This window comes from Aegilops tauschii, chromosome 3 (assembly GCF_002575655.3).
Source record: "Aegilops tauschii subsp. strangulata cultivar AL8/78 chromosome 3, Aet v6.0, whole genome shotgun sequence".
Classification (NCBI taxonomy): Eukaryota; Viridiplantae; Streptophyta; class Magnoliopsida; order Poales; family Poaceae; genus Aegilops; species Aegilops tauschii.
Genome location: NC_053037.3, coordinates 16863847 through 16933349, shown reverse-complemented (window position 1 = coordinate 16933349; position 69503 = coordinate 16863847). Strand labels below are relative to the sequence as shown.

At 46.1% G+C, this 69503-nt stretch overlaps 6 protein-coding genes, 1 long non-coding RNA gene and 2 other non-coding genes across 13 annotated transcripts; 5 read left to right on the top strand and 4 right to left on the bottom strand.

Annotated features, from left to right (window-relative positions):
• Positions 1–610: 610 nt before the first annotated feature.
• Positions 611–1780, bottom strand: LOC141020900 (uncharacterized). Its single transcript, XR_012180894.1, has 2 exons — positions 1630–1780; positions 611–1250 (listed from the first exon to the last, which is right to left on the bottom strand). It is a non-coding gene; the product is annotated as an uncharacterized lncRNA (long non-coding RNA).
• Positions 1781–13353: 11573 nt separating this feature from the next.
• Positions 13354–18492, top strand: LOC109756699 (plastidic glucose transporter 4). Of its 2 annotated transcripts, none has more exons than XM_020315537.4 (14): positions 13354–13701; positions 13850–14127; positions 14655–14766; positions 14915–14982; positions 15252–15384; positions 15475–15574; positions 15667–15779; positions 16128–16221; positions 16309–16462; positions 16873–17019; positions 17100–17173; positions 17260–17348; positions 17452–17566; positions 17970–18492. In XM_020315537.4, the coding sequence occupies exons 1-14, from the start codon at positions 13451–13453 to the stop codon at positions 18186–18188; spliced, it is 1947 nt and encodes a 648-aa protein (XP_020171126.1). In that variant the 5' UTR covers positions 13354–13450; the 3' UTR covers positions 18189–18492. The 2 variants fall into 2 exon arrangements, with proteins under 2 accessions (XP_020171126.1, XP_020171125.3); XM_020315536.4 differs by having other exon boundaries at positions 13354–13746.
• A 19-nt stretch (positions 18493–18511) lies between these two features.
• On the bottom strand, positions 18512–19562 carry LOC109756701 (uncharacterized). The gene has a single exon (XM_020315539.4). It carries the CDS (start codon positions 19369–19371, stop codon positions 18640–18642), a length of 732 nt encoding a protein of 243 aa, XP_020171128.4. The 5' UTR covers positions 19372–19562; the 3' UTR covers positions 18512–18639.
• Positions 19563–20363: 801 nt separating this feature from the next.
• On the top strand, positions 20364–27328 carry LOC109756702 (uncharacterized). Of its 4 annotated transcripts, none has more exons than XM_020315541.4 (13): positions 20364–20893; positions 21094–21241; positions 21329–21480; positions 21581–21763; positions 22622–22697; positions 22888–22965; positions 23773–23858; positions 24587–24660; positions 25308–25353; positions 25548–25657; positions 25986–26160; positions 26628–26692; positions 26901–27328. In XM_020315541.4, the coding sequence occupies exons 1-12, from the start codon at positions 20375–20377 to the stop codon at positions 26688–26690; spliced, it is 1710 nt and encodes a 569-aa protein (XP_020171130.2). In that variant the 5' UTR covers positions 20364–20374; the 3' UTR covers positions 26691–26692; positions 26901–27328. The 4 variants fall into 4 exon arrangements, with proteins under 4 accessions (XP_020171130.2, XP_020171133.2, XP_020171131.2 ...); XM_020315544.4 differs by having other exon boundaries at positions 20369–20893; positions 26628–26698; XM_020315542.4 differs by having other exon boundaries at positions 20369–20893; positions 26628–26727.
• A 3396-nt stretch (positions 27329–30724) lies between these two features.
• Positions 30725–33032, top strand: LOC109756698 (glycosyltransferase BC10-like). The gene is made up of 2 exons (XM_020315535.3): positions 30725–31277; positions 31812–33032. The coding sequence occupies exons 1-2, from the start codon at positions 30732–30734 to the stop codon at positions 32445–32447; spliced, it is 1182 nt and encodes a 393-aa protein (XP_020171124.2). The 5' UTR covers positions 30725–30731; the 3' UTR covers positions 32448–33032.
• On the bottom strand, positions 31302–31374 carry TRNAF-GAA (transfer RNA phenylalanine (anticodon GAA)). Its single transcript has one exon. It is a non-coding gene; the product is annotated as a tRNA-Phe (tRNA).
• A 3357-nt stretch (positions 33033–36389) lies between the features above and the next one.
• Positions 36390–37252, top strand: LOC141020899 (uncharacterized). Its single transcript, XM_073495871.1, has one exon. The coding sequence runs from the start codon at positions 36392–36394 to the stop codon at positions 37040–37042; it is 651 nt and encodes a 216-aa protein (XP_073351972.1). The 5' UTR covers positions 36390–36391; the 3' UTR covers positions 37043–37252.
• On the bottom strand, positions 37043–37115 carry TRNAF-GAA (transfer RNA phenylalanine (anticodon GAA)). The gene has a single exon. It is a non-coding gene; the product is annotated as a tRNA-Phe (tRNA).
• An 81-nt stretch (positions 37253–37333) lies between the features above and the next one.
• Positions 37334–38423, top strand: LOC109756703 (glycosyltransferase BC10-like). The gene has a single exon (XM_020315545.4). It carries the CDS (start codon positions 37582–37584, stop codon positions 38257–38259), a length of 678 nt encoding a protein of 225 aa, XP_020171134.3. The 5' UTR covers positions 37334–37581; the 3' UTR covers positions 38260–38423.
• The last annotated feature ends 31080 nt before the right edge of the window (positions 38424–69503 follow it).

Genomic DNA, 69503 nt, shown 5'->3' with positions numbered 1-69503 from the left:
CGGGCGGCGCATTCACGGGGCGGCGCGCCGACGCCTCCCCTCCCTCGGACGCGTACACACGGACGCGGCGCGGCTATATATGGCCTTGCTCGCCTGTGATGAGTGCCGCCTCTTCACCTCTCCCGAGCGCCGCCGCCGAGCTCTTCTCCCCCAGCCCTCCCTCTCCCGAGCGCCACCTCTCCACATGTGTTGCCACCCAGTCTTCACCGGCGCCGCGCTTCGTCAAGCCAAAGACGGAGCCGGGGCTCGCGCCGGTGAAGACGGAGCACGGCGAGGTCGAGCTCGACGACGACGCGGCCCTTGAATGGGCACGCCAGGACTCCATCAAGATGGCGACGGAGCGCCAGCGCGCCGCCCTACGGCGCTTCGAGCAGCGCCGCCGAGGCCACGACGAAGGAGGACTCGTCATCATCGACGACAGCGACGACGACGACGACGCGCCGCCGCCACCACCAGCCGGGGAGGGGTCCAGCAGGGGCGCCCGAGTCAAGGAGGAGAAGGCCGGCGATGGCGGCGACGACGGCGTCTTCTCGGCCTTCAGCAAGTTTTTTTATTAGTTTTTATATGTAATGGCGACTACTCGACTTAAATCCGCGAATATAAGCCCAAGTTTGCCGAAATTTGACGTGTTTTAGCCGAACTTTGCGTAAATTTGCTACACAATTTTTTTCCCGCGTCTGGGGCCGGCGGCTGTGGGCCAACTCGCCCCAGGCCTATTTTTTTCGCCGGGTCACCCCCAGGCGGCGATTTTAGGCACCCCTAGGGGCCAACGGCTGGAGATGCTCTTAGTGCCGGCCAGGAGGAGATAGGTCGCGGTGTACTCCGAGCCGTGGACGCGCGCCGGCTTCCACACCGGCAGCTGTACATACGCTCCGCTGTACGGCCCGTTGGCAGCAATCGCTACAGCGAACTATGTACACACCCACATCAAAATCAAGGTGAGACCAACGACTTGCAAGCAGCATGCTAATATGAAACAGTGAGAGTATACAAACGGACAAAATAAGTATACTGAGGAGAAAGACCTCGTATCTGGGGCCGGCCGCATTGGCAGCGCCACTCCAAGTGCTAATATTAGCTGCACGTAGCGGCGATGGGAAAAGACTTCCTGTGAGGTAATTAACGGAGGGGTTCGTCCTTAGGATGGGGATGCTCCCTATGGGGCATTGCCTTGTGCCTTCGTGCCATTCCTGCTCCACCGTCGTCGCCCGTATATCCCCATCTTGTTGCTTGGCTATATCCCTCATTATCTGCATGCACCCGCACACACATTTATGCACCGCGTCACTTGTTTCAAAAGAAAGAAAAAATGCGTACTGATTTTCTTGGATATGGAGGATAAAAGCAGACCACTGGCGGAAAATTCAGTAGCTAATTATTTGCATGTATAAAATGAGGATTATTCAGGCTCGGTTGCTTGTAGATGTCAACGCAGTCAATTATTTCCCCAATTCTACTCTGCAATATGCGTATAGAATATGATATGCGCATATATAGATATAACAACAGGTCAGAAAGGAAACAAAACTAATGAAAAAAGTATACTCCCGAAAGAGCAAAATCGTAAGGAGTTTATAGTTTAGAATCGACTGAACACATATATAGATGGAGATGGATACATGTATATACCTTTATGGTCATCTTAATGTCTTTGGGATCGAATTGTACGGCATCATCAACAACCGCGGCCAGTGCCAACTCTGCTGCAAAAACAACCAGCAGAAGTAAGGAGCACCATGACAAGTTCATCGCCTATGTTGCTGACTCTCTATTGTTTTTGAGTTTTGACTGAACCCTGAGATGAACTAATCGATGGATGCTCATATATATAGGCCGGCCGCAGTACTTTTATCAATTCACACTTAGTTGGGCAATAAATGTTGGAAGAGTATAATGACCAAAATATCCTAATAGGTAAAATACAATTTATATGGTCTGTGTTGAGCTACTAGTGAATAAATAACTCGGTGGAGTAGGGGAAAATGGGAAAATACTGGTCAAATACATTAAAGACCCATAAATTAGCATGTTGTCTCGTAGGAGCTGCTAGCTGGCTGTAGTCATTGTAGTAGTAGTCTAGACAATTATGTTGAACTGGCTGCTAGCTGGCTGTCATCTGTACATTCATCTTTTTACTAGTAATTAATTGACATGTGTTTTATGATGACTTGTCCATAAATGAGTCTAGACAATATGTTGAACTGGCTGCTACTCGCTGGCTGTCATCTGTACATTCATCTTTTTAATTAATTTGGCATGCGTTTTCTGATGACTGTCCATAAATGAGTGAATAAATGGATGCATGAGTTAAAAGGTGTAGACAATATGGAAGCTCATAGTCTGCGCTCTCAGCGCTGCTTAATGGTGTTGGCACTCGAACACTCTACCTAGCGGGCTTAGCAAAACGTGAAAACTGCGCTTGCTCGTGCCATCTCGTTGGGTGGATTTCTAAAAAGTTTATAAAATTTCAAAAAAAATGGTAAATCTGAAAAGAGTTCAGCTTTTTTTTAAACAATCGTGAATTTGAGAAAAATTAACAAAAATGAAAAAGATCATAAAATTTCAAAAAAATCATGAATTTCAAAAAAAACGCATATTGGAAACAAGTTCACGAAGTTAGGAAAAATTATGAAAGTTCTTAAATTTTTTAAGAAGTTCATGAAAATTCAAAAATGTTCACAAAGATTGGAAAAAAGTTCACAAGCTAAAATTGTACTCCCTCCGTCCGGAAATACTTGTCGAAGAAATGGATGAATCTAGACGTATTTTAGTTATAGATGCATTCAATTTTATCCATCTATCCGACAAGTATTTCGCGACGGAGGGAGTATGCACTTGAAAAAGTTGACGATTTGTTTTAACAAAAATGATAAAAAAAAGCCCGACTCTAAATCTAAAACGGACAAAAACAAAAACACAAAAAGGGCCAAAAGAAGACGAACTGCCAATACAATCCAAAATGGGCTCGCCTGCTCAATGGGGGAGAGCGGGCTGGCCCATTTGTCACATAGTAATTCGCAAACCCGCGCACACACACCCGCGAGCTGGGCCGGCCCATTGTTTTCTCCTTTTCTGTTAAAAACTCAAAATATGGTGCAGCGCCAGGATTCGAAATTGGAACTACACTAGCAAAAGAGCCCGTGCGTTGCAACGGGAGAACAAAATCTTCATATGCGCCAAGCAACCCATTCGTGTTGCCACTTCTGTACGCCACCATCATCAACGATGGTCATGTGGTCCAAATATTCATGTCTTTCAATTCCTAGCCGATGAAATAGTCTTAGCGAATTGTACTAGCCAACTGGGAAATCGCAGGCTTTTTGCAAAGTTGCTTCTTTTCATCTTTTTCTTCTTTCCTTTTTGTTTTTTTCACCCGGTTTTCTTTCCTGGGATCTAGTGGGTTTTTTCACCCGGTTTTTTCTGTTTTTGGATTCTAATTTATTTGTTTATTTCCTTTTTCTTTTTCATTTTTTATTTTTACTGTTTCTTTTTATTTTTCATATTCGATGAACTTTTTAAGAAACGAATAACTTTTTTACAATACGATGAACTTTTCCAAATTCAATGATTTTTTCAAAACCAACGAACTTTTTTCAAATTTGATGAGCTTTTTTCAAATTCAACGAAGTATTTTCCAGAATCGATGAACTTTTTTCAAATTCGGTGAACTTTTTTCCAAAATCAATGAATTGTTTTTAAAATTTGATGATTTTTTCCAAAATTAATGGAGTTTTACCAAATTCAATGAACTTTTTCTAAATTCCATAAAAAAAATCAAATCGATGAACTTTTTTGAAAATCTATGATATTTTCTAAACTCGATGAACTTTTTTAAAAACAATGAATTATTTTTCAAATTTGATGAGTTTTTTTTTTCAAAATTCATGGACATTTTGATGGTGAACTATTGACCAGACAATCGTAAAACAAGAAAAAAATCGAAGGAAGGGAGCGAGTGATCGCCCAGCTCGTGTAACCGGGCCAGTCCAAACAAAGCTGATGTGTGAGCCAGTTCCTGATCGGGCGCCTACAGTGCTGATGGGAGCTCCTAGCCAGTGTGTTTGGCGCCAACTATAGGAGTCCTGGCGCTCCCGCAGGCGTGCTATTAGGCCCGGTTAACAAGCGGGCGCTCGCTGGCTGGTTTAACTGGTCGCCTGGGCTAGCTGCTGACTGGTCTCGGTTGACTGGTCAACCATTGACCTATCAACTGTTTACTTTAAAAAAAGGACAAAACAAAAAAATAGCAGAAAATCCATCAATTCAAAAATGTATATGCAAATTTTATAAAATGCTCACAAGTTTGGAAAAAAGTTGACCAAATTTGAAAAAGTTCATCGAATTTCAAAAAATTGTCAATTTTAATAAAATTTCATCGAATTTGTAAAAAAGAGCTCATCAAATTTGGAAAAGGTTCTTTGAATTTGAAAAAAGTTAATCGAACATGAAAAAGTTCATCAATTTAAAAAATTCATCCATTTTGACAAAAGTTCATCGAATTTGAAAAAAAAAATCTTTAATTTTGAAAAAAGGTTCATCAAATTTGAAAAGAAGTTCATTGAATTGGAAAAATGCTCACCGATTTGAAGCTCATGGAATTAGACAATTTTCATCAAATTTGAAAAAAGGTTCATCGATTTTGAGAAAAAGTTCATCAAATTTTCATTGAACTTGACAAAAGTTCATCGATTTTATTTAAAAAAATCATCTATTTTGAAAAATGGTACATCAATTTTGAAAAAAAAAATCATTCGATTTAGCAAAAGAAAAAGAATAAAAACCAAACAAAAAGAAAAGGAGATACAAAGAAAAGAGTGGAGAAGATGTAATTGAGCACATGAGGTGAGTCCGGTGGGGTGGTTAGTGCAATGAGCGAACGAATGATTGGGAGGTCGCTGGTTTGAATACCATCGGCCGCATGTTCATTTTTTTGTTTTATACAACAGAAAAAAGGAGGAAGATGCGCCGAGCCAAACTAATTGCACCCTTCAGGTGCTGAAGTGCCAAATAGGATCAACCCCTTGCTACACCTGTCAAAAAAACCTGCCAGGACTATATCTGGCACAACGCTAGTTGGAGGATAGTCTCGCCTGAAGCTTTTATGTTCCCCGCATACTACTAGCCTAGCCCATTTACAACGATCATTCACGCTACCTCGCTCGGTCATTCTCGCTCGCTTGCTTGTGTTTTTTTCTTTCTTTTTTCTTCTTCTTCTGTTTTGTTTGTTCCTTCACATGTTTCTTTTTTTTGTGATTCCTTTGTTTTTTCTGCAGTTCTATGTTTTATTCCGATCTTCACTCGCCTTTTGTTTTATTCTTCTTTGTTTTTTTTCATTTCCTTTTGTTCCTTTCTCTATATTTATTGGTTTTTTTCATTTCTTTCCTAATTTCTACTTTTTGTTTCTTTCGTAGTTTTCATCGGTTTTTGTTTTGTTTTCCTTGCTTTTTCTTCGTTTCCTCATGGGTTTTCATGGTTTTCTTTAGGCTCCTTTTCTTTTTCTTCATTTCTGAGGTATTTCTTTTGTTCGTTTCTTTGGTTTTCACAGATTTTCTTAGTTTTTTTTCCTTCAACACACGTGTACATTTTCCATACATATTTATAAATTTTACGTTATCTTATGCATGTTTAGCATTTTCCAAATAGATGATGAACAATTAAAAAAATCATGTTTGATTACTACTTATGAATGCATATTGTACATTTTTGGTATATATCAAGAAAATTTTAAATACATCATTTTCATTTTTTAAATATATGATTAGCATATTTTATACACAATCGTTATTTTAAAAAAATTATGATTTTACTTTAAAAAATAATTCATTTTATTCGTTTTTCCTATACATGAGGAACCTTTTTTTACATGTTTAACATTTTTTTTTCAAATATTTGTGTTTGATAACTACTTTTTTCATACATATAGTATATTTTTGGTATACATCAGAAACATTTTTTACACAGGTTTCACATTTCGTAATTTATGATTAACATCTTTTTGATTGAAAGTCAATATTTTCTATAGTTTATGTGTTTATGTATAATTTTTAGTAGATGTTCGACATTTTTTTATACATTGGGAACGTGTTTTATACACATTTAACATTTTGAAATAGATGAGTAATTTTTTAAAATATGTGTCTTGTAAATAGATGAGTAATTTTTTAAAATATGTGTCTTTGAAGAGTACTTCTTTTTCACACACAATGTGCATTTTTGTACATATCATGATTTTTTAAATACTTGAATAACTTTTTTAAATGCTTGATTTATATTCTCAAATGTTTTATGTAGAGTGTTTTTGTAATATTATATATATATACATGTATATATATATATATATATATATATAATATAAACCAAGGTACAGAACAAACCAAGGTAGAGAGAGAGAGAGAGAGAGAGAGAGAGAGAGAATTGGAACCAAGGTACAGAAAAAGAAGAAGAAAACAAAAACAAAAAAGTGAAAAAAAAATGAGGTTGTGGCCTCCCACAAGATGGGCCGGCTCGATCTCGTGCTCCCTCGGACGAGGCTGCCCTATGTCTCGCGTCAAGCGAGACATAGGTGAAATCCATGCATAACAAAGTTCTTAAGAGGATCGGAGTCTAGTGTGTGAAGTATGAAACAATTTATTAGGTCGGAGCAAGTACTATTGATCAAGGTTAAGGATTGTTTATTTATCTAATGACAATTTTATTTTACCCATTGTTCCTATACTTCATTGCATTTACTTTCTTGTTGTCATTTTTTGAAGCATGTTTCCAGTTCTTCGTTATAATTGTTTATCAATTATGCTAAATTATTTATTTAAAATAATATTAGACATTTTGCTATTTATTTACCTCTACAAAGTTTCTTAAGAATTATGTCTTCTATAAACATGAAATTATCTCAAGTCCGTGAGCAAGATTTTCAATGTCGTCACTGAAATGGTGGGCTTCGGATAGGTGCTTTCCTTCTTGGGGTTGATATTCCCACAAATGACGTCCCTCAAGCATAGTGCTTCGAGAGCATGGTGTCATGTGTCACTGGCGATGATGTGGCATGACGAGGGATATTTTTGCACACATTTCAACCTTGTTTAAACTGAGATATTTCATTAAAAGAGAGATATTCGCTTCGATATTGCCACTAATGACTAATGAATGCAAAGGATTCCATAATCCTCTCTTTAGTATTTTTCCACGGCAAATGGGCTAAAAAGGGAACATATCACGTGGGAGAAAGGAAAATTAAGGAAAATGGAGAAGAAATAAATCATCAGGAGGCGTCAGAAGGCCTCCAGAGCGGAAGACGGCGTCCCATGCGACCGCGAGCGCTCGCATGAGCGATCGTTTGGCATGGAAACCAAGGCAGGTCGTCCACCTGAACAACTTTTATTAAGGGGACTCCGTCTAAATGTCAACAAAACGAGCAGAGGAGGAGCGTCGAGCACAGCCACAACCCATTCATCATCATCCTCATCCATAAACCCTAGCCGCCGCCATTTTCACCTCCATAGCCATCTCTAGCACCATAGCCCTCTCTCATTTAGTCCATACTTGTAATCGTGCATCACACAAGGCATCTATTGTAAGACATATTGCAATCAATCAATCTCAAGATATGTTCTTCAATGATTTCTTCTCGCGAACTGATCTCCATGTGTAAGTAGACCGGTAAGGTATGGGGTGCGGCATGAGCCTTGCAGCCCCAGGTATTTGGTGAAGGGATCAATGGAAGTCTTTGACACAACGTCTTGTATGTGTAAAATAAAAATGCATCGTGAAGTACATCTTCTCTTGTTCGCGGTCTTCATCCCTGCAGGTACCCATGATCATGCAGATCGAGCACCGGTTAGGTTGGGAGCAGGGGGACTATGAAATGTTATACCGAACACCGGTGACAGTAAGGTTTAGTAGGGTAACATGACCATATCCTCGAGGATTCATGAGGTGTAGTCATTGAACGCCCAAAACTTTTGTCTGATATTATTATCTTAATTATCGGGGCAACCCCGCGAGACGGATAGGGCTTTCGGTAGGACAACTGATTCTTGCTGCAGGACTCGTGTCGGTCAAGATGTTATTTGGACACATCCCCCATTTCAAACGAAGCGAGCACATCTTGATGGGTGACTTCCCGTGCATAAACTAATACTCCCTCCGTCCGAAAATACTTGTCATCAAAATGGACAAAAGGGGATGTATCTAGAACTAAAATACGTTTGATACATCTTCTTTTATCCATTTTGATGACAAGTATTTCCGGACGGAGGGAGTATCATTTTTTATCCCAACACCAATACATGGTTGCAAGCATTAAGACCTCATCCCCGTATCTTCTTTTTATTATAAGTGTTTGAATCACTATTTGCTTGCTAATCTGGTCAAGAGTTGGATTTGACACTTAGGCAAAAGCTTGCTAGAGACCATCGCTTCATGGCAGTCTTCCTCCCATGGGTTCGATAACCCAGGGTCACCTCTGGGGAAATAGGTGCAGGATACTCTTTTTAGTTCCAATACCGGATCAATAAAAAGGAGATATCATGGCACAACTGTACACGCTGGTAGGCATGAGGTTGGTGATTGCCATTACACAGTTCATTGCATCGCTGCTCGAAAATGATTCTAAGGAGGAGACAACAATAGCGATAGAGCCACGTGTGTCGGTGATGCACCGAGCTTTGCGCCTTCATGCTGTTGTGTTGCAGGACAACTTGACAGCCTATGTTTTTCGTAGCCCGATCCTCGTGGTTTCACTTCCCACGGGTAAGAAGCTCTGTTGGCCAATGTAACGAGGGTTTATTGATGACTAGGATTACTCTCTATCCTCCACTAACAGAGCTATGTATAGATATTCGAGAGGGGGGGGCACTCCATGAAGGATTTTTGTTTGAAGGACCTAGTTTTTTTTATATGTTTTTGTCCTTCTCATCTTGCCTCGGCAAAATTTTCCTACATCCACCACTAATCTCCTCCTGCATGAGCATGTAGGCAGTGTACATTGGCTTAGCATGCATATTAGGACCAATTAATGGAAGATTACAAGGTAATGTTTGTATAATTTTTCTCCCAATCTTATTAGGATAGTGTTCATTGTACTGGCTAATTATATGTTGTCCTTTGTGTAGGATATTTGCATGAAGTTTTCTTGTATATAACTTGTTTTTTTGCTTGCAGTACAACTTATTTCGACTGTGTGAAACCTAACGCATGTCACAAGAAGCCGTTATTATTTGCAAATACACACACACATGAATACACGCACCTGCACACACACACACACAATGCTTACCCATTTAACATACATGTATTTTATGAATTTTGATGTAATAAAAGATCATGAGATATTCTCCCAATTTATTACTTTTACTCGCTTGTGCCTTGTTTCAACCCCCCACTTTGTTTTGCAACATGAGGGTATGCCTACAAATTTGTCATTGCGGTTTTGTTATCATAAGTAATAAAATAGGGTGTGAGCTATTTTCTCACAAAATAAAATAGAATCATGAGAAAGAAAGTACAAACATTTTTGCACCTCTATCACGAAGAGGACAACTTGACTTTTAAAAAATGACCAATCGGTTATAACTAGGAGGTATCTATTTAGCATTTGTTGTTTTTTATTTTAGCAACAGCCATTTTTTTAACACAATACAATTGAAGTCACTCACATACATTCACCCCTATGAATGCATGCACACACAACTTACCCATATGAGCACCTCCGAGAGACTGAGACGGTATAGCATCTTAAGATTTGCAAAGTCACCGCAGGCGCCTCGTTGTCGACGGGAACATCTCTTCCCACTGAAGGAAGATTACCGAAAGCCTGAAGAAAATCCAAAAATAATGCAAGCACCAATGTCGCGTCTAGGACTTGAATACTGATGGGTTGAGGATACCACTGTTCTCCTAACCATCCAACCACAGATTGGTTCGCAACAACCAGGTTTTTAGACCGAACAATGTGTACACGTTCAGCCATCATTTCCCCTTCAACCTCCCGATCTTATGTGACTCAACGAAGTAGCATGGCCTTCCTTATAGCAACTTCTTGGTCGAAAGAAATTTTGATACCGTCGTCATTCGACCAGGAGAGTCGGCGACGATGTGACAAAGGCACGCCTTCGAGTGAAGTCGAGAAGACGCATGCGGCGAAGCTCAGTCATGTGCACCATCAATGATGATCCACTCTGCCAATTGCTCTCCAAGGCTTCCTCCCTTAACTCCCCTCATACTAGCTAGGAGAGAAGATGAGAGAACCTGGACTTCCTTGAGACGAGAGCTCAAAATAAGCTTATTGACAAGGTTCTGTCCCAAACCTCCAACAACCACTCTCCACCCGGGACACTAACCCAAGCTTAGGTTGGATCTTATGCTCAATTGTCCGGGAGACTAAAGCTTGATGACTTATTTCACCGAGGTCGCTTCATGAAGGAAAAAAAACTCAAATACAAAAGCCCACAATCTCACTCGCTACGCTCTATCTTTAGATGTTGGTCGCCATACACGGCCGATCTCACCGTATGATGTACTACCACTGTAAAGTAATATAGATCACTATAGTTGTTATCCGTATAAAGCAGAGAAAAGGGGGACAATTGCATTTTTACCCCTAATTGGTTTCTACCCACGGGTTTTGCCCTTACTTTTTGAGCTTGCTCAGTTTTGCCCTTACTTTTTCCGTCGAGCTTGCTTAGTTATGAATTTTCAAAGTTTTGGTCAAACGGTCAAAGGGCATTCGAGGGACCATGACGGAAAAAGTAAGGGCAAAACTGAGCAAGCTCGAAAAGTAAGGGCAAAACTCGTGGGTAGGAACCAACTAGAGGTAAAAATACAATTGTCCCAAGAAAAAAACGTATATTCATCCTTTTTCTTTATTGAGTTTTTTTTGAGTCGATCGTATATATCCATCCTCGTGATCCAGATGGGGCATCCTCGTGGGTTGCTGACAAAAAACTCTTATCCAATGCACACATCGTTGCCAGCACGGCAGGCCCTCTCTCTCTCCCTCTCTCGTGGCGTGGATGTACATGCCGCGCCAACAGGAAAAGGAAAAAAAACACGCGAAAAGAGGAGGCGGAGGAAGAATTCCATCGACAGCACTCCCTCGGAACTATCGGATCTCGAGAAGAAGATATATCCATCGCTCGCACCCGTCGTCTTCCTCCTCCGGCCCCACCCACCATCTTCATCCAAGCCGCAATCCACCCGCGAGCTCGCCATTAATCCCACTCCACTCGGCTCCAGGAGGGAAGGCCGGCGGCCTCCAGTCGAAGGTACGACGTCCTCTCACGGAAACAAAACCGTGACTCTCGCGGAAGAAAAAGAAAAGAGAAAACGCGTTTTTTTTCCGTTTCCGAGGAGGCACGGCCGTGACTCTCGCGAAAGCACAACCGTGCCTCTCACGGAAGCAAAACCATGACTCTCGCGAAAGGAAAAAAACAGAAAACACGTTTTTTTCGTTTCCGAGAGGCACGGCCGTGACTTTCGCGGAAGCAAAACCATGACTCTCGCGAAAAGAAAAAGAAAACAGAAAACACGTTTTTTCTTTTCGTTTCTGAGAGGCACGGCCGTGACTCTCGCTAAAGCACAACTGTGCCTCTCGCGGAAGCAAAACCGTGACTCTTGCGAAAGGAAAAAAAAAAAGAAAACGCGTTTTTTTTCCGTTTCTGAGAGGCACGGCCGTGACTCGTGAAAAAAAACAAAAAACGCATTTTTTCCGTTTCCTAGAGGCACGGCCGTGACTCTCGCAAAAGGGGAAAAAAGAAAACATGTTTTTTCGCGCAAATTTTTTTTGTCCAAAAGGTAAGGAAGACCGGTGGAAAACCAAAACGTCGAAAAAACTCGGGAATAAACCATTTAAAAAGCCGAAAACGTGTGCGGAAAGAAAACAAAATCTGCAGGGAGCACCCAGAGCGCGACAAGTGGCGAATGGCAGAGAGCGCGCCAAGTGGCGCTGATCGTTACGAGGCTCCCGAAGGAGCGCTCGTTAACTAGCTGCTCTCAGTAATATAGGACCTTTTAGATCACTATAGTTGGTATCCGTATAAGGCCAATTTTTTTTGGATATTCATCCTTTTTCTTCATTGAGTTTTTTTTGAGTCGATCGTATATATCCATCCTCATGGTCCAGACGGGGGCATCGTCATCGGTTGCTTACAAAAGTCCTTATCGAATGCACACATCGATGCCAGCACGGCAGACCCTCTCTCTCTGGCGTGGATGTACATGCACCTACCTATCCCACCGCGCCAAAAGCAAGAAGAGAGAGAGAGAGAGAGAGAAAACACGCGAAAAGAGGAGGAGGAGGAAGAATTCCATCGACAACCCTCCCTCGGAACTATCGGATCTCGAGAAGAAGATATATCCATCTTCGCTGGCACATTAGGGTATGCCTACAATTTTTTTGTTTCGGTTTTGTTATCATAAGTAATGAAACATGGTGTCAGCTATTTTCTCGGAAAATAAAATAGAATCATGAGAAAGAAAGTGCAAACATTTTTGCACCTCTATCACGAAAGAGGACAACTTGATTTTGAAAAATGAATAATGTTCATACAGTCCAATCGGTTATAAATAGGGGTACCTATTTAGCATTTCTTGTTTTTAAATTTTAGCAACAACCAGGTTTTTAGACCCAACGACGTGTACTATCACGTTCAACCATCATTTGCCCTTCAACCTCCCGATCTTATGTGACTTGACAGAGTAGCATGGCCTTTCTTATGGCAACTTCTTGGCCGGTAGGAATTTTGATACATCTGCCATTCCGCCAGGAGAGTCGTTGATGATGTGACAAAAGGCCCGCCTTCGACTGGAGTCGAGAAGACGCAGGCAGCAAAGCTCAATCATGCGCACCAGCAATGATGACCCACTCCGCCAATTACTCTCTAATGCCTCCTCCCTTGACTTCTCTTCCACCTTCATACCGGCTAGGAGAGTAGATGAGAAAACCTGAACTTCCTTGAGACGAGAGCTCAAAATAAGCTTATTGACAAGGATATGTCCCGAACCTCCAACAACCACTCTCCACGAGGGACATTAACCAAAGCTTAGGTTGGATCTTATGCTCAATTGCCCAGGAGACTGAAGCTTGAGGACTTATTTCATCGAGGTCGCTTCATGAAGGAAAAAAAAACTCAAATACAAAAGCCCACAATCTCGCTCGCTACGCTCCATCTTTAGATGTTGGTCGCCATACATGGCCCATCTCACCCATATGATGTACTTACCTCCCTGAAGTAATATAAGACCTTTTAGATCACTATAGTTGTTATCTGTATAAGGCCAATTTTTTTGGGATATTCATTCTTTTTCTTTATTGAGTTTTTTTTGAGTCGGTCGTATATATCCATCCTCGTGATCCAGACGGGGCAGCCTCGTGGGTTGCTGACAAAAAACTCTTATCCAATGCACACATCGTTGCCAGCACGGCAGGCCCTCTCTCTCTCCCTCTCTCGTGGCGTGGATGTACATGCCGCGCCAACAGGAAAAGGAAAAAAAAACACGCGAAAAGAGGAGGCGGAGGAAGAATTCCATCGACAGCGCTCCCTCGGAACTATCGGATCTCGGGAAGAAGATATATCCATCGCTGGCACCCGTCGTCTTCCTCCTCCGCCCGCCCCCATCCCATCTCCATCCAAGCCACAATCCACCGGCGAGCTCGCCATTAATCCCACTCCACTCGGCTCCAGGAGCGCCAGCGGCCTCCGGTCGAAGGTACGACGTCGTTTTCCACCCCCACGTCAGCCACTCCACTCCCCGGTACTACCACTACCAGTCAACGCGCCGGTTTAATGCGATTTTCGCCGTTACATTTTTTTTGGTAACGGAAGCTGAAAGTTCCTGCGGTGGTGTGCGATCGCAGGAAGGTCCCCCTTCTGCCCCCCGTTAAGATGATGCGGTGCGCTGTGAGGGGCGGCGGTGCTCACGTCGTCATCGGCGAGCGGAGGTCGCCGTCGTCGTCGTCGCCCGGCAGCGGAAGGAGCGTCGTGCGGATGTCGGAGGGGCGCGGCGGGCTCTGCTGCGGCGGCGTGAGGTCGCGCGCGGCGGATCTCGCGGGGCTCGAGATGGGCAGGCCCAGCGCCGGCGCCGCGGGGCTCTTCCGGAGCACGCGCTACGGCCGCGTGCGCGCCACGGCCTCAGGTGCGTGCGTCGCCGTCTCGTCACTCCCGTCCCGCGTCGCCGATTCGGGGCACGGAAGCGTGGTTGTGCAATCTGGGGTTTGGTTGTTAGGGATGATGTAAGCTGCAGCAACAACCTACCAATCGCCGCCAGATTCCGTGCGATTCTGTGAATGTTTGGCAGGGGGAATGTGACGGAGGGTCATGCCTGTTGCGCCGGCCAGCAATTTCGTTGTGAATTCCGCTTTGGGCAAACAGGGATTGCATCGGCGCTGTCTATCCAGTACTAGTACCAAGCTGTAGTTGTCCTGGGTGGTGTACTAGTGTGGTTGCCAGCGGACTTGTGACATGCTTATTGGCCGTCTGAGATTCAGCTTCTGGTGTACCATGGGAATGTCCGTGTTGCATAGTAGGCTCCGAATTGTACAGGATGTTGGTAAAGATCTTGCGGTTAGCTGCACATGATACCATGACAGTGTATTGTCACTGGGATTTTTGACCGTTTAACTGTATCAGCTAATCTAGACTCCTTTACTATCTTATATCCAGCTGACCCCGAGGATATTCCATCTGACAAGCTTCAAGCTAAATCTTCTGGGAGTGTTCTGCCGTACGTTGGCGTTGCTTGCTTGGGGGCAATTCTGTTTGGCTACCATCTTGGGTATGTTTTTCCTTTTCACTCTACTGTTGCGTAGAAATATTTCCCATGCATTGCAAGGGGTTAAGCGCAGTTTCCTAGTCTAAATGTTAACTGACCTATACCAGTGTCTAGCAAAACTGAATATCTCATTTGAATACATGTGTTTTAGTGTGGTCAATGGCGCACTTGAATATCTCTCGAAAGATCTTGGGATTGCTGAAAATGCTGTGTTACAAGGTATGACATTCTTTTACTTGCTAGTATAATCCACACTTCATTTATTGTAGTTTTAGAACCTTTTCGTACATACCTTTTCTTTGTGTCTGCAATAGTGACATCTGAAATGTCAGATCAATTATGTACAAACATTTTTTTTTGCAAGAGACTTGCATACTGCTTTTAAAGGGGATAAGAATAACATATGCACTAGGACTTTATGGCATGAGGATTCCATGAGATATCATTTTGCCTATATGCTTCACAATACATCTGCCTTTTTCACTCAGGATGGGTGGTTAGCACAACCCTGGCTGGCGCGACAGTAGGTTCTTTTACTGGAGGGGCTTTGGCTGATAAATTAGGGAGAACACGGACATTTATCCTAGATGCAATCCCTCTTGCTGTAGGCGCATTCTTGAGGTGTGTTCTGAGACTGAATTCACTGCTATAACAATATATGGTTCAAGGTACACTATTGCTATGTAAACCTAACTCGCAAAACATTTGTAGTGCAACAGCTCAAGATGTCCGTACAATGATTATTGGTCGATTACTTGCTGGGATTGGTATTGGGATCTCTTCTGCTCTTGTGCCCCTTTACATATCTGAGGTTTGTGATATCTCAAAATTATCACAACCACTGTTCAGCAACTACTGCCTGTGATATTGAACTTACCCAGCTGACCTATTTGCACCTTGCAGATCTCACCAACTGAAATACGTGGAGCACTTGGTACGATTAATCAGCTGTTTATCTGCATTGGAATTCTTGCAGCTTTGGTAGCTGGATTGCCATTAGCACAAAATCCTGCATGGTGAGTTTTCTCCTATCCTCTTTTCCTTTGTCGCATTCTGTTGATGCCTTTTGAATTTTGTTGTGCTTGTGCATAAAATCTGTTGACTACCAACTTCTGAATTCTCAAAACTTCTAATTTATGAAGTTATGATATATCTAAGAGCAATTGTTTTTTGTAATTACAAGGGAGAAACCTCTTTTTTTTTTTTTGTGAACAAATGCATTTGTAAGGAAGTTAGTCAGAAACAACAGGCATATTCATTTAATACATACGAGAGAACTAAAGATGCAAATCACAATAAATTTGGCATGATAAACATATGAGTTATTTAATTTGTGTTATCTGTTTGTGGTTGTGTGCAATCAGGTGGAGGACAATGTTTGGAATTTCAATAGTTCCATCTATTTTGTTGGCTCTAGGAATGGCTGTTTCACCTGAAAGCCCTCGCTGGCTATTCCAGGTTTGTGCTGTGCAAATTCTTTCACCATATTTTGTACTCAGGTGGCAACACGATACTTGAGAATAACTTTCATGTGATTAACCGCAGCAAGGAAAGATTTCTCAAGCAGAAGCAGCTATAAAAAAATTGTATGGGAAAGAGAAGGTTACTGAAGTCATGTATGACCTAAAGGCTAGTGGGCAAGGATCTAATGAGCCAGATGCCAACTGGTTTGATCTATTCAGCAAACGCTATTGGAAAGGTAAAATGTTCTCTGATTGTTTCCCTACACCCTATCAAGTCAATGACTTGGTACAAAGGAATTAGTGATAAAGTTTCATGTGTTGTCTTAATCTTATAGATGCAAGTAGTTTGGGCAAAGCAACTTTTGCCTATCATCCATGACAACAACAAAATGCATATGAATGATAAAAAAGAAATACTATGTTTTTTATACTCTCACAGTTGCATAGTTGCTTGATCGAAACTATCATCTCAGGGTTCCTTGCAAACTGCTTCTACCAGCCATGTTCTTTACAGTCATGACTCAGCCTACATAACTTGGGTAGCAGTTTATAAGTATTCTATTGATACTCATTTGTGTCTGCGTCATAATTGATAATCATGATGAAATTTTGGTACATGTGTCCTGATATATTTCTCATACTGCAGTTGTGAGCGTGGGAGCGGCACTGTTTTTGTTGCAGCAACTTGCTGGCATAAATGCTGTTGTGTACTACTCTACATCAGTGTTCCGCAGTGCAGGCATTGCATCTGATGTTGCAGCGAGTGCTCTTGTTGGTGCCGCCAATGTTTTTGGTTAGTTCTGTGTTGGTAAGAGTGTTTCGTTAGTAACTTCCAATTCCTTTTCTGAGGTGGTGTATGCATACTTCTCCTAGGCACCATGATTGCATCTTCACTGATGGACAAGCAAGGGAGGAAGAGCCTTCTCATAACAAGCTTTTCTGGAATGGTACTGTCTTTTCTACAGTAGTCTGTATTTGTGTTTCCCAATGTGTAAATGACTTAGAATTACTGTTTCTTCTTTCTCTTATGAAGGCGGCGTCGATGTTACTCTTGTCATTGTCCTTCACCTGGAAGGCTTTGGCACCTTATTCCGGCACTCTTGCTGTTGTTGGCACTGTCCTGTAAGTGGTTTACATTCACCTAATATAGCTTTCTCCTGGTTTTTCTTTATTAATAATTTTAGCTCCTAACTAACTTGAAATCTTGATTGTAATTTTTGTTCAGGTATGTGCTGTCATTCGCTCTTGGAGCTGGCCCTGTTCCAGCTTTGCTCCTTCCTGAAATATTTGCCTCCAGAATAAGGGCCAAGGCTGTAGCATTATCAATGGGAATGCACTGGGTAAGTCTCTAGTGGTTACAGTTGTGACAACTGACAAACAGATTATAGATGTCTGCGCCAACCAATTATTACCCTCCTTCAGCAGTATCGCATATCTTTACAAAATACAAGGTAGTCATAGCTTGTGCGTTATTAGATGAACGATCGGCTTATACATGCGATAAATTGTTTTTAGACAGTAACTTCTGTCCACTTCGGTAGATAGATGAAACTGGAAGAAGAACAAAAAGAAAAATGCATTCTGTAACAGTGATAATCCTTTCTACTTCCTCCGTCCCATAATATAAGATGTTTTGTAACGTCCCATAATATAAGATGTTACTTACTTCGATGATCAATGTTTTGCACTGTCGACTTAGCCTACTGGCACCAGTGAATCATCATTTGTTCTTTCTCTTTGCAGGTATCAAACTTCTTCATCGGCCTGTACTTCCTGAGCGTCGTCAACAAGTTTGGGATCAGCACCGTGTACTTGGGATTCGCGTCCGTGTGTGCTCTCGCGGTCCTGTACATTGCCGGGAATGTGGTCGAGACCAAGGGGCGATCCCTGGAAGAGATTGAGCGGGAGCTAAGCCCACCCAGTAAAGCCGATGCTAATGCTTTCTTGGTGAGTGATCAATGAGCACCGAGCACAAACGTCCTCGGACCTCGGGATGTTGTCTCTGCCTTTTATGTAGTTCCTGAAATAAGGGAGCCGCAAGGTCGCCTGACGCCATTCAAACCGGCTTATGTGCTATTGCTCCAGGAGGTGCAAGATTTAGGCTTGCTGCTAGTCCTTGGATCGGATGTCATCGTTTTCAGTGTACAGATGAACTCCTTATATGTGTCGGAACTTGGAAATAAAACTCCAATTTGCCGAATTTCAAAGCGTGATGTGTAATTATATTACTTACCAATTGAAAATGCCCTATTTCATACTGTGTAAATGAGATCTTGATGCAGCGGTAAATCGGTAGTAATCCATCCCACTTCATGTTTTTCATTTGAGAAATCAGTAACAGTAATAACCATGTGCTAGTGCTACTGCCAGCAACGAAAAAATCACTAATTTTTTTTGCTGGAAGGAAACCAAATCATTCGATGAACTCGAGTAGCGTCCTGGCCACCTGGCCCCTCAGCTCGGCCCGCTTCATCCCGGCCTTCAGCTCCGCGCGCCGCTGCTTCCTGACCCTGGCCTCCAGCGTCGCCGCCCTCTCGTCGCCGATCAGCCCGAACGCCGTCTTGAGCACCCCGCCGCAGGGCCGCCGCGACGCGATCGCCTCCACCTCCGCGGCGAGGCAGGGGTAGAGCGCCTCGAGCTCGGCGAAGCCCCTCCGCTCGTGGTGGCGCCTCGCGGCCTTGTCGGCGGCGCGATGCTCCCGGCGCCGCGCCCTCTCCGCCACCGTGCCCTCCCAGAGGCGCTTGGAGAGCTTGTAGACCCTCATGTCGTCGTCCGTGACGGGGACGGTGCCGCGGGAGAGCCGCCGGACGGAGCCGTAGTAGCGGTGGCGCAGGGAGTCCACGCGCCTGGCGGCCTGCTCGCCGCTGAACCGGATGCGGCCGGCGAGGGCGGTCGCGAGGTCGTCGCGGGAGGGGAGCTGGCCGTGCCGCTCCTGGTGCGCGACGACGGCCTCCAGGAGGACCACCTCGTCCGCGGTCGGCCAGCTTCGCGGCGGCCCTCCCGTGCCGCTCCGGGGTCGTCGCGGCTTCTTGGCTGCGGGAGCGGGCTCGGGGGACGGGGAAGGCGATGACGGCAGGCTGATGTCGTCTTCCTCGGACGAGACGGAGGAGATCGCGGCCTCGTCGGAGGAGGACGACGGAGACATGGGCGGCGGCGGCGGGTGATTGGCGATTTGGGGAGGGGGCGGGGGTTTGCCGGTTTGGACAGTTCGTGGGTGTGTCTGATCTTGTTTTTTTTTTTTTTTAGGGAAATGTATCTGGATCTTGTAGGTAGGAGAGTTGTAGCTCAACTGGGCTATAGCCCAAGGTGGCTTGACAGTCCGTTCGTTGCAACTCGGCCATTAGGCCCAAAATGGCACATAATTTTTCTGGACATTCTCGACATTTTATCACAGCACATAAACGCGTTGCAACATGCAAATCGGCCATTACAATTCCCTCCACGTAATTCCCTTGTATTTGATGTTGTTTTCTCGGAGGGAAAACTGTGCGGAGAAGTCAAATAAATACAAGGGGAAACCACTGTAAAAAGAAATAGCAGGCACACCTCAGACATTTGTAGAGAGAAAGTTGTGGCAACGTTCCAGGAGAGCGACATGGAGAGTGGGTTCTCGAAATCCAGGTGCAATGAAACGAAAAAAAAAAGCAATACACAAAATAAAATAAAATAAATAAAGAGAAATGCCGACAAGAAGTCACCTAGAAGTTTTGATAAGAAAATTCTTTAAAATGGCATAAATATCCATATTTCTTAGTGGCCGGTTCTCATGGTACCATTGCATGACAGGTTCAACTTGAGATTTGAGCGGTCGGGGCTGCCCGTTCGGACATTAGAACCATGCACTGTCGAGACTGTGATGCATACTTACAATTTGTTTTGGCACGAATTGGCCATACGATGACATACGAAGGGAAACAAAACAAATTGCTTTTAAAATAGTAAAATGTTACTAGAGTGTGAATAGTAGTTTCGTCGTATTTTCCCCATATACATTTTCGGAGACGAATTTGTTTTTCTCATAAAAAAACCGTACCCTGCAAGCTTGCTAGGACATTGTATGCAGTTGCGCAAAAAAGAAAAAAAAGGACATTGTGTGCAAGTACATTCGAACTTTCAGAATGTTTGGAAAATCGTACAGGCAAATTAAGATGAACGACATGCTCTTCACCCCCGGCCGCGGAAGCAGATCACCAACCAACGCCGTCATCACGCCCAGATTTGAATTGAATTCTTCCGGAAGCATCTCTCCCCTTGTCGCCAGTGGCCTCGGCGTGCGGGCCGACGGACCAACCCAAGCTCCCTTCCATAATCCCAACCCCCAAGCCAGAGATAACAACCCCAGCGAGTCGGCGACAACCCTCCCTCCCGCTCCGACGTCGGAGATGGGCACCCCCTCGTACCGGCTCGCGGCGGCGGTCACGGCCCCCCCGGGCGCCGAGGCCGAGTTCCTCCTCGTCCGGCAGCTGCCCCCGACGCCCCCGCTGGGGGTGGAGGAGGAGGGGGAGTACGGGCGCTACGTCGACAGCGACCTCTACGACCTCCCGTCGGCGCCCCTGCGGCGCCTCGCGGATGGGGAGCCGGCCCGGCCGGGCGTGGCCCTCGCCGGCGCGGAGGCCGAGGGCTCCCTCGACCTCTCGCGCCTGGACGTCCCCGCCGCCCTCCACCAGGTGACGCATCGTTAATTAGTTCAGTGAAATCTGGTCGCTCTGCTGCTGTTCAAGTGTGAAGTATAGCTTGCAAATCTGGTGACATATATCTGGGGAGCTATGGATTGCGAGTTACTACAAGCCTTGTTTACTTGTCCTAGTAGAACCATAATTTGACAAACGGCAACTGATCTAAGAGATGGGCTCTTCTCACTCGCTAGATTTTGAGCCAATTGGGCCTGACAAACGCAATGTGCGGGGAGTGGAGGCTCCTCAAGCATATTGTGGAGGCAGAGTTCGGCCCTGACGCGGGCGTCAACACGGTGCTCATCATCACGTCGCTCGAGTCGAAACCGGAGGCATTGCCAGGTCTGCTGCTTCATTTCTTACTAATGCTTGTGTCCAGGAATTTGCCTGGCCACCAAACCCACCGTAACTCGAGTTTGTTCGTTGCAGACTCCTGTAAATGGATGTCCAAGGAGGGTGCTCGGGAATTGCTTTCTGACGTGAAGCCCGGTGGTACTCGAATTGGGCCCTATGTGCATGTTGGATTTGTTAAATCGGAGCTATCTTCAGATTGTACAGCTGGCTCCACATTGGTCTCCCAGGTCTGTATAATAATAATTTTGTTTGGATCAAATTTCGGTTTCTAGTCAACTGTCATGCCGATCTGTCTCCTTTCTCCTGAAAAGCGATGTTTGGTGACAGGAGTACCCTCCCGGAATAACCCTTGTACCAATGAAGAGTAGTACCCTACGGCCTTTTCGCACAACTAATCTCGTGGTAATACAAGCAACCAGTGGTACATGTGCATCGAAGCGATCTGATTATTTTGCTTGTGGAGATGCTTTACTTATAGATCCTGGATGTTGCTCACAGGTTCATACAGAGGTAAAAGCAAGTACCTAAGATTACATTCGTTTAGCTCTACATACAGTGACAGGGTGTATATCTTGCGGATGCAGCTTCTGCCTTGGACTTATTTTTAAAGTATTATAATCTGTTTAATAGCTTCGGTTCCTTCCATGGGACTTCGATTACTCAAACCAACTTCTTCATACAGGCCTCAAAACTACCCCTAGCTTTATGAGGAAAAGAACTCGTGCCTAAAATGTTAGCCTATTAGATTAGAATCACCAAGGAATACCAAACAGTGACAAGGGGACAAAAAGCGCTGAAGACTTCATGTGAAAACATTATCTTTTCAGAGCTGCAGTTATCAGTGCAAAGAACACAATTTGGTGCATAATGGCACAAACTTTTGGTTTGGGAAAGAATCTACTTGAATTATTTGAGAAGACTAGATCTGATTTGTGGTGGGTTGTATAACTCTCTAAAATGTGAACTTTAAACTCAAAGTTTGTTAGATGACAGATACAAGTTTGCTGTAAATAGGAACAGTTGTGCTTTTTCTTCCCTTGCTGATTTTCCATTTGTCACAAGTATTGCATTGTTACTCTCACCGTGGAACAATTTTGAACTTGATTATCTTATACATAAGTAGAATATTTGAGAAGTATGCCTTCCATTTTATTGATTTTTCTGTTGCTGATTTGGTAATTGGTACCCAAATCAAAAGTGCACAAAATTGTGCTTTGCAATAAGCTTTGTTTTTAATCTGTTAGATGATTTTGCATGCACAGCTATAGGCCTATTGGCCTACAACAGCAGTTGTTTCTATTGAATACTGTTTTAAGCAGAAACTTTTCATTTTGTCCTAACAAATGATCACATTCCTGCCATCTTCAGCTTGCAGATCTTGTCAATTCCCTTCCAAAGAAGTTACTGGTCCTTGTTACGCATCATCATAATGATCATGTCGAGGGTACGCTAGAACGTTTTCTGTAGCACTTCTTAATTTTTCTGTTGAAATTAAGATCATATCTGGGAGAGAAACGCATGGAGCTGGAAACATATACCATGCTATAGTTCTTTAGCTCCTCATTTGTGTTAATTGTTATCATGCCTATTTGTCCATCCTAAATAAACTGGCTACATTTGGTTGAATGACTTAGGTCTTTCGGTTGTTCAGAGATGCAATCCTGATGCTGTTCTTTTGACACATGAAAACACGATGAAGCGCATAGGAAAAGGTAACGACCCACACCATTTTTTATACCAAAATTGTAAAAGTTGTTATTCACTTTGCCATGACATATATGTTTTCCTGATTTTGGCGTACAAAAGTAGTTCAGGAATGGGTTTACTTGGGATAATTCCATTGACATGTAGCAAGTGAAACCTTGCCCTTAGACCTTGTTTTGACCATCCTAAGAGGTTCCTGCTAGTCATAAATCTGTGATTAATGGTGCAAGCAGAGTTTACAAACAAAAGGAGAAAGGGGAAGAAAATTATAAAACAACCAAGACAATTATTTAATATTTGCATCACCTTGAATGATTTGGAAGATTTGTCCACTATAAGTGTGGTACCACATGTCAGCGCATTTTAGTGGTGGAAGGTGGGGAAGAGAGCCATCAGGCGTACGAGGTGGTTAAAATCATAAAAACAGCAATATCTCTGGTGAAGCTTGCAATGCAACATATCTTCTTGTTTACTTGGATGCTCTCTTAGGTATACAGTATACCTTTCTACATGTTCCTCCTCATAGTGGTTTTCACTCTGTTATGGTATGTTTGGCACTTCTAAGGTGCTGTATTGTTGGATCATTATTCATTATTAAATGTCAAACTATTAGTTTGTTTTAGTTTTCATTGCCTGTGAATGACGGTAGTAGATAATAATCCAATTTTATTTCATTAAGTTAGGCTACTCACTAGCCGCCATCTTCAACTGCTATATACCATGGCTATCTCTGTGAACTAGCTCACACTTAATACTCATTAATTTATTTGTGCTGTTCATACACATCTTATATTTCATTTGTGCATGGTGTATAGGGAATTGGTCAACCGGCTATACTGCTGTGACTGGTGGTGAAAGCATATGCATAGGTGACCAAGAACTGCAAGTCGTTTTTGCTCCTGTAAGCCAGTGTTTTCCTTGGAGAATCGTTCTCTGGTTTTAGCTTATGCCATTGTTTCCTTACCTAGCATGATAATTCCTTTGAAATTTCCAATAATTAAATACTTAATTATGTAGCAATTTTTGTAAAGTCCAGCGCAACATAACCCTAATGGTTATAGTAGCATTTGGCAGTCCGACATATATTGTTTGGTATAATTTTTTTTGCTTCTTGCTGTTCAAATATAGTTGCATGCCATAGTCCATACAGAATGATTATGCTAACCACTGATAATATTTTGCAATGATTATTTTAAGAAAAGATGGTGGCATGACATTTGTTACTTGAATGGATTTACATTTTATAAGAATTAAAGAATATTAGGACTTCAGAAAAAATACACAAAACGTAGCATTCCTGATGTTGTTTTGAAGCAAAATAGTAGCAACACTATACATGATCTGTGCATGACCTAGAAAGTATTCTCTGGAAAACACTTGACTTATACAGCAACCCAATATTCACATTTGAAGAAGTCTATGTTTCTGTTATTCTGTTGAATTAACTATTGTGAACTCATAATAGCAGAAGCATACAATTTGTCTATTTTAGAGTTTGGAGTTCATCCATTTATTGATATGATCTGATCTCAAGCATATATTCAGCTGTTTTTGTGGAATCTACATCATATTTTAGACCAGAACATACTGAATTTATTGATTGATACTTCTCTATGTTTTCAATACTAGGGTCATACAGATGGTCATATGGGGCTTCTCCATGTCAATACCAATGCACTAATTGTCGGAGATCATTGTGTAGGGTAAGCATCATTCTTCAGCATATTAACAGCAGCAGTTGCAGATACTCTAGAGAAATTGGATCTTTTGCCCCACTTTTCTTCCAACTTTGATCACCCCCCCCCCCCCCCTGAGAATGACGGGTGGGGCTGGGGCCACTTGCCATTGAGACAAGCACGGGGCAAATCATCAAACCCCATGTAAAGTGGGGCAAAAGATCCAATCCCCCATATACTCTATGACCATTCTTCACTGGTATCTAAATTGAGTCCAAGTATTAAATCGAACTGCCATATCTAAATTGTATTACTTGTTAATGTTATATTTGACAAATGGATAAGACACACGAATAGAATGACCAGCTTCAAGGACTACAGCACGCTCGGATTTTTAACTTGGCCTCACTCGCTAAAGAAACAGTAAGGCTAAGCATTTGGAAACTATTGGGCTGTCATATATAGGCTATGTATGATGTACAGAGGTTTGTCTATTAGACAGCATATTAAACACCCACCAGTGTTTTTATTTTATTAATAAAAAAGATGCAAGAACTAAAATACCGACTACTTTTCCTCAAAAGTTATACAGAATAAAATCACACCCTAAACAGGCAAGTGATGCTAAATAAAATAAACACTGAAGTAATGATGCATAATTTTGCCATTTTCAGGCATGGAAGTGCAATATTGGACAATAGAGCTGGTGGCAACATGAAGGTAACACTGATTTTTGTTTGGAAGCTCATTTCTTGCATTATAACCGAAGTTCACAAATCGTGGAAAATCTCTCGGTTTCTTTCCCATCTTGTACTTTGTTTCTGTGCTTTACGTTTTCTAGCAATGCTGCCTCCAGAGAGTTGTGTTGTCTAAATCAGAGTTGCATTGGCATAAGGGTTTTCTGAATTATGCAGGACTACTTCCAAACCACATACAAATTCTTGGAGATGTCGCCACACGTGCTAATTCCAATGCATGGAAGAATCAACCTATGGCCCAAGCATATGCTTTGTGGATATCTCAAGTATGGAATTAATCGCTACTGCAAACTTTGTCTACACTTCACAAGTTCTATGGTTGAACAAGTTCATTTTTAGCAGAATATAAGATGAACTTTATACTTTCGGATTTGTCGAATCAATTCAAATGTAGTCTGTTCCTTTGTTGCAACTTTTCCTGTTTCTTCTAAAAAGTGGCCTATTATAGTTTTCTACATGTCCACCTCTTGATGGATGCACAATTATGTTGTTATTTCTTCATCTTTGTTCATACTGATAGTACGATACAGTCATCCGTTTGTAGATACTGCAGACATTAGCTCAGATGTAATGTGCATCTTACTGAATTTGTAGGAATCGAAAGGCTAGAGAAGCCTCCATTCTGCAATCCATAGAGAATGGTGCTCAAACTTTGTTTGATATAGTTTCGAAGACTTACTGTGATGTAGACAGGAAATTGTGGATTCCTGCATCCTTCAATGTTCGCCTTCATGTTGATCATCTGAACTCTCAACATAAACTTCCCAAGGTGAGTGAAAACTGCACTCAACTTCTGTATGTTTCATGATTAATCCAGAGTAAGGAGCCTGCATGTTCCATAATTAATCCAGGAAAAATATTACAAGTGAGTGGTTACCATTTTGAGAGCTTTTCCTCCTGTGGATGCTCTGAAAATTCAAAGAAACACAATAACACATCAAATTTCAGAATAATTTTTGTTTGATATTGTAGAAATGTTTATAACCTATATTAGTGCAGATGAATTTATGGGATGAAAATTTAGCCAGATGCAAATCAGAATGTGCCTGAATGTTTGCTGCAATATTTTACACTGTAACAATATCTTTGACGAAAAAACACATCGAAATATTCTGAAAGCAGTCTGCAACTTTTTTTATCACGTTTCCTTATTTGACAAGCATGCTCTTGTTAGAACCAGTTATTCATTGATTTTGATGATGATTCAGTTTAATTTTCTTGGGGATCACCATGCAGGATTTCTCCTTAGAAATGTTCAGTGGAAGTTGCGATGAATTTATGTCTAGCCTGCAGCAGTAACCGTGAGTGTGAGAAGAAAATCAAATGCTCCTTCCGAGTTTGTATTCCACCTAGGCTGCTCTGTTGAGTTCTTTGGCGTTTTTTTATACGAAACTAAGCAAAGTGATAATGGGGGTTATGTTATCGAATAAACCAAAACGTGTTAGTTATTTTCAGAAGTGTACATATCGAAAAGCCCCATTGATATAACATGTTGCTCAATTTATGCAGGACTTCTCAACGGAAAAGTTTGAATCGAGCTGCGGAACACATTTCATATTTTGGTGGGGCGTAGCGTATGCCCAAGCCAGGAGCTCACCCGCCCTCATCATCGCGGCAAGTGCCCTCGCCGCCGGTGGTCTGGCGATCGCGTATGCCCTCAGAAGGAAAAATGGCAACCAGCCCTAGGATTCTTCTCCAAGACCCGGTAATCCCCATCTTCGAGTGCATGCAACCGTCCTAAGATCGTGTTGTTTCGTGTGCCAAGTCAGACTGTAAACTCCCAAGATTGCTCATGATTGCATACTGTATTTGCGAGCTTTGCTCTGTATACACACAAGGGAGAAGCTCCCGATGCTACGTTGTGTTCTCCCTAAGCCACAGGAACTTTCCACCTGAGTCCATGTGCAGGTGAATCGAATACAGAGACTTTTGCTGAACCGACGCTACCGTTCCATTCTAATCTAAAATAGAAACCTGCTGTGATCTGGGTCTGGGTGCGACAAAGAGAATCTGCTTTCACATATTGGCTCAAGCTACAAGGTTCCAAGTGTCGCCTGGTTATAAATTCGTAAGATTACTAGAGTGGCCATGTTTAAAAATCATACTACTTGCTACGTAGTAAGAGCAACTGTAGCAGAGACGTCATAACTGGCCGATCATCATAATAACCATCTATATGGTGATTTTGGTTGGAAAGCCTTGGAGCGCCATAATTTATAGATGTCGCTCCTCATCTAGTCCCAGAGTTGCTACCTGCTCTGGATCGCCATAATTTATGGAGGCCGCTCCAAAATCGAGCCTGTGAGCCTCCACATTTAGTGGCTGTTGGGGGTATTTGGAGCGCTCCATTCCAAAAATGATTTTGTGTGAACGACATTTCCCCGCTTGTTGCTCTTCCCACCCGCGTCGTTGTCTCCCCTTCCTCACTATAGTGTCACTTGTGATCGCTTCCGCCTGTCTCCAGTCCACGTCGACAACGCCATGGGTGCCACCTTGATCAGCACATCCCAATTCGCCGGTTTGGAGTTGGATCTTGCGACTTCAACATGTTGTTGCGCCTCATGTGCCTTCGACAAACACCTGCCACCACTAAGGCCAGCACCTTGTCCACCCTATCAGTGACGAGTTGGGTGACAAACCACCTCATGCCGCCACCAACAGGCGCCGGCCTCCCCCCCTTGCCCCTCCTCCCTTCGTACTAGTGGCGGGCGAGACTTGGGCGCCTTCCCATTCCTATGCGGGTCCAGAAACACCGATGAGGTAAAAGCCCTCCTTTGCCTTTTATTCGGATTGGTTCAGTGTGAAAAAATGTTGGCAAATGTGCAATTTGTGTTTTAGCGAGGATTTTACGAATTTAGGGGGATCGACTGTCAATGACGAATCATTTCTCCAGAGTATGATGGCGATTCTGGGGCAAATGATTTTGATCTTGAGGGCACATCATTGTCGCATTTTAATCAATTGGAAGTGTTTGGTCGTGATTCAGAATTTGATCAAGTTCAACCCTCCGATCGTCGAGGATGAAAGGAATTCGAGCCGCAAACTACATCCCGGATGAGGATATTGCTTTTCTGAGGGGATGGCAAAAGGTTACTCTTGAGACACTTGCTAGGAAAGATCAAACGAGCGGTAAGTATTGGATGCGCATCCAGGAGGGTTTCAAACATCATCTTGAGCGTCCCACGAATCATACCCTCAAATCCACAAAACCGACAGGGTACGATTCAAGAGACGTGCAGCTGTTGGGCGGGTTATTGCATCAAGCGAAGCACACTCCTCCTATTAGTACAACCATTAATCAATATGTAAGAAATCTTAATTTTTTTATTGCCACATTTGCATACTTCGAGTTTTTGTATCAAATGAGCATTGTTATGTTTTAGGATGATATAGCCCAATTAGGGATATCTCCAAATGGCCAAACCGAATGAGAAAATTGATTGGCCACCAACATTGTTGGAATTTATTGGAAGGCAACAAGAAGTGGAAATCGAGAAATGATGAGACTCCTCCATAAAAAGGGGAAGTGCAATAGTTCATCTCGACAGATAGACAGGTGTCAAAATGATGCTGGTGATGGAGGAAAGGGTGCATAGAAGTCCCATTCCTGTGTCTAGCACTGGTCGGCCCGGTGGGGGGGGGGGGGGGGAGGGAGAGAAGAAGCTCAAGAGATATGGAGAGGTGGATGCGATGGAAGAAAAGATCGACAACTTGATGAGAACAAGGACAAGTACCCAGAGAAGAGGAAGGAGGAAAAGATGGAGATGGAGGATAGAAGATCGAAGAGAAGAGAGTGAGGTGAGATTCTATGCAAGAGAGCAGACGCCATCATGAAGAGATGGATGCGCGTAGGCTCGAATTGAGGAGCATCGGCTGGCAATTGAACGAATAGCCTAGCAGAATCGATTCATCATGTTGGATCCCAACGTCATGGATCCAGTGGCGCGACAACTTTGGGAGGAGATGCGAGCGGTTGTCATCGTTCTAGGGTCGCCACAACAAGACATGGTGGATGTGTGGGAGGAGGGGACGATGCATACGTGGGGGAAGGGGACGGTGCACAAGTTGGAGGAGGGGATGGTGTACATGCCGATAACATGTGATTTTTACATGTTGGTTTAGTGCTTTTGTTCATGCAACTTATTGAAAATTCTATGCATTATTGTTTTTGAAATGATGTGATAAAATGTTTGATTTTAGAGACAATCGAAGTATTTGAATGAAGAAAACGAAAAATATCATGGAGGTGGAGATATGGCGATTCTGCTAGAGTTGCTATAAAGAGTACATGCTAGAGATGAACCTAAGACTGATAATAGATCAGGTAAAAAAGAATGATTGATACTTTTTCTCGAATAAAAGAAAACGATGGCTGATACTAGATTGCTTTTGTGCTAATTACCATCGCCTTTGAAAGAAAAGAGGTTTTTTTAACGTGCTTTTTTAGAAACTTCAAATCTATTCATCTTGAAGGTAATAAAAATTATAACCATCTCCGTGGACTACCTAGCAACAACTACAAGCACTGGAGCGAGTCGAAGGCGCGCCGTCATCATTGCCCCTCCCTCATCGAGGCGGGCAACCCTTGTTGTAGTCAGTGGCGGTGCTAGGAATTAAAATAGGGGGGGGGGGGGGTTGGGGCAAATGACTCACACTTTTAATAACAGGGGCCAAACAATACTACATGTTTTTTGTCTAAATTATACACTGTTTAAGTACTAACTAGCAGCAAATCAGTGATCTTAGGGGAGGCCAGGGCCCCTGCTGGTCCCCTTGTCTCTGCCACTGGTTGTAGTAGACAGTCGAGAAGTCGTCGTGCTAAGACCCTATAGGACCAGCGCACCAGAGTAGCAACCATCTCCGATGAAGAAAGTCGTAGATCAGAAGCTTCAAACCTGTAAACACCCAAATGTCACCTTCCCTTTTCACATGAGAGGTAAGAGTATAAAATAGGTCCGATGAAGAAAGTCGTAGATCAGAAGCTTCAAACCTGTAAACACCCAAATGTCACCTTCCCTTTTCACATGAGAGGTAAGAGTATAAAATAGGTCTGAGCCGTTGATTGCACTAAATAGTTGGTTTGATTAACTTTATCTTCTTACATCTCGTGTGAAAAGAGAGGTTAAGAGGGAGCATGTTAAAATTGCTTGAAAAATAATATTATTAGGAGTACTACTGACTTTTGCATGTAGTAGAATTAGCATAGAAGCAAGGATGGACGGTTGCACGTGTCTCCCCGACGTAGCTGTGGTCCAGTGTCCATGTATGTATATGTAATAACCAAGAGCCGCATTTCTTTATGCCCGACGTAGCATGGACAACAACAGCAGCAGGAGCAGCATGGCCAAGCCCATGGAAGCCGTCCGTTCCGGGAGCGTCCTCTCCAATGTGGTCACCGTCATGCTGCTCCTCTCCTTGGGCTTCGTCTTCGGCATGGTGTACAACGCCAACTTCCAGGAATCCCATCTCACGCCATTCCTGCAGCCGCTGCCTTCTCTCCTACGGCCATCGCCAACTCCGGTGGTAGCGTGCGGCGTCGGCCCACCGTCGCCCTCTCCCACTTCGCCGCAGTCCCCGCCACCGGCGCGAATGGGGTTCGCCGACTTCCTCGCGCCGAGTGGCGGCGGCCTCATGCACAACATGACCGACGAGGAGCTGTTCTGGAGGGCGTCCATGGTGCCCAGGGTCGCCCTCGTGCCGCGGCGCATCGTGCCCAAGGTGGCCTTCCTGTTCCTGGTCACCGGGAACCTGCCGCTGCGGCCGTTGTGGGAGAAGTTCTTCGCCGGGCACGAGGGGCTCTACTCCATCTACGTCCACGCCAGCCCCGCCTACACCGGCTCGCCGCCGGCCGACTCCGTCTTCTACGGCCGCATGATCCCAAGCCAGGTAACCAACAAAAAAGAAAGGAGTTGCGGTGAGCGTGGATCGAACACGCGACCTTCAGATCTTCAGTCTGACGCTCTCCCAACTGAGCTATCCCCGCTTGTGTTATTTGACTTGATATTAAGCTTTACTTTGGAGCTGGTATTTTGGCTCATAAGTATAGATACACCTATTATGAAATATATATAAAAAAACACATTTCAAAATGTAAAAAAATTCTGAACGATAATTTCCCTTGTACATCCGGACATTCTATGTTCGCACATAAACTTTCACAAAGAAAGAACATTTTTTGTGGCATGTATAAAAAAGATAAAAAAATGTCTAGTAAATAGTTGTAATCAAGCATCGAAAACTGTCTTTTTTACATAAGTCACAAAAAATGTCTATTTTTTGCACGGACATATAATGTCCGAATGTACACACGGGTTTTTTCTTAAAATATTTTAACTTTTTAAAATGTGTATTTAGACAATGGGTGCATATACCCCTATGAGCCAAAGTGAATTTTAGACTTTATGTTTTTTATACACGCAGAACACGAGCTGGGGCAACATGAACCTGGTCGATGCCGAGCGGCGGCTGCTGGGGACGGCGTTGCTGGACCTCGGTAATGCACGGTTCGCGCTGCTGTCGGAGACGTGCATCCCTCTCCTCTCCTTCCCGGCTGCCCACGCCTTCCTCACCGGCGCCAACGCCAGCTTCATCGACAGCTTCCCCACCCGTGCGCGGCATGCGCCCTTTTTCCTCCAGCGCAACATCAGCCGCGCGCAGTGGCGTAAGGGGTCGCAGTGGTTCGAGATGGACCGGGAGCTCGCCGTGGACGTCATCGCCGAGGAGCGGTACATGGCCGTGTTTCGCGGCGACCACGGCATCGCCAACATGTTGGAGCACTACATGCCGACGCTGGTGACCCTGCTGGGCTGGGGCACGCGCGCCGCCAACCGGACCCTCACGTACACCGACTGGCCGAGACCGGGCCCGCACCCGGCGAGCTACGGCGTCAGGGACGTCACACCAGAGCTGCTGGAGGGGATGAGGCGAGGGAACGGGGAGTGCGGCTACAGCGCCGGCAAGGCGGTTGAGTTCTGCTTCATGTTCGCGCGCAAGTTCTCCGGGGATGCGCTCGGCAAGTTGCTTGAGCTCGCTCCTAAGGTCATGGGGTTCGGCTGAAATTTTGTATGTATAATAGTCGCTAGCTTGTGTATGTTTTTTCCGCAAAAGAAATGGTTGTATTTGTCTTTTTACAGAAGGTCGTGGCGTTTTTTTATTATGATGCTAGGAAAAGTGATTGAAATTATCATTGGTCAAATTTTTGCATTGTTCTAGTATTCATACTTCATAAAATATTTCTTTGATCATTTACCTACTCGAGGACGAGGAGGAATTAAACTTGTGATGTTGATACGACTCCAAAGTATTTATAATTTTGAAGTATTCATGCCTACAATAATTTTAAATTGTTACACATTTTTATATTATTTTTATGGACTAACATACTAATCTAGTATCCAGTGTCAGTTCTTTTTTTTTGCCTATTTCTTTGTTTTGGAGAAAACCATACCAAACAAAGTCCAAATGCGATAAAAATTTACGGTAATTTTTATGGCGGAAAAGAGACCCACAAAGCATCGGGGAAGGACTAGAAGATGCCCAGGGGAGCTACAAGCTCAAGAGGCGCGCCCTCCCATGGGGTGCGCTACCCGAGCTTGTGAGTCCCCCGGGAACCTTCCTGGCGTGATTCCAACGCCGAAAAATCCTATAAATCCGGAAACCCCCGAAAGTTGACCTAGATGAGTTTTCTGCCGCCGCAAGCATCTGCTCTGAAGCAATCTCATCTAGAGCCCTATTCCAACACCTTGCCGGAGGGGGATGGTCATCACCGGAGGCAGCCTTCATCATCCCCGCTGCCTCCATGACAAAAAGGGAGTAGTTCACCCTCGGGCCGAGGGTATGTACCAGTAGATATGCATTTGATCTCTCTCTCTCTCTCTCATGTTCTTGATTTGACACGATCTTGATGTACCATGTGCTTTGTTAATATAGTTTGATCATATGGTGTTCTTCCCTCTCTATCTTTATTGTGATGAATTGGCCTTGCACTTTGAAGTTTTGTATGCTGGATTGGATACTTTGGATTTGAGACCACTTAATGAATACTCTGAAGTCTTGCTTGCGGTTACTAGTGGTGACAATGAGGTAATCTATCGAGATCACTTGATATACGTTTTGGTAATCAACTTGCAGATTTCGGTGGTGACATTGGGGAAATCTAAGCATAAAGGTTGACAAACGTTTTCATCATACTTTCTTCAATAGGAACTTTGGAGTGATTCTTTATCGCATGTTGAGGGATTATTATATAATTCAATTATGTTAGTACTGTTGAGAGATTGCACTATTGAAAGTATGAACCCTAGGCCTTGTTTCTAAGCATTGAGACATCGTTTCACACATTTTTGCTACTTTCTACTTTGCTTTATTTATTTATTCATATTATAAAAAGCTATTCCTATCATCCATATTACACATCTATCACCATCTCTTCACCGAACTCGTGCACCTATACAATTGACAACTATATTGGGTGTGTTGGGGACATAAGAGACTCTTTGTATTTGATTGCAGGGTTATTTGAGAGAGTCATCTTCATCCTACACTTCCCACGGATTGATAAATCTTAGATTATCCACTTGAGGAAAATAGTTGCTGTCATATAAAACTTTGCGCTTGAAGGTCCAACAGAGACTTCAAGAATAAAATTGCATAGTAGACATCAACTTATTTCTGATGTCGTTGCCAAGGAGGTGAGTGCTTGAAAGTATATCTTTCGATCTTGCAATTGAATCTTTTCATTTCTTGTTTATCCACTAGTTTGGTTTATAAATGAAAACTACAAAAAAAACTAGAAGTGAAGTTGCATCAAATTCTTCATCTTCATGATGTCTTTCTTGAAAATATGGATTCCGATAATGGTGCTAAATTGTTAGAAGAAGAATTTAATAAAATATTTAATGTGAGTTCTTTGAATGATAAGCATGATTGCAATGTTGTTAGTATGCTTTCTATGAATATCCATAAAGCTAATGATAATTGCACTAGCCATGGTAAAAAGATTTCTTATAAGCATGTCTATTATTGTGGAGAGCATAGACTTTGTGAAGACATGCTAATTGGAGATGATAGATTTTGTAAGAAGTATAAACATTACAATATTAAATGGTGGCTTAAGGTATTAGATGATTATGCTAGAAAATTATGTTCTCTTCATCCCATTACTTGTGTGCTTTGCAATAAATTTGCTCATCGTAATTTTCAATGCATACATTTTCATGATCGAATCGCGCCCAAATATTGCAATGACATGATCACCCTTGAAGTTCATAATAAACTTTGTCTATTTTTGGGATACGAAGATTTGTCACATAAAATTCATTGGTATGAAGCATACATTTTCACAGAACATACTTAAATTAATCTAAGAGAAATCTACTTATTTTATGTGGTAAATTGCAATGAGAATGCTTCTATAGCCAATTATAGAAAGAAGAGAAAACCAATAAAATATAAAAGCAATAGTAATGAAAGGGAAAAGATTTCCCTATTCCCTCCTATTATTTCTCATGATAGATCATGTTAGCAGGAGGAGCTTCATATCCAACAAATCTCTTCGACAAGAAACTCGGGAAAAATAATTAAACCCATACATAATGTGGTGAAGAAGAAGAAAAAAGAAGAAGGAGGAAGAAATGTAAAAAGGTATTTATCCCAAATAATGTTGCTCCTGTTATGGTTGTGCCTCATGAGAATGAATCAAAAAGTTGTAACGCCCCTATAATTAAGCTACAATAATCCCAACCTAATGATGCCATGTAACCATGTTTGCTAAGCTAAATTGCCACTTGATTAAAACACAAGTCAAATTCAAATTCAAATACCAAGTCAGATTATTATTTCATCAAAATGTAAACAAATGTTGGTTGAATTGCGAATAATCACTAAGTAATTGTCATGGAGGACCAACATCACTTGAGTTATTTAAATGCCCCTAACCTATTTAAAACTGAACCAACAACATTTAAATTGGCCATTTCAAAATAAACAAATATTATTGTAATTCCAAACCACTTAAAACTGTGCGTGCTAGCTCAAAATGTTGCCTACTATTTATGTGTTAAATATCAAGTTCAACGAAAACATTTGGTATTAAGATAAAATAGAAAACAAAGAAGAAAGAATAAAACATAAAAAGAAAAAGCAAAAAGAACTCACTGTTGGACTGGGTTCTACGTGCACAGTGCATGGCCCAGCCCCACTCCCCCCTCATCTCCTTCCTCTGTTCACCGGGATGGGTGGACGACCTGAGCGCGTCCATGACCGGGGATCGCCACGCGACGGCCATCTATGCCTCCTCGGCGAGTATAACTTCGTTCCCGGCGTCGTAGGGCTCGACCCCTTCCTTCCCCCCTCGCAGACCCCTCCAACTCGCCCGCCCACGCTCGTTTCTGAGCTCGCGGAAACACAACGACCAGTTACAAAAGCGAAGGCTCCAACTTAGTTTTGGGTGGACCTGGGATGTCGGAGTCCTACGTGGCTGGTGTCCGGAGCAAAGTTCCCTGATTTGTTTTTGAAAACACCCCTTCTATTAATTAATTAAACAAAAGGTTATTACAATCATTCATTACAGTATACACCACGCAGGGCGGGACAGAGTTTAACAAGCAACCCGTCGGACCTACAAATAAAACCGAACTTAGCAATTTCATGTGCCGCCTCATTGGCATGCCGCTTTATTTTTGAAAAGCTCAAATTTTGGAACAACTCGGCGATGCACAAAGTCCCCTGATTTTGTTTCAGTTTGTGGGAAAAAAGACGGTCCAGACTGCTCCACGAACCGATCATCATTGGCGCTGGATGTTCTTTACAGTGTCCTGGCCGTACCGGACGGATGCGGATGGTTTTGGGGTCAGCGTCTAAGATGCCCTAAAATTAATAGTACTACTAACTTTTTGCAAGACGAAGCAATGTTAACCAAAGCACGTGGTCTACCGTTCCATGTACTATTAACCAGGAGCTTCATCTTCTCCCCTAAGCGTGTGCTAAGCTAGAGGCATAGCATGGCCAGCGGCACGGCCAAGCCCATGCCAGCCCTCCACTCAGGAAGCGTCCTCCCCAATGTGCTCACCATGCTGCTGCTCCTCTCCATCGGCTTCGTCCTCGGCATGGTGTGCACCGCCAGCTTCCACGATTCCTACCTCCTTCCTTTCCTGCAGCCGTTGCCATCTCTCCTACGGTCGCGGTCACCGCTGCCCCCGCACGCGCCCGCGCCGTCGCCGGTGACAGAGTTACCCTCACAGTCGCCCTCGCCATCACCGGACACAGCGTGCGTCGTCGGCCCACCGTTGCCCTCTCCTCCCTCGCAGCAGCCGACGCCGTCCCCGCCGGCGAGCTTGGGGTTCGCGGACTTCCTCGCGCCGAGCGGCGGTCTCATGCACAACATGACCGACGAGGAGCTGTTCTGGAGGGCGTCCATGGTGCCCAGGGTCGCCCGCGTGCCGTGGCGCATCGTGCCCAAGGTGGCATTCCTGTTCCTCGTGAGGGGGGACCTGCCGCTGCGGCCGTTGTGGGAGAAGTTCTTCGCCGGACACGAAGGGCTCTACTCCATCTACGTGCACGCGAGCCCCGCCTACACCGGCTCGCCGCCGGCAGACTCCGTCTTCTACGGCCGCATGATCCCAAGCCAGGTAACGTGCAAAAGAAAAAGGTGATGCGGTGAGCGTGGATCGAACACGCGACCTTCAGATCTTCAGTCTGACGCTCTCCCAACTGAGCTATCCCCGCTTGTGATTAATTTACTTGTTATGCCATTTTATACATGAAAACTATTTTACCTGATGATCTTACGAAAAGTTTAATCGACCCATCCGAAAGTATTTCGGAATCTAACACTTTTTCTACTGCATGGGTCGATGGTGGTAGGTTATCAGTCTACCGCCAAGGCCCTTGACGGTAGGAACGCACGCCCTACCGCAAATTTTTCTAAGTATCAGATACAGTGTGTACTCACCTACCGTCGGATGCATGCAGTAGGAGTACACAGGATACCGTCAGACTGTTTTGCGGTAGACCAGCACTGCGCTGACATGGATAAGTTGCCTACCTCTAGGGTCCTTGGCGGTAGGCTATTATACCCTACGACCATCGACCCTGGCGGTAGCAAAAGTGTCAGGTTCCGAAAAACTTCCGGATGGGGTCAGATCCGGCTAAACTTTAGCAAAAAGGTCAAAACACGAAAATCGGCTCCCACATGCGTCTATGTTACCTGATGATCTCATTGTACACGCAGAACACCAGCTGGGGCGACATGAACCTCGTGCACGCGGAGCGGCGACTGGTGGCAACGGCGCTGCTGGACCTCGGCAACGCGCGGTTCGCGTTGCTGTCGGAGACGTGCATTCCTCTCCTCTCCTTCCCGGCCGCCTACGCCTTCCTCACTGGCTCCAACGCCAGCTTCATCGACAGCTTCCCCACCCGCGCGCGGCACGTCCCATTCTTCACCGAACGCAACGTCAGCCTCGCGCAGTGGCGCAAGGGGTCGCAATGGTTCGAGATGGACCGGCCGATCGCCGTGGAGCTCGTCGCCGAGGAGCGTTACATGGCCGTGTTCCGCGGCGACCACGGAATCGGCAACATGGAGGAGCACTACCTGCCGACACTGGTAACCCTGCTGGGCTGGGGTGCGCGCGCCGCCAACCGGACCCTCACGTACGTCGCCTGGCCGAGACCGGGCCCGCACCCGGCAACCTACGGCGTGAGGGACGTCACGGCGGAGCTGCTGGAGGGGATGAGGCGAGGGAACGGGGAGTGCGGCTACGGCCGTGCCGGCGGGGCGGTTGAGTTCTGCTTCATGTTCTCGCGCAAGTTCTCCCGGGACGCGCTCGGCAAGCTGCTTGAGCTCGCTCCTAAGGTCATGGGGTTCGGCTGAAATTTTGTATATCTACTAGCAGCTCGTGCGTTGCAACGGAAGAAAAATTGGACATGTGCTCAGAATTTAGTTAAAATTCTATGTGCAAACATAGTTGTTTCTTCACTACCAAGAAAATGTTAATTGTCTCGTCCATTATTTACAAGCGTGCTATCCATTGCAAAATGGAAGTTGGTACGTCTTTCTCAATAAGAACGTGTATTAATTGAATCTGTAGTATAAGGATACATTTGTCGAAAAGGTTAGGTTACCTTGACCTATATTTACTCAGGCTTGTGCAATACTCAGAAAAGCGAAATGATAGACAATATTGTTCAAGTATAAACGGTGCATCCCCTCAGGATGAATCATGACCTGGAGTACAGATTCAAATGTTGATTTGTACGATACATTATTTAAAATCTTTAAATCAGATCATCAGACCACAATAACTTTGGTGCATTATGAATTTTGACTCGTACCGCAAATATTCACAACAAGCACGCAGAAGACCTATTTTGCAGGAGCTAATTCTTCAGGTTGTAGTGTTCTGCACGCACTCATCTAGAGAACCTGGTTATCAGCAGGCAGACATTCAGAGTGCACATATTATTCTCCTCCACAAATTAATACAACTTCAAATACATCAAGATCATATATTTTCTTCAACTGTGTATGTGAGCTCTGCGCAAAATATATTAGACACATCCAAGCTAGGGTGCATCTATAATAACCATCAGTCTGTCATCTACATATTACATAAAGTCACTAGTAGAAAACAGGGCTTTCGTCTGAAGCATAAGTCCCGGTCAGGTTTGGGCCCGGGACTATTGGGACCACTAGTCCCGGTTCCAACGGCTAGGAGCGAAAGATGTCACGGCCACCTCTAGTCCCGGTTCATTTGTGACCTCTAGTCCCGGTTGGTGATACCAACCGGGGCTAAAGGGGTGGTGGCAGGCTGGCGTCAGGCTGGGGCCCCCGCGAACCCCTTTAGTCCCGGTTGATATCACAAATCAGGAGTAGAGGTTGACCTTTAGTCCCGGTTTGTATCACCAACCGGGACTATAGATGTCCCTATATAAACCCTTCGTCCAGCCTGAGTCCAAGCATTCTCCTTTCTCTCCTCTCTGTTTTCTTCCCCTAGCTCGAGTTCATCCTCCATTTTTGCCAAGATTTATGAAGATTTGAGGCACCCCATCTATCCAAGTGTTCTAAAAGTTTAGCAACTTTGACCTTTCATCTCTCATTGCTAGTTTAGCTCGTTTCATGCTCTATAAGTATAGTCATTTGTGGGTTTTAGTTTGGGAGTAATTATGTGGGAGTTTATTTGATTTATATGCAATTTGAGCTCAAATTAACATCTTAGTTTGCATATGTGTAGGTGTGGTTTACCAAGTGCCTTCCCGTCCTCACCGCCGTCGCCAGAGTCGTCCCGTCGTCGGCACCACCTTGGTGAGGCTCTTGTTCTTATCATTTTTGTGAAAAAAAAATCTTATTTGTATGTTTAGGTAGTTGCTTGTATAATTTTCTTACTTGTATGATTGTTTGTTATACGTAGTGCCATGGTTTTGATATCCGTCTCTGTCGGCCCTTGTCCAGTTTATGATTCGGATGTGGTATAATATCTTGTATAACTATTTGTTGCATTTTGTGTTTATGACAATTATGCCCATCAAGTTGACATAGATATTTTTATCTAGCAGGTATATGAACCGGAAATTGCAACAGACCCTCTTGTCGAGAAGTTAAATTTAGTTGAAAAAAATGAGTATTTGAAAGAAAAATTGAAGAAGAGAAGATGAAATTGGAGTTGTATGTTGCCGATGCCGTCGATGATCACAAGATCAAGATGGATGCAATGAGCTTGAAGATTAGAAAGATTAGAAAATATGCCGTTAATAAAGAGGATTGTTATGATTATGTTGTTGGATCAATTGTTACCTTAGTTGCGATTTTGATCGCATTTGTTGTTGCATTTAAATGCTTTCGCTAGATAGTTGTATGTTGTTTTATGAGAATAAGTGTGTATGAACTTTATGTATGAACTTGTATTAATTTGGTCTTTTTGGTGTTGTGTAATGAAGATGAGCCGGCAATGGATGTACGATGACCGACGCTGTCCCCAGTTCATTAATGGTGTGCATTGTTTTCTGCGTGTGGCCGAGGCAAACCAGTGGGATGGTTTTATGTGTTGTCCATGTGGTGTCTGTAAGAATGATAGGAATTACTCTAGCTCAAAATTCTTTCACGTCCACCTGTTTACGTTCGGTTTCATGTCCGGCTATAACTGTTGGACCAAGCACGGAGAAAGAGGGGTTCTAATGGAAGAGAATGAAGAATAAGAGGATGATGACAACTATCCTAGGTTCCCTAAATACGATGGTACTACAATGGGGGAAGAAGCTGAAGAAGAGGCATCAGATGAGCCCGCTGATGATCTTGGTCGGGCCATTGCTGATGCAAAAAGAAACTACGCAAGTGAAAAGGAGAAGTTAAAGTTGCAGCGCATGCTAGAGGATTACAAGAAATTATTGTACCCAAATTATGACGATGACAAGAAAAAGCTAGGTACCACACTGGAATTGCTGCAATGGAGGGCAGAGAATGGTGTATCTGACAACGGATTTGAAAAGTTCCTGAAAATGTTAAAGAAGATGCTTCCAAAGGACAACGAATTGGCCGGCAGTACGTATGAAGCAAAGAAGGCTGTCTGCCCTCTAGGATTAGAGGTGCAAAAGATACATGCATGCCCTAATGATTGCATCCTCTACCGCGGTGAGGTGTACGAGAATTTGAATGCATGTCCGGTATGCGGTGCATTGCACTATAAGATCAGCCGCTATGACCCTGGTGATGTTGAGGGCGAGCGCCCCAGGAAGAGGATTCCTGCCAAGGTTATGTGGTATGCTCCTATAATATCACGGTTGAAATGTTTGTTCCAAAACAAAGAGCATGCCAAGTTATTGCGATGGCATAAAGAAGACCGTAAGAAAGACGGAAAGTTGAGAGTACCCGCTGATGGGTCGCGGTGGAGAAAAATTGAGAGAAAGTGGCCGGAGTTTTCAGGTGACGCAAGGAACTGTTAGTTTGGTATAAGTGCAAATGGTATTAATCCTTTTGGGGAGCAGAGCAGCAATCATAGCACCTGGCCAGTGACTGTGTATCTATAACCTTCCTCCTTGGTTGTGCATGAAGCGGAAGTTCATGATGATGCCAGTGCTCATCCAAGGCCCCAAGCAACCCGGCAACGACATTGATGTGTACCTGAGGCCATTAATTGTAGAACTTTTACAGTTGTGGGATATAAAAGGCGTATGTGTGTGGGATGAGCACAAACAACAGGAATTTGACCTACGAGCATTGCTGTTTGTAACCATCAATGATTGACCTGCTCTTAGTAACCTTTTAGGACAAACAAACAAGGGATACAATGCATGCACGCACTGTTTGATGAGACCGTAAGTATATATTTGGATAAATGTAAGAAGAATGTGTACCTGGGACATCGTCGATTTCTTCGATCAAGCATCTATTAAGAAAGAAAGGCAAACATTTCAAAGGTGAGGCAGATCACCGGAAGAAGCCTGACCATCGTACTGGTGACCATATACTTGATATGGTCAAGGATTCAAAAGTAATCTTTGAAAAGGGTCCTGGCGGAGAATCTATTCTAAATGACACTGACAGACACGCACCCATGTGAAAGAAGAAATCTATATTTTGGGACATACCCTATTGAAAAGTCATAGAGGTCCGCTCTGCAATCGACATGATGCATGTGGCAAAGAATCTATGCGTGAACCTGCTAGGCTTCTTGGGCATGTTTTTTCACTCGTTTGGTTTATAAAAGAAAACAACAAAAAATTGGAAGTGAAGTTGCATCAAATTCTTTATCTTTATGATGTCATTCTTGAAAATATGGATTCCGACAATGGTGCTAAATTGTTAGAAGAAGAATTTAATAAAATATTTAATGTGAGTTCTTTGAGTGATAAGCATGATTGTAATGTTGTTAGTATGCTTTCTATGAATATCCATAAAGCTAATGATAATTGCACTAGCCATGGTAAACAGATTTCTTATAAGCATGTCTATTATTGTGGAGAGCACATACTTTGTGAAGACATGCTAATTGGGGATGATAGATTTTGTAAGAAGCATAAACATTACAATATTAAATGGTGGCTTAAGGTATTAGATGATTATGCTAGAAAATTATGTTCTCCTCATCCCATTACTTGTGTGCTTTGCAATAAATTTGCTCATCGTAATTTTCAATGCATACATTTTCATGACCGAATCGTGCCGAAATATTGCAATGACATGATCACCCTTGAACTTCATAATAAACTTTGTCTATTTTTGAGATATGAAGAATTGTCACATAAAATTCATTGGTTTGAAGCATACATTTTCACGGAACATGCTTAAATTAATCTAAGAGAAATCTACATATTTTATGTGGTAAACTGCAATGAGAATGCTTCTATAGCCGATTATAGAAATAAGGGAAAACCAATAGAATATAAAAGCAATAGTAATGAAAGGGTAAAGATTTCCCAATTCCCTCATATTATTTCTTATGATGGATCAGGTTACCAGGAGGAGCTTCATATCCAAGCAATCTCTTCGACAAGAAGCTCGGGAAAAATAATTAAACCCACACATAATATGGTGAAGACGAAAAAGGAAAGAAGGAGAAAGAAATGTAAAAAGGTATCTATCCCAAATAATGTTGCTCCTTTTATGGTTGTGACTCATGAGAATGAATCAAAAAGTTATAACACCCCTATAATTAAGCTACGGTAATCCCAACCTAATGATGCCATGTAACCATGTTTGCTAAGCTAAATTGTTACTTGATTAAAACACAAGTCAAATTCAAATTCAAATACCAAGTCCGATTATTATTTCATCAAAGTTTAAAATAAATGTTGGTTGAATTGCGAATAATCACTAATTAATTGTCATGCAGGACCAACATCATTTGAATTATTTAAATGCCCCTAACCTATTTAAAACTGAACCAACAACACTTAGATGATTCATTTCAAAATAAACAAATATTTAAGTAACTCTAAACCACTTAAAACTGTGAGTGCTTGCTCAAAATTTTGCCTACTATTTATGTGTTAAATATCAAGTTCAACGAAAACATTTGGCATTAAGATAAAATAGAAAACAAAGAAGAAAGAATAAAACAGAAAAATTAAAAAGCAAAAAACAAAAGGACTCACTCACTAGTAGAAAACAGGGCTTTGGTCCAGGCCGGGCCAGCCCATTAGTCCCGGTTCAGTCACGAACCGGGACCCATGGGGGTAACGGTCCCGGTTCGTGAGGCTAGGGGGCCGGCCAGGCCTCGTGGGGGCATTGGTCCTGGTTCGTCTGGACCCTTTGGTCCCAGTTCCAGACACGAATCGGGACCAATGGGCCTTGCTCCTGGCCCACAACCATTGGTCCGGGTTCGTGGTTGGAACCGGGACCAAAGGGGGTCCTTCAGTCCCGGTTCCAGCCACGAACCGGGACCAATGAGATGCCTATATATACCCCCTCGCCCGTGAGCAGAGCACTCCACTGCTCTGTTTTTCTGGCTGGCGAGGGGAGAGCTTTGTGGTGCTCTAGCTCACCTCCTATGCACATGAGGTGTTTGATGAAATGCCCGAGCCATACCTAAGCTTTCTCCTCTCGAAGCTCCTTGTCCAAGCTCCATTTTTCTCAAGATTTGTCTAGGTTTGACGGTCTGTCCTGTCCCATCCCCATCCTCACCGCCGTCAATCGCCCGCGCCGATCTCGTCGCCGGCACCATCGTGGTGAGCCTCTTGATCTTATCTTCTTTCTAAAAGAAAAAAAGTTCTTACTTGTATGGTTTATATAGATACTTGTGTAATTTTCTTACTTTTATTATTGTTTGTTATTATAGTGCGATGGTTTTGGTATCCGCCTCCGTCGGCCCTCGTCCTGTCTATGATTCGGATGTGGTATATATTATCTTTTATAACTATTTGGTTCATTTATTGTTTATGACAATTACGCCGACCAACGTGACATAGATTTTTTTATCTAGGAGGTATGTGAACCGGAAAATCCAACCGACCCTTTTGTCGAGAGGTTAAATTTAGTTGAAAAAGAAAACAATTACTTGAAGGAAAAATTAAAAAAATTGAGGAGGAGAAGATGATATTGGAGTTGCATGTTGCGGATGTCGTCGATGATATTGGAGTTGCATGTTGCGGATGTCGTCGGTGATCACAAGATCAATGAAATGCCTTTTGTAACAGATGAGTTTCGTATGAAACCCTGATACTTCGAAAGAGACTATCCGTTTCGTACACGAAGTGCATCCATTTTTTGCCGTAACCCTCTAAACTTTTTAGCACATGCTATGTGGGTAAAATGATGATACCATGCCAACTTTCAACCTTTTTAGAGTTCATTTGTGGTGCTTTTCAATTTTAGGGTCATTTAGCTTACAAAAATCAGTAAATGCATGAAAAATACTAGATGAAGTCAGAAAGGGTTGAAAATTGATGACGTGGCTATGAATGGTTCAATTTGAACACACAAAAAGTCCGGAGTTCAAATAAGTTCAAAAAAATGAAATCCCTTTGTAACAGATGAGTTTTCGTCCGAAACCCTGATACTTCGAAAGAGATTGTCCATTTTGTACACGAAGTGCATCCAGTTTTTGCCAACTTTCAACCTCTTCAGAGTTCATTTGAAGTGCTTTTCAATTTCAGGGCCATTTAGCTCAAAGAATGAACTAATAGCAAAAAAAATGAACTAGAAAACTTTTATGAAACTCTAATAGCAAAAATAATGAACTAAAAGAATGAACTAGAAAACTTTAATGAAACTCTAATAACAAAAATAATGAACTAGAAAACTTTAATGAAACTCTAATAGCAAAAGGAATCAACTAAAAAGCTTTTATAAACCACTAGTATTTTTGAAACTAAAATTATATAAAATTTATGCAACTAAAATTATCAAAGTATTTTTTGTTCAAAACATTAATAGCAAAAAGAATTTTCATGATTTTTTTTTGAAACTTTAATAGCAAACTAAAATAACAAAATATGTTTTTGATTAAAACAGACATTTCAAATAACCTAAAAATTACCAAATCGAATATAATGATAAAACACAGTAATATTAAATAGCAGGAAAAAGAATCACTCAAAAATCTATTTTTATAGTAAAGTTATTCACAAACTAGTGATTCGCACAAATTTCAAAAAAATCAAATTTAAACTATTCAAATTGGAAAACTAATGGCACTAAGAGAAAGTTTATAATTTTTATTACCTAAAAGCAAAAAGAATCACTAAAAACAGTAAGTATTTTGCTGTAAGTAGAAACAAAATAAAACAAATAAAGCAAAAAAGAAAACAAAAAACTGGAAAAAAAATAAAAAAATGCCACCTACTCGGCCACCACGGCCTGAATACGACTAGAAACCCAACCATGGGCCAGGATTCAGGCCCGCGGCAGGCCCAGTAGGCCCATAGGCAAGGAGTGACAGATTAGGCCCGAAAGCCTGCAGTTGAGAGGAGCTCGAGAGGGTGGGCGCAACAACGCTTGTAAACCACTCTCGAGCTCTCTCAACTTGCGAGGTGGGACTAAACATCCCACCGCACCGCGCCAGCACAAGGCCTTTGGTCCCGGTTGGTGGCACCAACCGGGACTAAAGGGGGGCATTGGTCCCGGTTGGTGCCACGAACCGGTACCAATGCTTTGTGTATATAAGCAACACTTAGCAGTTTCCTTCTCGGTTCGATCGATCTCCTCGTCCTCTCCTCCGACGATGCTGCCAGGCTGCCCGTGCATCGCCGCCCCCGAGACCGCTCGGCCTCGTCGCCCCGAGCCCGCGCCGCCCCCGAGCCTGTGCCGCCCCCGAGCCCGTGCCACCCTCGAGCTCGCGCCGCCCCAAGCCCGTGCTGCCCCCGAGCTCGCCTTCGTCCCCGAGCCCTCCTCCCCATGCCCAAGCCACGACGGCCTCCCCGTGCATCGCTGCCCTCAGTGAGCTCACCCCCTCCCCGTGCTCATGGTTGCCACCGCTGCGTGCTCTTGCCGCTGCCGCCACTGCTCATACTCTGTTAGATGGATAGATAGATGGATTTTCATATGCCCATGCTTTTTTATTAATCTTTTATTAGATAGATGTATAGATGGATGCATGTTAGATGGATAGATAGATATATGTGCTCTGTTTTTTAGATGAGATGTATGAGATGTCATGTGGAAATGTGCTATGTTTTCTTAAAAGAATAGATAGATGGATGAAATGTAATATGCATGATGTTTTAAATTTTGAAATGTGCTATGTTTTTTAGATGTGATAGATAGATGTTTCGTGGAGATGATATGAGATGGAAGAGAATTATTTTCATAGAAATTAGTGTGATATTTTTGTTCATGATGATCTTGCTCGATGAATGTTCTATGTTAAAACTCATATTAAGTTTGTTCGATGATGATTTTTTTGTTCATAGAAATTTACTAAGTTAAAATGTTCTCGTGTTGGGGGGGGGGGAGGAGTCCTCGAAACATATCAAGTGCACTTTATAAATTCATATGTTGAGTTAGTTGATTTAGGTTAGTTGATTTAGTGCATTTTAGGTTAGTTGTTGTTAGTGCATTTTAGGTTAGTAGATTTTAGGTTAGTGGGGAGGAAAAGGGAAAATAAGGAAAAATAGAAAAGAGGAAGAAGGAAGAAGGAAGAAGAAGAAAAAGAAGCAGAGGAAGATGGAAAATAAGAAGAGGAAGAAGGAGGAGAAGAAGAAGAAGAAGAGGAGAGGAAGAAGGGGAGAAAAAAAATAAGAAGAGGAAGAAGAAGAAAAAAAAGAGGAGAAGAAGGAATAGAGGAGAAGAAGAAAAAATAGAATAATTCTATTTTTCTTCTTCTCCTCTATTCATTCTTCTTCTCCTCTTTTTTTCGTTCTTCTATTTTTCTTCTTCTCCTTTTTTCTTCTTCTTCGTCTTCTTATTTTTTATCGGGAACGAGGGTGTTGAGGATCGCCGAGCGGTCGAGGGTCGGGAACTAGGGTAGAGGGTCGAGGGTCGCCAGGGGGTCGAGGGTCGTCGAGGGGTCGAGGGCCGAGGACCGCCGAGGGGTCGAGAGGGGGACGTCGATCAACCCCCTCTCGCTCGACCAACTCTCGAGGACGCCCAAACCCTATAAAAAACGTTGTCGATCTCCTACCCCCTGTCGCCCTACCCGACAAACTCTCTCGAGTTTATAAGAGTTTTATCAAGAATGCCCCCATTATGGATGTGCGTAATTAAGTTGATCCATATTTTTCCCGATCTCATCTACGCTTCTATATGTGCACGTTCTCTTGTGTCAAAGTATTGAAGAAATCCATGGTTTCATAATTAGCCAGAAGTAACATGCGCATGATGGTATGAAGCTCTCCAAAGTTATTTTGGAAAGGAGTCCTGATCGGATAATTCGCTTTTTGGTATGAAGTTCAGAAAATGCCTTCCAAATAGCGATATCTGAAAGGCTATTGATGAACTTCGTACCAAAAAGCAAATTATCCTATCAAGACTCCGTTCCAAAATACCTTTTGAGAGCTTCATACCATCATGCGCTTGTTTCTTCCGGCTAATGATGAAGCCATGGTTTTCTTGAATCCTTTGACATTAGAGAACGTGACATATAGAAGGGTAGATGAGATCAGGAAAAATAGGGACCATTTTCTGCACATCCAGAATGGCGCCATTTTGTTAAATCCCTTGTCGGTCCGGACGTCGGACGTTCATGAGAGAGGCGGTCCGGCCCAAACCCTAGAAGTGTTGCCGAGGCCACCCCAAACCCTAGAAGCGTCGAGGCCACCCCAAACCATAGAAGCGTTGCCGAGGCTGATACGTCTCCAACGTATCTATAATTTTTGATTGCTCCATGCTATATTATCTTCTGTTTTGGACATTATTGGGCTTTATTATACACTTTTATATTATTTTTGGGACTAACCTATTAACAGGAGGCCCAGCCCAGAATTGCTGTTTTTTGCCTATTTCAGAGTTCCGCAGAAAAAGAATATCAAACGGAGTCCAAACGGAATGAAACCTTCGGGAACGTGATTTTTGGAACGAACGTGATCCAGAGGACTTGGACCCTACGTTAAGAAAGCTACCAGGAAGCCACGAGGTAGGGGGGCGCCTACCCCCCTGGGCGAGCCCTCCACCCTCGTGGGCCCCATGTTGCTCCACCGACGTACTCCTTCCTCCTATATATACCTACGTACCCCCAAACGATCAGATACGGAGCCAAAAACCTAATTCCACCGCCGCAACCTCCTGTACCCGTGAGATCCCATCTTGGGGCCTGTTCCAGAGCTCCGCCGGAGGGGGCATCGATCACGGAGGGCTTCTACATCAACACCATAGCCTCTCCGATGAAGTGTGAGTAGTCTACCTCAGACCTTCGGGTCCATAGTTATTAGCTAGATGGCTTCTTCTCTCTTTTTGGATCTCAATACAATGTTCTCCCCCTCTCTCGTGGAGATCTATTCGATGTAATCTTCTTTTGCGGTGTGTTTGTTGAGATCGATGAATTGTGGGTTTATGATCAAGTTTATCTATGAACAATATTTGAATCTTCTGAATTCTTTTATGTATGATTGGTTATCTTTGCAAGTCTCTTCGAATTATCAGTTTGGTTTGGCCTACTAGATTGATCTTTCTTGCAACGGGAGAAGTGCTAGCTTTGGGTTCAATCTTGCGGTGTCCTTTCCCAGTGACAGTAGGGGCAGCAAGGCACGTATTGTACAGTTGCCATCGAGGATAACAAGATGGGGTTTATATCATATTGCATGAGTTTATCCCTCTACATCATGTCATCTTGCTTAAAGCATTACTCTGTTCTTATGAACTTAATACTCTAGATGCATGCTGGATAGCGGTCGATGTGTGGAGTAATAGTAGTAGATGCAGGCAAGAGTCGGTCTACTTGTTTCGGACGTGATGCCTATATACATGATCATGCCTAGATATTCTCATAACTATGCTCAATTCTGTCAATTGCTCAACAGTAATTTGTTCACCCACCGTAAATACTTATGCTCTCGAGAGAAGCCACTAGTGAAACCTATGGCCCCCGGGTCTATTTTCCATCATATTAATCTTCCAACACTTAGCTATTTCCGTTGCCTTTTATTTTACTTTGCATCTTTATCATAAAAATACCAAAAATATTATCTTATCATATCTATGAGATCTCACTCTCGTAAGTGACCGTGTAGGGATTGACAACCCCTTATCGCGTTGGTTGCGAGGATTTATTTGTTTGTGTAGGTGCGAGGGACTCGTGTGTAGCCTCCTACTGGATTGATACCTTGGTTCTCAAAAAATGAGGAAAATACTTGCGCTACTTTGCTGCATCACCCTTTCCTCTTCAAGGGAAAACCAACGCAGTGCTCAAGAGGTAGCAAGAAGGATTTCTGGCGCCGTTGCCGGGGAGGTCTACGCAAAAGTCAACATACCAAGTACCCATCACAAACCCTTATCTCCCGCATTACATTATTCGCCATTTGCCTCTTGTTTTCCTCTCCCCCACTTCACCTTTGCCGTTTTATTCGCCCTCTCTTTTCCGTTCACCTCTTTTTCATTTGCTTGCCTTGTCGTCATGGCTAGTCTCTTATCAACTCCGTTGTCCCCTGAGTTTGAAGTCTTTCACTTCAAACAAAGACAAGGAGAAAACTTAAAATATGCCTGGTTAAGAATAATAGAGTCTTACAGTAATTGTACCTTTGAAGTGAACCTGAGAATTTTGCTTCGCAATTTTTATGTTGGATTAAATATGTCTCATAGACAACTCTTGGATTGCGTTGCCAAAGGTAATTTTATTGAAATTGATCCCCATATTGCGCATGAAGTTATAGAAGGTATAGTGGGAACACTACCTCAACAAAAGGGGCCTCATCATACCCAGGAAGAGACACAAGTTTTTGAAAAAATTTGCGAAGTAACTAAGATTTTACAGAAGTCTCTTGAACCTCTTAAGAACGTTAGCGGAAATATTCACCGAATGAATATGTTGATTACTCTTTGCAATAAGCGGTTGGATTCTTTAGATATAAAAATTTTAGAATATGAAGGGAAACGTAAAGAACCTCCCGGATTCGAGCTTGATTCCGCTAAAAAGTTGAAAGCCAAAGATGGCAATACCTAGATCTATCCTTGCTATTATGCCTAGCTAGGGGCGTTAAACGATAGCGCTTGTTGGGAGGCAACCCAATTATATTTTTAGTTTTTTGCTTTTTGCTTCTATTTAGGAATAAATATTTGTTATAGCCTCTGGTTAGATGTGTTTTTATGTTTTAATTAGTGTTTGTGCCAAGTTAAACCTATAGGATCTTCTTGGATGATAGTTATTTGATCTTGCAGAAAATTCCAGAAACTTTTTGTTCACGAAAATAATTGTTAAAAATCACCAGAACGTGATAAATATTGATTCCCATTGCTTCTGATCAATAAACAAATTGTCTAGGTCTTCCTATTTTGGCTGATTTTTTGGAGTTCCAGAAGTTTGCGTTAGTTACAGATTACTACAGACTGTTCTGTTTTTGACAGATTCTGTTTTTCGTGTGTTGTTTGCCTATTTTGATGAATCTATGGCTAGTAAAAGAGTTTATAAACCATAGAGAAGTTGGAATACAGTAGGTTTAACACCAATATAAATAAAGAATGAGTTAATTACAGTACCTTGAAGTGGTCTTTTGTTTTCTTTCGCTAACGGAGCTCACGAGATTTTCTGCTGAATTTTGTGTTGTGAAGTTTTCAAGTTTTGGGTGAAAGATTTGATGGATTATGGAACAAGGAGTGGCAAGAGCCTAAGCTTGGGGATGCCCATGGCACCCCCAAGATAATCTAAGGACACCTAAAAGCCAAAGCTTGGGGATGCCCCGGAAGGCATCCCCTCTTTCGTCTACTTCCATCGGTAACTTTACTTGGAGCTATATTTTTATTCACCACATGATATGTGTTTTGCTTGGAGCGTCTTGTATGATTTGAGTCTTTGCTTTTTAGTTTACCACAATCATCTTTGCTGTATACACCTTTTGAGAGAGACACACATGATTCGGAAATTATTAGAATACTCTATGTGCTTCACTTATATCTTTTGAGTTATATAGTTTTTGCTCTAGTACTTCACTTATATCTTTTAGAGCACGGTGGTGGATTTGTTTTATAGAAACTATTGATCTCTCATGCTTCACTTAGATTATTTTGAGAGTCTTAAATAGCATGGTAATTTGCTTAAATAATCCTAATATGCTAGGTATTCAAGAATAGTAAAAAACTTTCTTATGAGTGTTTTGAATACTAAGATAAGTTTGATACTTGATGATTGTTTTGAGACATGGAGGTAGTGATATTAAAATTGTGCTAGTTGAGTAGTTGTGAATTTGAGAAATACTTGTGTTGAAGTTTGCAAGTCCCGTAGCATGCACGTATGGTAAATGTTATGTAACAAATTTGAAACATGAGGTGTTCTTTGATTGTCCTCCTTATGAGTGGCGGTCGGGGACGAGCGATGGTCTTTTCCTACCAATCTATCCCCCTAGGAGCATGCGCGTAGTGCTTGGTTTTTGATGACTTGTAGATTTTTGCAATAAGTATGTGAGTTCTTTATGACTAATGTTGAGTCCATGGATTATACGCACTCTCACCTTTCCATCATTGCTAGCCTCTTCGGTACCGTGCATTGCCCTTTCTCACATTGAGAGTTGGTGAAAACTTCGCCGGTGCATCCAAACCCCGTGATATGATACGCTCTTCCACACATAAACCTCCTTATATCTTCCTCAAAACAGCCACCATACCTACCTATTATGGCATTTCCATAGCCATTCCGAGATATATTGCCATGCAACTTTCCACCGTTCCGTTTATCATGACACGTTCATCATTGTCATATTGCTTTGCATGATCATGTAGTTGACATATTATTTGTGGCAAAGCCACCGTTCATAATTCTTTCATACATGTCACTCTTGGTTCATTGCATATCCCGGTACACCGCCAGAGGCATTCATATAGAGTCATACTTTGTTCTAGTATCGAGTTGTAAATAAATAGAAGTGTGATGATCATCATTTTCTAGAGAATTGTCCCAAGTGAGGAATAAAAAAAAAGAGAGAAAGGCCATAAAAAAAGAGAAGGCCCAAAAAAATGAGAGAAAAAGAGAGAAGGGACAATGTTACTATCCTTTTACCACACTTGTACTTCAAAGTAGCACCATGATCTTCATAATAGAGAGTCTCTTGTTTTGTCACTTTCATTTACTAGTGGGAATTTTTCATTATAGAACTTGGCTTGTATATTCCAACAATGGGCCTCCTCAAGTGCCCTAGGTCTTCGTGAGCAAGCAAGTTGGATGCACACCCACTTAGTTTCTTTTGTTGAGCTTTCATATATTTATAGCTCTAGTGCATCCGTTGCATGGCAATCCCTACTCCCTGCATTAACATCAATCGATGGGCATCTCCATAGCTCATTGATTAGCCTCGTTGATGTGAGATTTTCTCCCTTTTTGTCTTCTCCACATAACCCCCATCATTATATTCTATTCCACCCATAGTGCTATATCCATGGCTCACGCTCATGTATTACGTGAAGGTTGAAAAAGTTTGAGATTACTAAAGTATGAAACAATTGCTTGGCTTGTCATCGGGGTTGTGCATGATGAGAGCATTCTTGTGTGGCGAAAATGGAGCATGAATAAACTATATGATTTTGTAGGAATGAACTTTCTTTGGCCATGTTATTTTGAGAGGACATAATTGCTTAGTTAGTATGCTTGAAGTATTATTATTTTTATGTCAATATTGAACTTTTATCTTGAATCTTTCGGATCTGAATATTCATACCACAATTAAGAAGAATTACATTGAAATTATGCCAAGTAGCATTCCACACCAAAAATTCTGTTTTTATCATTTACCTACTCGAGGACGAGCAAGAATTAAGCTTGGGGATGCTTGATACGTCTCCAACGTATCTATAATTTTTGATTGCTCCATGCTATATTATCTTCTGTTTTGGACATTATTGGGCTTTATTATACACTTTTATATTATTTTTGGGACTAACCTATTAACCGGAGGCCCAGCCCAGAATTGCTGTTTTTTTGCCTATTTTAGAGTTTCGCAGAAAAAGAATATCAAACGGAGTCCAAACGGAATGAAACCTTCGGGAACGTGATTTCAGGAACGAACGTGATCCAGAGGACTTGGACCCTACGTCAAGAAAGCTACCAGGAAGCCACGAGGTAGGGGGCCGCGCCTACCCCCTGGGCGCGCCCTCCACCCTCGTGGGCCCCACGTTGCTCCACCGACGTACTCCTTCCTCCTATATATACCTACATACCCCCAAACGATCAGATACGGAGCCAAAAACCTAATTCCACCGCCGCAACCTTCTGTACCCGTGAGATCCCATCTTGGGGCCTGTTCCGGAGCTCCGCCGGAGGGGGCATCGATCACGGAGGGCCTCGACATCAACACCATAGCCTCTCCGATGAAGTGTGAGTAGTCTACCTCGGACCTTCGGGTCCATAGTTATTAGCTAGATGGCTTCTTCTCTCTTTTTGGATCTCAATACAATGTTCTCCCTCTCTCTCGTGGAGATCTATTCGATGTAATCTTCTTTTGCGGTGTGTTTGTTGAGATCGATGAATTGTGGGTTTATGATCAAGTTTATCTATGAACAATATTTGAATCTTCTGAATTCTTTTATGTATGATTGGTTATCTTTGCAAGTCTCTTTGAATTATCAGTTTGGTTTGGCCTACTAGATTGATCTTTCTTGCAATGGGAGAAGTGCTTAGCTTTGGGTTCAATCTTGTGGTGTCCTTTCCCAGTGACAGTAGGGGCAGCAAGGCACGTATTGTATTGTTGCCATCGAGGATAACAAGATGGGGTTTATATCATATTGCATGAGTTTATCCCTCTACATCATGTCATCTTGCTTAAAGCATTACTCTGTTCTTATGAACTTAATACTCTAGATGCATGCTGGATAGCGGTCGATGTGTGGAGTAATAGTAGTAGATGCAGGCAGGAGTCGGTCTACTTGTTTTGGACGTGATGCCTATATACATGATCATGCCTAGATATTCTCATAACTATGCTCAATTCTGTCAATTGCTCAACAGTAATTTGTTCACCCACCGTAAATACTTATGCTCTCGAGAGAAGCCACTAGTGAAACCTATGGCCCCCGGGTCTATTTTCCATCATATTAATCTTCCAACACTTAGCTATTTCTGTTGCCTTTTATTTTACTTTGCATCTTTATCATAAAAATACCAAAACTATTATCTTATCATATCTATCAGATCTCACTCTCGTAAGTGACCGTGTAGGGATTGACAACCCCTTATCGCGTTGGTTGCGAGGATTTATTTGTTTGTGTAGGTGCGAGGGACTCGTGTGTAGCCTCCTACTGGATTGATACCTTGGTTCTCAAAAACTGAGGGAAATACTTACGCTACTTTGCTGCATCACCCTTTCCTCTTCAAGGGAAAACCAACGTAGTGCTCAAGAGGTAGCAGAGGCCACCCAAATTTACCAAGTTAAAAGAGCGTTGTCGTCGAGGCCACCCCAAACCCTAGAAGCATTGTCGAGGCCACCCCAAACCGTAGAAGCGTCGAGGCCACTAATTAATATTCCTTGTTGTGATTAGCTAGCTCGGTCTATGTTTGCCACTAATATATCCATCTCTCATATTTGTATATTAATTGCCATGTTGTAATATTTGCAGAAACTATGGAGCAAAGAGACTTGAAAATAGAACAGTTTTTGGGGGACATAATCCTTGGCGGAGGTGATATCTTGTCATATCTCAACAACACCGATGGTCTGGAAGGAGAGGGTGAAGGCTCCGGTGATTGAACAATGGAGGAGGAAGGACATGATCATGATGTCTCCGGTGACCGAATGCTGGTGGAAGAAGGAGACCGTGATGACGACTCCGGTGACCGAACGGAGGAGGGAGCTGTTGCAAAGTCCGGCGAGGTATATATATCAATTAAGCCTATGCTGACTAGCTAATTGATGCATTAATTGTTTTGGTATGTACATATATTAACTCTTCTTTCTTCTTTTATAGCCCTCCCGATCGAGCCAAACTTCGGTAACGAGATGAGGCCTGAAGAAAAGGTTGCGCCAGGATAAAAGGTTCACGATCACAGCAATCTCGGACGATGGCCAGCCGATTGAACCCAGGCGGACCAAGGAAGCATTTTCTGCTCAGTGCGGGGCTATTGTTAGGGACATGATCTCGATCAGCATCCAGCTATGGAATAAGCCTAAGAACGAAGACCCTCAAGTTCCTTATGTCAATGATAGATAGAAAGATGATCTTTGGACCTTGCTGGAGGCAAATTTCACCCTACCGCCAGAGGAGGATCCGAATAAGCTAGTTATAGAGCCATTGGTCAAGGCTCATGCTCTTAAAAAGATAGCAGATCTATTCAGGAGGTGGAAGAATGAGTTGAAATCAACGTATGTCGACAAAGGGAAGACTCCAGAATTCACCGGCCGATTTGAGAAGATAAGAGATCACTGGCCCGCATTTGTGGCCTACAAGACATCGGACAGGAATAAGAAGATGTCAGAGACAAACAAGAACAATGCTGCAAAGAAGAAGTTTCACCATCGCACGAGGTCAGGTGGCTACCTCAAAGCCCGGCAGTTATCGGACAAAGCTGAGAATGACCTGATTGCTAAAGGGGTCGAACTAGAGACATCGAACTGGCCAGACCGTTCAAGGACTTGGTTCTTCGGGGTTGGGGGAACCTTGGACCCTGAAACAGGGAAGTGCCTTTGGATGGACGAGCAACTTGCAACACCCATCAAGAAGCTTCAGAAGTGTATCGCCGCAGCGCAGCAAGGGACGTTCGTTCCCGACAGAGAGAATGACGAGCTGAACGAGGCCCTCGGGAATCATGAGCACCCTGGACGAACACGAGGCACTACAGGCTCCGTTGCATGGAGGGTTGCGTTTTCCCGGCGCAGGCGGTTACAAAACCCGGGAGAGGAAGAAGAAACTGGAGCAGAGCGAAATGCAGAAGCTAAATGCAAGAGTACAAAAGCTAGAGGAACAAGTTGAGAGCTACCGAGCTGCCAGAGCTACCCCAGAAGCTACCCCGCCATATTAGCGGAGAAGCAGCGTGGCTTCCACCGAGCTCGTTCAGCAGCCTAACTTCATGGCTCCTAGCTACCCCATGGTGTTGGGGAACGTAGTGTTTCAAAAAAAAATCCTATGATCACACAAGATCTATCTAGGAGAAGCATAGCAACGAGCGGGGAGACTCTGTCCATGTACACTCGTAGACCGAAAGCGGAAGCGTTTAGTAACGAGGGTTGATGTAGTCGAACGTCTTCGCGATCCAACCGATCAAGTACCGAACGCACGACACCTCCGCGATCTGCACACGTTCAGCTCGGTGACGTCCCTTGAACTCTTGATCCAGTTGAGGCAGAGGGAGAGTACCGCCAGTACGACGGCGTGGTGACGGTGATGATGAAATTACCGGCGCAGGGCTTCGCCTAAGCACTATGATGATATGACCGAGGTGTGTAACTGTGGAGGGGGGCACCGCACACGGCTAAAATATCAACTTGTGTGTCTATGGGGTGCCCCCTGGCCACGTATATAAAGGAGGGGGGAAGAGGAGGCCGGCCTAGGAGGGGCGCGCCTATAGGGGGAGTCCAACTAGGATTCCCAATCCTAGTTGGAGTCCCCTTCCTTTTCCAAGAGGGGAGAGAGGGAAGGAGTAGGAGAGGGAGAAGGAAAGAGGGGGGCGCCGCCCCCTCCCTAGTCCAATTCGGACCAGCCCATGGGGGGCGCGCGGCCTCCCCTTGTGGCCCTTCTCTCCTTTCCACAAAGGCCCATCAAGGCCCAATTCTTCCCCCGGCGAATTCCCGTAACTCTCCGGTACTCCGAAAAATACCCGAACCACTCAGAACCTTTCCGATGTCCGAATATAGCCTTCCAATATATCGATCTTTACGTCTCGACCATTTCGAGACTCCTCGTCATGCCGTGATCTCATCCGGGACATGGAACAAACTTCGGTCATCAAATCACATAACTCATAATACAAATCGTCATCGAACGTTAAGCATGCGGACCCTACGGGTTCGAGAACTATGTAGACATGACCGAGACACATCTCCGGTCAATAACCAATAGCGGAACCTGGATGCTCATATTGGCTCCTACATATTCTACGAAGATCTTTATCGGTCAAACCGCACAACAACATACGTTGTTTCCTTTGTCATCGTATGTTACTTGCCCGAGATTCGATCGTCGGTATCACCATACCTAGTTCAATCTTGTTACCGACAAGTCTCTTTACTCGTTTCGTAATGCATCATCCTGCAACTAACTCATTAGTCACATTGCTTGCAAGGCTTACAGTGATGTGTATTACCGAGAGGGCCCAGAGATACCTCTCCGTCAATCGGAGTGACAAATCCTAATCTCGATCTATGCCAACTCAACAAACACCATCGGAGACACCTGTAGAGCATCTTTATAATCACCCAGTTACGTTGTGATGTTTGATAGCACACTAAGTGTTCCTCTGTCGGGGGTGTCGTGCGACATATGCCAAAGGATGGTTTATCATGGTGGGGGAGAGTAAGACATCGCCGGTGCCTGGAAACGTGATAAGGCGTAGAAATGTACGCCGACGCATCTTACCCAGGTTCAGGGCTCTCCTAGGAGATAACACCCCTAGTCCTGCTCTGCGGGGTCTCCGCATGATCACTATCTCAACAATGGTGGCTACAAGCTCGCTCCTTGAGCTGTTTCTCTAGAGGAGGAAGAAGAACAAGGCTAGCCCTAGCTTCACTCTCTCTATATGTGTGTATGGTCTCTAAGAGGCTGAACCCTTTGCATGGGTGCCGTGGGGGTTTTATATAGGCCTACCCCCCAGGGGTACAATGGTAATTTGGCCGGGTGTAGGACCCGGCTGTCAGTGTCTATGGTCGCCGGCTTCTCCGCCGGCCGCTGGGGCTCGCCGCCTGGTGGGTCCCGCTGGCTGTGCAGTACCTCACCGACAGGCCGCGCCCGCCGCTTGCGGGTCCTGCCGGCTGCTAAGTACTATGGCCGTGCCACTGATGATGCATGCTTTGTCAGGGAGAGCATGGCTACAGTGCCGCCGCCTGGTGGGCGTTCACTGTAGCCACTCCCCGTCTCTTCTGATTAATGGCGCACGAACTCCGAGGGAAGGGGAGGGCCGCCTGGTGGGGAGTCGGCCTCCCCTGTGCCGACTGGTCAGGAGTCGGTCTCTCAGGGACAAGTAGGGCCCGCCACCTGCGGGCCGTACTGACAGTCCATAGTGGGAGCATGGCCTCCTCTGCCATGGGTGATGTTATGGGCTACGTGGCAATAGTGCCGCGCCGGGCGAGGGATGTCCGCCCAGTACGCTGCACTGTGGCCACGCTCTGCCCTGGATTCAGGGGTGGCAGACTGCAGTGTAGCCATGCCCCGTCTCGTCGTTATAATGTGGTGTGAACTTCAAGGGAGCGGATGGGGGCCGCCTGCTAGGAGCCGGCCTATCTGGAGCCCGCCTGCTAGGAGTCGGCCCACCTCATGGCTGTCTTCTGGGAACTGCCGCCCTCTAGCAGCCGTCCGGTTGGACCAGCCGGCCCTGAGAAGGCGGCTCTTCGTCTTCGAGGCTTGAGGGGCGTAGCCGGCCCCGATGTCTTGAATCGCCACGGGGAGCAGATGAGGCTACTAGTGGTCATTTACTCCGACAGTAGTCCCCGAAGCTGGTGGGGCGCCGCGGCTGAAGAGGCGAGGAGCTTCAGCAGCTTCCTACTCCGAGTGGTCTGATGATGTTGCTTCGTCCGTCTTCCGAAGCGCCGACTGGGAGGAGCCAGCCGCGACCAGGCGGGCCACCTGATGATTTCGAAACGTCGTGGCGGGAGCCAGGTGGCGCGCCAGCCAGGCGCCAGGCCCGCTGCCCGCTGCCTACGCACCACGCGGCGCTAGCCAGCCGGGCCGGCCTGCTAGCCCACGCGCGCGGCGGGACGTTGCCGCAGGCTGGGGCCCGCCACTACCGGGCCTCGGCGTACGTGCAGATCCGGTGCGGCCGAGGCTAATGGTTGGGATTCCGTGGCGCAGTAACTACACGTCGTTACTGCGTGGTTAATGCGGGGTCGTGGGGTCATGGGCGCAGTTAATCCCACGACCCCCCACGTTCTCGCCCCCTCGGCTTCGCTGCCTGGGGCTATAAGTAGGGGGAGGAGGGGGGCGGCAGACTCACGCGCGCCCTCCTCTCCCTTCTCCTTTCTTCTTTTTGCTACTGCTGCCGCACTCCCGCATCTTGCCGAAGTGCTCCTGTAGCCCCATAGTCTTCGAGACCATCTTTCCTGCAGCGTCGCTGCTCCGCCGCGAGCTCGTGCGCTCGTTGCTGCGCCGCGCCACCGTCGGGCCCAAGCTTCCATGGCGCGCGAATGAGCCGGCGCCTGGGACGGCTCCAACGTCCACGAGGATGACCTCACCTTCCTCCGCCAGACGCGGCGGCTGCTCGGCGAGAACTATGTGCGGGTACGTCCTCCGCCCGAAACAGACATCTCGCCGGCGGCGGAGGACGGCGAAAGCGTCGTCTTCGGGTCGCATTTCCTCCGCGGCTTCGGCCTGCTGGCAAGCAGCTTCTTCCGCTCCTTTCTTAAGTTCTATCGGCTCCAGCCGCACCACCTTACGCCAAACACGTTGGTGTTGCTGTCCGCCTTCGTCACGCTCTGCGAGGGTTACCTCGGCATTCTCCCCACCCTCGAGCTCTGGGGGGAGTTCTTCTACACCAAGCTCGGCACCGCCATCAAGAAGGAGGCGGCTCAGTGCGGAGCCTTCGTCGCGGTGCGGCGTCCGGGTGCCGGGAACTGCTTCCCGACCATCAACTTGTCATAGTCGGTTAAGCTGTGGCAAAAATCTTACTTCTACGTCAAGAACGTCCATCCGACCTCCGACTTCGTCAACCTGCCGGCTTACAAAGCCGGCCCGCCGGCTGAGCCCCGCACCAATTGGACCTTCAAGCCGAGGATGCCGTCGGCCGCCTCCACTGCCGCCATCGCCCGGCTCAAGGTGATGACAGAGTCGGAGGGCCTCAAGGCCTCGGACCTGCTGACCGCCTTTATGGTGCGCCGGGTGCTCCCTCTTCAGGGCCGGCCTCACATGATCAGCCGGATGAGCGGGCATCGAGACCCGTGCTGGATGTGCACCAAGGAGATGCCGGACACGGAGGTGGCCCGGCTGGTGAACTACATTTCGAACTGCAAGCTCTCGGAGGGGGAGTGGCTGTTCGGCAAGCGACCATACTCCCGCGTAGACCCGCCGCCCGCAGTGAGTCCTTAACTCTTTTTTCTCTTTACTTGCCGGGTTCTTCTTTTGCCGCCTGATCAGTCGGCCACAATGCAGATCCTCACACCCCAACCGGCAGTTGACGCCTTGGAGCAAGGTCAGGAGTACCTGCCGGACCGGTCGGTGAGCGACATGGACGACCCCGACTTGGGGGCGGCCGCCATGGAGGAGGACGATGCCACATGTGGTGGTGGCGGAGGAGGCGGCGTCGAGGACTGGCCAGACGACGAGGAGGACGAGGCCGAGCCGCACCGCCCGCCTGGCACCGACAAGACGGGCGCAGGCTCCTCAGCTGCGCCGACAGCACCAGGCGGTGCGCAGAAGCGCCGAGCTGGCCCACCGCAGTTCGGCAGCCGTCCGAAGAAGCCCAGGAACACGGCCGCCGCGACCAGGTGGCAGGAGGGCCCCGAAGCAGCCGCTGACGGCGTCTGCATAAGTTTTTGTTTTCTCTTGCTTTTTTCCTTTGCCTTTCTTGCATTCTTTTTCCTGAGTTTCCTCTTATCTTGGTTGAACAGGGCCCCGCTTAATCTTGAGCGGGCTGCCTCCGCCTCCGTGATCGGGGTGGCGGAGGGCGCCACCAACACCCGTCGCATGGACCCACATGCCGAGCTCCAGGCGGCGACGGAGCGAAACGCGCAGGAGGCGCGCAAGGAGCGGGAGGAGGCGGAGCGGCAGAGGGTCGAGGCAGCCAAGGCGGCGTAGGCGGAGGCGGACGCCGCGGCCAAGGCCCAGGCCGACGCCGCGGCTAAGGCCCAGGCGGACGCCGTGACCAAGGCGCAAGCAGAGGAGGTCGCACGCGGCCGGACTCTGCAACTCGTCACCCCTCTGCGCTCCGCGCCGCCCGCGCTCGAGATCCCGGCGCCGACTGGAGGAGCCGGCAACGACCAGCCGGTCATGGAGAGGGGAGGGGGCGACGTCATCATCCTGGGGGCGGAGGTGCCCCCGCAAGTGCCGACTGCCGACGCGCAGAGCAGTCGGCCTGAAGTGCCACCGGCGCCACCAGCTGGCAATGAGTTGGTGGTGGCCTCGACTCCGGTGGTCCGCACTCCGGGGCGCCGTCGCTCGTAGAAGGCGGCGTCAGCGCCGAGGCCGCTGGACTTCGGGGTCGCAAGCTCTTCAGCCCCTGACGTCGAGGCCAACAGCGCCGCCCCACCAGAGTGGACTCCTGGGGGCGGGACGAGCGTGCTGAATCGGGCGGCAAATGACATCCAGGCCCATCTTCGAGCCCAAGGCGACACCCGCCAGCAGTACACAAAGGAGTTCTTGGCGACGCATACAGCCATCCGGGTATGTCTCTTGATCGCTTGTTTTTTATTCTTGCAATCTTCTTGAAATCTTCCGTGGGGGCGCGCCAGCGCACCCACTGGGTGTAGCCCCCGAGTTCCGGGCCGGCTGCTGAGCAGACGGCTCGGAACTTAAAGATAAGTTCTGAGTGCTACCTTTTCTTTTTCTTCCGTTGTCTTCGTTGCAGGACTACCACAACATCCGTGCGACCGCTTTCAACTCCCATGTCCGGGAGCTGGCCAAGCGGACTGCTGACTTGGCTGACAGCCGGAGTAAGCATTCTGTCCTTATTCTCGCGGGGGCATGCCAGCGCACCCACGGGGTGTAGCCCCCGAGATTCGGGCCGACTGCTGAGCAGTCGGGCCGGATCTTCCAGCAACTACTTCTTTCTATTGTTGACTTGCTGACTGTCTTTTCTTTCTTGTCTTCTGCAGGAGCCAACGCCACCTTGCAACAGTAGCTGGGCGAAGCTCAAACCGCACTGCGCGCCAAGGAGGAGGAGTGCAGCAAGGCAGCACAGGAGCGTGAGCACCTGGTCAAGGAATTGGCGGACCAGACGGACCAGCACATGGCGGAGCTCAAGAAGCTCAAGGAGGCGGAAGACTCCCTCATGGATGAGTTCGAGACTCGGCGCTCGAACTGGGCCGAGAGGGAGGCGATCCTCACTGCTGGCTACGGCGAGATTGAGGACATGATCGACGGTAGACTTCTTTTCCTTTGGACTAGCCGCCGAATGCCTCAAGAGTCGGCTTCCGACTTCTAATCTTTGTTCTTCTTTGCGCAGACTTCTTTCCTGGACACGCCGTCGCCGCCAGCCGGGCCATCGAGGCTCGCCGTGACGAGCGCATGAGCGAAGGAGTGGAGATCCCGCCCAACACGCCCCGAAACATGAACGAGCAACTTCTCGCTGTCAGGGCGCGCCTGCAGCCGGCTCACCGTATGCTCCACCGCCTTCAGCGTGCCGGGTCCCAGCTGATTTCCGCCCTCTGGCCAGATGTCTAGGCTCCACGCACCCCCAGTTGGACCGCCAACTGGTTAGAGGTGGCAATCAACCACCTCGAGGCTTGGAAAGGCTCCTATGCTCGAGCAGGCGCCCGGAGAGCCTTGGAATTCGTCAAGGCGTGGTATCCTGGGCTGGACTTAGCCCAGTTGGCCACGTTCCGGCTAGAGTCCCGTGAAGAGGTGGCGGCGGTGGGGCCTGCGCTCACCCGACGTGCGGCGGCGATTGCTGAGTACATTGATACCAGTGTCTTCCTCCCTGAGTTGGACGAGGAGGGCGCCGAGGCGCCGCCGAACTGGTTCGGGCTGAACCCGAACGACAACGAGGACTCGATGGAGGAAATCGCCTCCAGCGACGAAGGCGAGGACGAGGAGGGCGAGGATGGTGAAGACGACGTGCCGGAGGATGTAGCGGATGGCCAGCCTCAGCTCGACCGTGCCTCGAGCAACGAGCCACGTGCGAGTGCGCCGACTACTCCACCAACCGGCGCAGCCGACTCCACCAACCTGCCGGACCCGCCTGCTGCTCCTCTGGCCTAGGCGGCCAGTTTTAACTTTTCCTGCTTTTGTAGTTGCTCGAACAAACTTTGTTAAATTTGCGCAGTTCCACCCGCTGGGGGTGTATTCAAACTCTGTTAAATGCTGGCCGAGGGCCTTTTGCTATGTAAATTAATTTCGCCGAGTTCTAACTTGCCTTGCTTTTTGTTCTTTTGGCTTTTTCCTTTGCCGCCTTCCCTTGGTTGCCGCCTTGCCAGCCAGACAGCCGCTCTGCGGTCTGTGGCTAGGTCAAGTACTTGGCCATTTTTGGGAAGGCAAGTACTTTTGGCCGTTTTAGAACGTAGCAAGTTGAGTAAGAAGCCGACCGGCCGGCTGCTGAGCAGCCGGTCGGTGAGGCGAGGAGCCGGCTTGGGCTATGTGAGTGCTTTGGTCCTTAGACATTTTTCATGTGGGCATCCTTTCCTGCCTTTAACTCTTGCTAGTCGGACAGTCGCTCTACAAGCTGCGGCTTATAGCAAGAGAGGGCTTAGATGCCGGCACATTACTTGTCCGACTGCAGGTAGCACCGACATAGTACAAGGCGGCAAGCCCCCGGGTCGACTGGTCGAACCCGGTGCCAGGCAGAAGAATAGAATAACACATTCATAGGCATAGAACTTATCATATAGATAAAAAGGGTAGCCCCCGAGTGCTCCTCGAGGGACCCGATGTCTTAGTGCTTAATACGAAAGGTAGCATGGTACATACTGCATCAACTGTAAAATCTTCGGAGGAGGTTTGCATTCCATGGACGCTCCAATTCCTTGCCCGAGTCATCTCTCTTGCGTGCTCTGGGCTTCTGTGCGTCGATGAGGTAGTAGGAGTCATTGCCCAAAGCTTTGCTGATGACGAAGGGGCCTTCCCAAGGGGCCGAGATCTTGTGCTGGCCAGCTGTTCGCTGGATCCGCCGGAGCACAAGGTCTCCCTCTTGGAAGGATCTTGGCTTGACCTTCCGACTATGGTATCGGCGCAGGCTCTGCTGGTAGATGGCGAACCGGGTGAGTGCTAACAGTCGACCCTCTTCCAGCAGATCGACGCCGTCTTCTCGTGCTTCCTTTGCCTCCGCCTCCGTGTACATGGTGACGCGAGGTGAGTTAAACTCAATGTCAGTTGGGATGATGGCCTCGGCACCGTACACGAGAAAGAATGGAGTGAAGCCGGTTGACTTGTTCGGAGTGGTGCGGAGGCTCCAGAGGACGGCCGGCAGCTCGTCGATCCAGCAGCCGGCCGACCGCTCCAATGGCTCGACCAGTCGGGGCTTGATGCCGGAGAGGATGAGGCCGTTTGCTCGCTCGACTTGGCCGTTTGACTGCGGATGGGCAACGGACGCTAAGTCCAGTCGGATGCCCTGCGTCGCGCAGAAACGGTCCAAGGCTCCTTTGGCAAAGTTTGTGCCATTGTCGGTGATGATGGTGTGCGGTACACCGTATCGGACGGTGATATCTGCGATGAAGGTCACAGCAATCGGACCGTTTAGTTTCTTGATTGGCTTTGCTTCAATCCACTCGGTGAATTTGCCCACGGCGGCAAGCAGATGGGTCATGCCGCCGCGTGCTGTATTGCATGGTCCCACCATGTTCACCCCCACACGGCAAAGGGCCAAGTGAGGGGGATGGTCTTGGGTGCAGAAGCCGGCAGATGTTGCTTAGAGATGAATTTCTGGCACCCCTTGCAATGCTTGACCAGAAGAAACCATGGCGGAAAGCTTTGGCGACAAGGGATCTGGAGGCCGCGTGGTGGCCGCACTCGCCTTGGTGGATATCTTTGAGGATTGCTTGGCCCTTCTCTGGTTCTATGCAGCGCTGGAAGACCCCAGTCACGCTGCATCTGACAAGCTCTCTGGTTACTATCGTGTAGGCTCCTGCTCGGCGCTGCACTTGCTGGGCCGAGATCTCATCAGCCGGTAGCTCTCTGTTTACCAGGAATCTGAGGATGGGCTGCGCCCATGATGGTGCTTCGACTTCATGTACTGCTATCACGGCCACTTGGACTAGGGCGGTTGGGTTGGGAGGCGGCGGGTTGGAGTTGGTTGCCGCTTCCTGCATCGTTGGAGTCCCCGGGCCGACTGCTGCAGCCCCCGGGCCGGGTTGTGAAGTCCCCGGACCGGGTGCGACTGCTGCAGTCCCCAAGCCGCTTGGTGAAGTCCCCGGGCCGGCTGCTGCAGCCCCCGGGCCGGGTTGTGAAGTCCCCGGGCTGGGTGCGACTGATGCAGTCCCCGTGCTGCCTGCCGAAGTCCCCGGGCCGGCTGCTGCATCCCCCCAAGTCGGATCCGACTGCTTCGGGAGCAGCCGGTCCAGGAGCTTCTTCTCAGCAGCAATCACAAGGGACTCGGCCAGCCGGCTGCTGGCTGCAGCACAGGCGGACGACTTCTCATAGTCTCCATTGATCGTGATAATGCCCTTGGTTCCTGGCATCTTCATCTTGAGGTAGGCATAATGAGGCACCGCCATGAACTTGGCTAGAGCGGGCCGGCCTAGGAGCACATGGTAAGGACTCTCCAGGTCAACCACCTCAAACCAAATTGCTTCACGGCGGAAATGATCCTTGTCTCCGAAGAGGACGTCTATCTTGATCTTGCCGATTGGTGAGCAGGAAAGGCCGGGCACAATGCCATGAAAGACAGTCCGACTGGGCTGGAGCTGCTTCTGCTTGATGAACAACTTCTCCATGGTATCGCGGTAAAGAATGTTGATGCTGCTACCGCCATCTATCAGGATCCGGGAGAAACGAGCAGCTCGCCTCTCCGTTGCAAGGGTAGCATCCAACACCAGGGCATATGAACCCGGAGAAGGCATCACTTTCGGGTGGTCTACACGGCTCCAGCTGATAGGCTTCTTAGACCAGTGCATGAACTCTGGGGCCTTTGAAGCAACGGCGTTCACTTCGCGGTGCTGCTGACGTCGGCTGTGTCTGTCGTTGGCCACGCTGGTGAAGACGACGTAAGCACCATGTTCTTCAAGGTAGTCATCTTGGATCGCGCCGACTGCTAGGCGGGCTGCCGGCTGCTGGGGAGGCGGAGCAGGCGGAGGAGGCAATCCTTCTCCCTTGGCAATGCGGACGAGCCAGTGGCATTTCCGAGTTGTATGGTTGGACGGCTTCGCGCCGCTGTGGAACTTGCAGGGAGCATCGAGGATCTGCTCAAAGGAGAAAGCAGGCAACCAAGCTGGTTTGCCGCCCTTCTAACGCTTGGGGCCGGGTTGTCCTTCAGGCTGCTGGTCTTCAACTGTTGCCACCTGCCGGCTGGTGGAAGCTGGCTGCGGGGCCTTGCGCTTGTTGTTGTTCGGCTGCTGCCGCCGGCTGTTGTCAGCAGCCGGCGTCCTAGGAGCCGGAGGGAGCACCTTTCCGGAAGCGTCCACTCGGAGCTCCGACTTCATGGAAGAGTCGGCAGTGGCGTACTTGTCTGCTATGTGTCGGAGTAATGGGCCACGGGTAGGCTCACCCGAGACCCAGAGCCTTTCAAGACATCGGGGCTGGCTGCGCCCCTCAAGGCATCAAGACGAAGTGCCGCCTTCTGGTGGCCGGCTGGAGGAATAGCCGGCTGCCCGTAGACGGCCGAGTTCCAGAAGCCGACTCCTAGTGGGCGGCTTCTAGAGAAGCCGGCCCCTAGCAGTCGGCCCGTGGTGCCCACGAAGTCTGCACCCTCATCAAGAAAGACAGGACAAGGAGTGGCTACAGTGTAGCCCATCCCTCCCAGATCCAGGGCCGGGCGTGGCCACAGTGCTCCGCATAGGCGGAGATCTCCGCCCGGCGCGGCACTGTTGCCACTCCACCCCTGACATCATCCCTGTCAGGCGAAGCCCTGCTCCCACGACCGCCTGTCGGTACGGCCCGAAGACGGCGGGCCCTGCCAGGCAGCGGGAGCCCAGAAGGCGGAGGAAGCCGGACTAGCCGGACCTGAGGATGGCCGAGTTCCAGTAGGCAGCCAACTCCCCCCTCAGGACCCGTGTGCCATTAACCAGACAAGATGTAGAATGGCTACAGTGATCGTCCGCCAAGCGGCGGGATTGTAGCCACGCTCACCCGACCAAGCCTGCATCATTAGCATCACGGCTACAGTGATCAGCAGCCGGCAAGACCCGCGAGCGGCGGGAGCGGCCTGTCGGCTCCGTACCAGACCAGTCGGCGGGGCCCACCAGTCGGCGGGGCCCACCAGTCGGTGGGCCCCAGCAACCAGCGGAGAAGCCGGAGGCCGGAGACGCTGACAGCCGGGTCCTACACTCGGCAAGATTACCAATGTACCCCTGGGGGGTAGGTGAAAGATCGTGGATGTCGCCTAGAGGGGGGGGTGAATAGGCGCTTTAAAATAATTACGGTTGAGGCTTGAACAAATGCGGAATAAACCTAACGGTTAATTTGACAAGCACAAAACCTAAAACAACTAGGCTCACCTATGTGCACCAACAACTTATGCTAAGCAAGGTAAACAACTAAGTGATAGCAAGATATATGACAAGAAACAATATGGCTATCACAAAGTAAAGGGCTCGGGTAAGAGATAACCGAGGCACGCGGAGACGACGATGTATCCCGAAGTTCACACCCTTGCGGATGCTAATCTCCGTTTGGAGCGGTGTGGAGGCACAATGCTCCCCAAGAAGCCACTAGGGCCACCGTAATCTCCTCACGCCCTCGCACAATGCAAGATGCCGTGATTCCAGTAAGGGACCCTTGAGGGCGGTCACCGAACCCGTACAAATGGCAACCCTTGGGGGCGGTCACCAAACCTGTACACTTTGGCAACCCTTGGGGGTGGTCACCGGTACCCGTCAAATTGCTCGGGGCGATCTCCACAACCTAATTGGAGACCCCGACGCTTGCTCGGAGCTTTACACCACAATGATTGAGCTCCGAACACCACAAAGGTTGGGGCTATCTCCCCAACGACACCACGAAGCTTCACCACAATGGAATATGGCTCCGAGGTGACCTCAACCGTCTAGGGCGCCCAAGCACCCAAGAGGAACAAGCTCAAGGGTACCAAGCACCCAAGAGTAATAAGCTTCTCAACTTGTAACTTCCACGTATCACCACGGAGAACTCAAACCGATGCACCAAATGCAATGGCAAGGGCACACGGAGTGCCCGAGTCCTTCTCTCTCAAATCCCACCGAAGCAACTAATGCTAGGGAGGAAAATGAGAGGAAGAACAAGAAGGAGAACACCAAGAACTCCAAGATCTAGATCCAATGGGTTCCCCTCACATAGAGGAGAAAGTGATTGGTGGAAATGTGGATCTAGATCTCCTCTCTCTTTTCCCTCAAAAACTAGCAAGAATCCATGGAGGGATTGAGAGTTAGCAAGCTCGAAGAAGGTCAACAATGGGGGAAGAACACGAGCTCAAAGGATAAGGTTGAATGGGGAAGAAGACCCCCTTTTATAGGAGCTCCTGAATCCAACCGTTATGTGCTCAGTCCGCGCACGAGCGGTACTACCGCTCAGGGGAGCGGTACTACCGCCCGGGCGGTAGAACACGGAGAGCGGAGCAAAACAGATGGCGAGGCAGAGCCGTATGAGCGGCACTACCGCTGGAGCCAGCGGTACTACCGTTGGCCGCAGCGGTACTACCGCTGGGACCGCGCACAGCGCCTACCACGAGCACAGGGAGAAGGAACAGAGAGGAGGTCCATTGAGCGGCACTAGGGGTGGTGGTAGCCGCAGTACTACCGCACATGAGCGGTACTACCGCTCCTACTGCCGCTGAACCCGACACGAGAAAACCACGTCTCGAGTCGAGGCGGTACCAGCGCGGAACCGGAGACGTACTACCGCTTATGGCCATGGGCGGTACTACCGCTGTGGGACAGCGGTACTACCTCTTGTGGCGATACGCGGTACTGCCGCTCCGGCCCAGCGGTACTACCGCTGGCGCCATCCTAAAGCCACTTCCATGAAAACAAGTATACTCCACGGAAAACCAGAACTACCATAACTTCTGCATATGAGCTCTGAATTGAGCAAACTCAAGCTTGTTGGACACAAGACGACGAGCAGCATCAAAATAGCAACCGAGAAGAGGCAGGGGAGGTATGCCTAATATATAGAGGAGAGAAAACTCCAAC

What these genes read in the sequence shown, in the direction of transcription:
- LOC109756699 (XM_020315536.4), top strand. Translation starts at nt 13,451, where the DNA reads ATGTACATGCCGCGCCAACAGGAAAAGGAAAAAAAAACACGCGAAAAG. An exon ending in GCTGTTGTTGGCACTGTCCT is followed by an intron (nt 17,349 to 17,451) that starts GTAAGTGGTTTA and finishes ATTTTTGTTCAG; the next exon opens with GTATGTGCTGTCATTCGCTC. An exon ending in TATCAATGGGAATGCACTGG is followed by an intron (nt 17,567 to 17,969) that starts GTAAGTCTCTAG and finishes TTCTCTTTGCAG; the next exon opens with GTATCAAACTTCTTCATCGG.
- LOC109756701 (XM_020315539.4), bottom strand. Translation starts at nt 19,371, where the DNA reads ATGTCTCCGTCGTCCTCCTCCGACGAGGCCGCGATCTCCTCCGTCTCG.
- LOC109756702 (XM_020315540.3), top strand. Translation starts at nt 20,375, where the DNA reads ATGAACGACATGCTCTTCACCCCCGGCCGCGGAAGCAGATCACCAACC. An exon ending in TGCAAGTCGTTTTTGCTCCT is followed by an intron (nt 23,859 to 24,586) that starts GTAAGCCAGTGT and finishes TTTCAATACTAG; the next exon opens with GGTCATACAGATGGTCATAT. An exon ending in ATGCTTTGTGGATATCTCAA is followed by an intron (nt 25,658 to 25,985) that starts GTATGGAATTAA and finishes CTGAATTTGTAG; the next exon opens with GAATCGAAAGGCTAGAGAAG.
- LOC109756698 (XM_020315535.3), top strand. Translation starts at nt 30,732, where the DNA reads ATGGCCAAGCCCATGGAAGCCGTCCGTTCCGGGAGCGTCCTCTCCAAT. An exon ending in GCCGCATGATCCCAAGCCAG is followed by an intron (nt 31,278 to 31,811) that starts GTAACCAACAAA and finishes TTATACACGCAG; the next exon opens with AACACGAGCTGGGGCAACAT.
- LOC141020899 (XM_073495871.1), top strand. Translation starts at nt 36,392, where the DNA reads ATGGCCAGCGGCACGGCCAAGCCCATGCCAGCCCTCCACTCAGGAAGC.
- LOC109756703 (XM_020315545.4), top strand. Translation starts at nt 37,582, where the DNA reads ATGCGTCTATGTTACCTGATGATCTCATTGTACACGCAGAACACCAGC.